This window comes from Papaver somniferum, chromosome 8 (genome assembly GCF_003573695.1).
Source record: "Papaver somniferum cultivar HN1 chromosome 8, ASM357369v1, whole genome shotgun sequence".
Taxonomy (NCBI): domain Eukaryota; kingdom Viridiplantae; phylum Streptophyta; class Magnoliopsida; order Ranunculales; family Papaveraceae; genus Papaver; species Papaver somniferum.
Window position 1 is genome coordinate 20798676 of NC_039365.1, and position 72089 is coordinate 20870764.

The 72089-nt window shown below is 36.0% G+C and overlaps 4 protein-coding genes and 1 long non-coding RNA gene across 5 annotated transcripts; 2 read left to right on the forward strand and 3 right to left on the reverse strand.

The window, feature by feature from the left end:
- The first annotated feature begins 14896 nt into the window (after nt 1–14896).
- LOC113305240 (F-box/kelch-repeat protein At3g06240-like) lies at nt 14897–15784 on the forward strand. Its single transcript, XM_026554320.1, has one exon. The coding sequence runs from the start codon at nt 14897–14899 to the stop codon at nt 15782–15784; it is 888 nt and encodes a 295-aa protein (XP_026410105.1).
- A 13832-nt stretch (nt 15785–29616) lies between these two features.
- On the reverse strand, nt 29617–30450 carry LOC113301976. The gene is made up of 2 exons (XM_026550801.1): nt 30340–30450; nt 29617–30258 (listed from the first exon to the last, which is right to left on the reverse strand). The coding sequence occupies exons 1-2, from the start codon at nt 30443–30445 to the stop codon at nt 30017–30019; spliced, it is 348 nt and encodes a 115-aa protein (XP_026406586.1). The 5' UTR covers nt 30446–30450; the 3' UTR covers nt 29617–30016.
- Nucleotides 30451–46438: 15988 nt separating this feature from the next.
- LOC113304463 (acetyl-coenzyme A carboxylase carboxyl transferase subunit alpha, chloroplastic-like) lies at nt 46439–50208 on the reverse strand. The gene is made up of 10 exons (XM_026553591.1): nt 49690–50208; nt 49207–49281; nt 49012–49119; nt 48753–48913; nt 48526–48640; nt 48239–48393; nt 48103–48154; nt 47952–48020; nt 47765–47842; nt 46439–47601 (listed from the first exon to the last, which is right to left on the reverse strand). Exons 1-10 carry the CDS (start codon nt 50047–50049, stop codon nt 46603–46605), a joined length of 2172 nt encoding a protein of 723 aa, XP_026409376.1. The 5' UTR covers nt 50050–50208; the 3' UTR covers nt 46439–46602.
- A 15043-nt stretch (nt 50209–65251) lies between these two features.
- LOC113303326 (major latex protein 146-like) lies at nt 65252–66188 on the forward strand. The gene is made up of 2 exons (XM_026552357.1): nt 65252–65595; nt 65693–66188. Exons 1-2 carry the CDS (start codon nt 65331–65333, stop codon nt 65983–65985), a joined length of 558 nt encoding a protein of 185 aa, XP_026408142.1. The 5' UTR covers nt 65252–65330; the 3' UTR covers nt 65986–66188.
- Nucleotides 66189–69928: 3740 nt separating this feature from the next.
- Nucleotides 69929–70739, reverse strand: LOC113304092. The gene is made up of 3 exons (XR_003338044.1): nt 70583–70739; nt 70211–70273; nt 69929–70016 (listed from the first exon to the last, which is right to left on the reverse strand). It is a non-coding gene; the product is annotated as an uncharacterized LOC113304092 (long non-coding RNA).
- Between the last annotated feature and the right edge of the window lie 1350 nt (nt 70740–72089).

Here is a 72089-nt window from a genome sequence, read left to right on the forward strand (position 1 = left end):
TGTTCATAACAACCAAAAGAAACTAAACAGTCTTCTACACCAAAGGATACTTGTTCATAACAACCAAAGAAACAACCAAAAGAAACTAAACAGTCTTCTACAATGTCTACTCATTACGAGTACAACCACGACATCTTTTGTTACCACCTCGAGTACGAGGACCACCACGACCACCTCGAATAAGAGGACCGTCACGACCACCTCGACCACGACCACCCTGACCCTGACCACGAGCATGCATATCCTCTTCCGTGGATTCAGAATTACCAGGTGATGGCTCACGATGTTGACTAGTACCCACATCTCCCGACGAATGCCTACTCCTCTTCATGCCCCTCTCAAGTGAATCATCCTTGTTTGGATCAGGAAAATCTTTGATTTGTTTTTGTAAAATCTTTACTTGTTCACTTGGGAGAGCCTCACTTTTTTTCACGCATGGAGTCAATGTTTGTGCCAAGTGAAGGCATTTCTTTTTCTATTTTACATATCAAAATGAAACATATTAGTACAAGAAAATATTGTGTCATGAAACATTAGCAAACATATTATAAATATAACAACTTTACTTACCTTCTTGAAATATAGCGCCTTCCAATACATATCAAGTACGCTTTTCTTTTCGGCTTCACGCTTCTTCTTTTCTAGAGCCATTTGGATATGTTTCGCCATTTCCGGATCATTATTGATCACATGAGGATGACAAAAATGGTAATACCAATCCAAATAACCTTCTTCGGCTTCCTTTGTTCCTATAGAAGGAATGAGCTCCTTCATTTGGATTTGGTAATCTTTATTACTGCGGTTATTCCAAACATCAATAGTTGGCTCTGGGCTATGGTTGAGCATGACATTGGCAGTTTTTACGTTGGAAGCATTAGCACATAATTTGAACGATTCTTGAGTGACTATTTCTTGCACATAACCATATTGGCGGAGAACTCTACGTGGATTGGCCATTACATACCCATGAGGATGAAACAAAGGCCCGTTGTAGGATTCCAAACTTGAAAAAACACGATGATCACGCTTTTCTCCAAATTCGCATTCCTTTAAATTTATGTAAGGATCAAATATCACATCTTAAATAGTGAGAGCATCCATTTCCAATCTTAAAGCAGCCATGTTCTCTTCTTTGTGCTTTGTTTGGGTACCAGTGAATATAAACTTCTTTCCTGTAGCACCAGTTTCATCGTCTGACCAAGTTGTAGAAGGTATCGTGCTTGGAAAATGGTCATATACCCATGCTTAAAAAATTATATATAACCATAAAAATTATATACATAAAACAAATAAAAAAATGATAGATATAACAAAACTGAAACTATATAAATTGCCTGAAAAAGACCAACATTCCCAGCAAGTTCAGCGGCTCCAACCCTCGAAGATTTTCGAAAACAATCAAGTAAATAAGCGAGGGTGGCAGTGCCCCAAGCATACTCTTTGGTCTCCTGGAGATTTTTTAACCATTGTAGATAGTGCACATTTACTCGATTCCCCGAGTTATCAGGAAAGAATATGGTACCAATAAGTATGCGGTGGTTGTACGACGAGCTCTTGTTTCATCTATCACCTCCTCACGTTCTACCTCCTTTTGTGTCCCTCCAAACATATCTTCAGATTCTTCAAAATTATCTTCTTGACAGGTATAGATGGACCTTCTCTTGGTTCATCTGGTTTATCTCCACCAACCCACTTAAACTGTTTCTCCATCTCATCTCTCTCCCATCCAAGTGTGTCTTTGACAAGGACATAAATGTCTTCCCAACTCATATTGTTGTCAAAACCTTCATAAACAGATTTTCCCTCAATGGATAAGTCCAAGATTTGCTTCGTATCATCCGGCGTTATTTTCATCTCACCGAATGGGAGATGAAAAGTATCGGTTTCTAACCAATATCGCTCTCTAAAGGCAGTGACAACAGTAGAATCAAACTCATGCTGATGGTTGAGAATTCCATTACCTAGCCCTGTATCCGCTACAAGATCACGAACCGCTTTACATTCTTCCTCTAACGGCCAATAACCACCCTTTTTATGTTTCAACTTCTTTATCGCAACTTCATGATCCTGCGAAGAATGTATAAACAAAAAAATTGTTAACTTTCTAAAGTATACCAAATAATATCAACTTGAACAAAATCCTGCGAAATAAGTAAAATTTTGAGATTATTACCTTGCTTTGGCAAACCTTAGCAGCCCATGAATATGGATAACCAAATAAGACCGGAGATTGATCGGGCGCCTCACCCCAAAGTCTACCATTCTTCTTCGAAGGAAACAAATCATCTCCTTTAGGAATATGCTTGCCTTTTGGTGAAGGTATCTTCCTCGGATTCTTTTCCTTCACTTGAGATTTAGGTGTAACTTCAGGTGAAGAAATAACAACTTGTTTCCATTTTCCTTGAACAACAATTTCTTCTTCTTGTTGTTGATTTGGTGGATCCCTAATCACAAGTGTACCTCCCGATATCAGCGGTAGTTGAAATTGATCCCCTTTCAATTTCTAGATCTTGGAAAACATTATCTTCAATTTCAGGACATGTTGAGCTACATCCTTGAATCATATCCTTCTTCTTCTTAGCATCCTTGGGGAGACCTCTATAATCGACCCCACAATAAATTTCATGGCGAGGTGTATGAGTATCTTTTGGTGTTAAATTATTTCCTCTATTCTTTTTAGGCTTTGCTCTATCACGATTCCTGCAAATTACAAGAAATTCCACTTATACAATCAGTATTGATGGATTAGTAACACAAGTCAATATATATAAAAAAAATGATGTTCAAGATGAATTACGTCTAGGTTCGACATATAGAGAACCTAGACGTTCTAAATTATGTATGAAAAATGTGGTGTAAGAACCTAGACGTAAACCCAAAGTTGAAATTTCTTCAAAACATCCAGGAAGAATTGCGCCTAGGTTTCAAACAAAACGTAAAATTGAAATTACGTCTAGGTTGACGAAAGGAAAATTCAGTAACTAAACGTAGACGTAAAACTGGAATTACGGTTGGAAATCAACTAAACCTAGACGTAATATTACATGCAATTCAAAGTTTATGGTTTGAAGTCCTCTAAACCTATGCGCAATTTCTTCAAACACTAGACTTACGCTTGGAGAACCTAGGCGTAACACCTTCAAAAAAAACAGAAACCCTAATTTTGCTTCGATTTGATTCAATATAACATGTTTTAAGCATAAAACGAGTAAGAATGGATGGGTTTGTCGATTAATACCTTACATACACCATGGGCTGTTGTTGAGGAGTTCGAAAATCCGAAAAATCAGTTGCTTCAATCGGTGGCTGTTGAGGATGAAGTTGTTGGTCAGGGGGTTGATTGAGATTTTAATTACCATCACTGTAATCAGTTTTTTTCTTCCTCATCTTTCATACAGATTTGAATCTTACGAGGTTCAATTTTTCGGATCGCCGATTAATCGAAAACGATGAAATGAATTGATGTGAAAATTTACTGTGAAGAAGAACAAGATAAATAGGAGAAGAAGAAGAGCAGGAGTCAAAAGGTTGAAAGTGTGAAGATTAAATTAGGTTTTTATTCTGTTTTTGTTTTAATTTTAATTGAAGGGTAATTTGAAAAAATTTCTATTGAATCAAAAGTATCCCTTAACCAGATTTTTGGTCACCAGGTATCCAAGTGAAGCCCCTCTAATGAGTGTGACGCCCCAATAATAGGCTTCAAAATAAAGGCGTACGTAAACTTTATGTTGAAATGTCGTCAAAATGTTTATTTGTTTTAATATCTTATACTTAGGATAAATGCCATCTTTTTTCACTTTGATTTTCCATATCTTAATTTTGGAGTGAAAGCGGATGTATGGGGTAATGACATACACAATTACAAGCTATCTGAAAGCGATTGAGTTTAGGATTCATCATGTTATTAGATAAATGTTACAACGCGTTCCGTTACGTCACGAGTTATTTCTAGTGATTACAACAATTTTTATTGGTATCTAATCTAGATTTTTGAATGATGCAGAAGTTCATAACTGGCACTTATTTTGTCTTGCATTTGGATTTGTTTTACTATTGCTGGCACCAATTTAATGTAACTGGATACCAATTTATGAACTCCCAAGTTTAATGTGCAAAGCGTTGGAAGACGAAGTGTCATCACCCGAATTTTTAATGTTTTCAAGACTAACGAATATGTGAAAGTGGGTTATGATGCTTCTTTGGTGGTGGGATGTGTGAGGGATTTAATCTTGAAAAGAATATGTAAGCATCATGATGTTATTACAATTGTTGATCTTTAACTGGTTTGTAGTTTCTTCAATCCTTAATTTTTATGCAGTTTGTTGAAATAAAAACAGCCACATTGCCAATTTGCAGACCAATAAGTAATTTCACTGCTCTCAGAGATTGTGGGGCGGTCATTACCCGTATACAATGTTTATTTTATCGACTGAGGCTTACTCCTATGGTGTGCTAATCTAGCAGCTAGACTAATATTCCACGTCATATAGGACAACCTCCTAACTCTTATGGTAGTTATAATCTAGCATACTGATAAGTGCATAATTCGTATGATTTTAGTGTCCATTCCATACTTGCCTTAGCTATTATTCTTGCATATTTTCGTATTATTACTCTTGTTTTCTCTTATTTGTCTTAATTAGTTGAATCATCCAAAAAGGAGATACAATGTGCTGAAAATATCTAAGAAGATAAGTGTTCCAAGTATCCAAGTGCCCAAGTCTAAGAGAAGTGGAAGAAGTGCGACGAAAAGGAGCAAAACGCTCATAATCAAGATTCAGGGCAAAGACCGATCTTAACTCATTCAAACGAAGGATTTATCATCATCATCTTTAAGAGAATCGAAAGATAAAAATATTTCAAAAATAATGAGGTCATTCCGATTTCGGATGAAGAAGTTGTGGCTAAAACAGTTTTTATTGAATACCGAAGACAGTGAAGTGCGCGAACTGGGTTTGCAAACCGAGTTCGCGGACTTATTTCCGAAAATTTCTGCTGGAATTTGAAGTTTGCGGACTGGTTTTGCGAATTTATAAAATGGGAAACGTGTATTCACAACTTGGAAGGCCTAAGGGAACGTTTGGAGTCGTTATGTTATATTTTCGGGTCGGGTTCCTTAACCTAACTAAATACTTGGAGACCAAGCAATGTAAGCCTATAAAAATGTATTAGGTTATGTAAACGAATATCAATAATCGACTCATATCATAAGTTCTACATCAAAACCTAGGGTTTACCCCTTTAGGGGGAAACCAACATTATCGTCTTCTTTGTAATATGAGTAGCTACATCCTTTGTTGATTAAAGATGAATTCAATGTTCCAAGAGTGAAGCTTTATTAATAATACAAACCTATTGAGAGTTTTTATCATCATCGTTTGTCTTTACCATATCTAGGTTTTATGAGTGATTATTTGATTGGTTTGGGTGCGCAACCAGATTAGTCTATTGATTGTTCTATTGCTAGTAGAAATTATGAGATAAGTAATCGTCGATTAACTCTCTACACAAGTAGTAATGACGAGACCTTACAGAGAGATTATGTGGAGCAATCGTGTGTGAAGACAACACCAGCAAGTAAACCTTGATCTAAGAGTTTAACTACTTGGATCAACCTAAATTCACAAATCTTAAAGCGTTCGATTGGATTACACCTTAAGTGATATACTACTTGGTGGTCCGTTGGATAGAATCTGGTAGGCGAGAACTTCCGTATCCGGTGATAAAAGGATTTTTGGGGATAACACTGATCTAGCTATTATTCTACGGTTGGTGATGAATGGTTCTTACAAACAATAGATAAGTATTCTAATCTTGTTAACGCTTGGTAACGACGAAGGATTCCTTAATCATCCCTCTTTTCTTTATTGTCTTTCTATCTATCTTACAAAACAAAACCCCCCTTTGTTATTTACTTTATTTTGCTAATATAAATAACCTATCAATTACACATCTCTCTGTGGGAACGATCTCTTACTACCGCTATATTACCAGTTAATTAGTGGGAAATATCTTTATTAATTTGTTGCATTAACGAGACGCATCAAATTTTGGTGCCGTTACCGGGGAGCAGTTGCTAATTGATTGTTTATTTTCTTATATTATTTTTATTTATTTATAGGTTTTTGTTTTCATATTCTCTTTGTTCTTGTGAGTCTTCATGTTTCCTTACGGAAATAGCATGTACGGTGCACAAGATCAATCATACAACAGTGGTAATCAATATGGTTTTCGGTCTCATTCATATGAAAACTACCAACCATCCTATGGGTATAATCAAAACCAATCTTTTGGATATGATCAATATCCCACGGATTCTTATGGATATGCACATACATATCAACAACCTTATGACGGGTATGTATGTGGACAATCACAAGGATGGGAGGATAGTTACACTTCTAATAGTTTATCTCCTGAACTTGAGCAGAAGTTTGATCAGATTATGCATTATATAAAGAACAGTATGTCCACACTGGAGTCACTCAATGAGCAACTAAGGACGGAGAACAATATGTTAACCGAATCTTACCAAACTCCTAATCGTTTTTATGATCATTCACCTATTCAAAAAGGGGAGACTTGTTCTGGAAATAGTATGGTGAGTGAAGGTGTTGGTTTTGGTGAATGTCTTGACCAATTCCAAGCGATGGAACAATATCAACAAGAGCTCCACACAATTGAAGATGAACAATACGAGCAACTTCAGGAAATTCAAAGGAATGTGGACAACTTACAAATACAAATTTTTCAACTCAAGGAGACAAGGAATGAAGAAGAAGTTTCGCCTCAAAACCAAAACGAATCTGATATTTCAATGGATGACGAAGATTCCGATGAAGATGAGAAACCTCTCGAAATTCCTTGCAACGATGGTACGATTATTCCAACTCCGGATGATAATAACAATCTTTCGCCTTTTCAAAAGGAGGAGATTAGGTATGACATATCTATTGTTATAAATGGTGTAACGTACTGAAACGAAGAAATTAGGAGTTGCATCAATGAACTTAACGTTTCAGGAGAGGATTCTGATTCGGATGATGAAAGTGTTGAAGAGATGGAGATTGAGAATGAAACCAAATTGATTAAAGTCGTGGAAGACCCAATTGAGATAGTTAACAATAGTTCGATAGAGGACCACAATATATTTGAGGTAAATAATTCACTGGAGATAATTAATGAGGATCCGAAACAAGGTGTGTCTAATCCTTTGCATAATTCTATATCTATTGATCCTTTTCCTCTAATCGAAGTAGCTTCTCAAAGAGTTGTTAACCCAACTTTTAAGAAAATACCTCACTTAGAATTGGAGTTGTGTGCTTCCAAAGTTTTAACGGATTATTTTGCTTCTAAGTATCCACCACTTGATGTGTTTGATTCGAGTATTATGCAGGTTCACCAAGCTGAGGAACCTTTTGAAGTTCCCGAATTCTATATTCTTTATCCACTTCCGATTTTAGAAAGGACTAAGTGTGGGGGAAGCTTCAATAAAGTTATAACTTCAATATTTATATTTTACGCTAATTTTTTTGTGAAGATATTATTTGAATTGTATATTTTTATTTGGAAGGATTACCAAATTTTCAGATTATTGGTGTATGGACGATAACAATAACGTCGGGCTTTGACGACGTTAAACCAAGCGCTTAATGGGAGGAAACCCATCAGTTTTGTATCTCTTCCCTTTTGTTTTAGTTTTTTTTTTAGATTTTCATATCATATCTTGCATTCCCATCTTAGATTTTACAAGTCATATATCTATAATGAAAGTTTTGACGAATTCTCGTCAGAAAATTCTGACTGCGCACTTGTTACGAAAACAGCTCTCGAGACTTAATACGGAGTCCGATTTGAGTGGTTGACCTCAACTTTTAAAGAATACAGACATAACTTTCTTTTCCAAAAATAAAATCATAATTTGGAGTCTGTTAACTTGGAGCGATAGGCCTGGAAATTTGAGTTTCGGTATTTTTCCAGAACTTTTTCAGATTGCATGTCTGTCAGTCCGGAGGCCATAAAAGTCAGACCTTTTATCGAAACACTGTTCCCTTTTGACAACTTATAGAAAAGACATAGGCGATAAACTTTAGTTTAGGATGTTTTTCATAGTTCCCTACCCATTGGTACAGTTTTCGAGATTAATTTTCTGTTGCGTCAGAAATCAGAATTTTCGGTTTTGAACATTGAGGACAATGTTGAGTTTAAGTGTGGGGGAGTAGTTAAGCATGTTTGGTTGGCATAAAAAACAAATAATCATACTCTTTTATTTCTTGCATTCTTGAGACTTCATCTTTTGGAGTTAATTATGAGCTATTTAGGATGACACTCTACACCTTTTAAGGTTGAAACAATTCTTACAGCTATAGATTGAGTTTCACTTTATCATTCCACAATCTTTAAATATATACGTTCATAATTGAAGTCGAAACTAAGCTATGGTAGTCGTTTGAAAGATTCATCCTCGCAATTAATCATTACTGAATCACTTTCTTTTTATCTTTGCAGTTTTATGTTTCTCTAAAGTGATTTGGTGGGATCCTGATACTTCCGTGGATGTTGTAGCAAGGTAATCATTGGTTGAGTATTTGAAATCCCCATAACACAATTGTCTTACACTCTTAAAGAGTAAAGAGTGAGCCGAAAAAAAAATAAAAAAAATAAAAAAAATAAATAAGGCTTCTCTTGATTTCTCGACACTAATAAATGATAGGTACGGAATCGCGGATAATCATAGTCGATGAAAACGAAAACAATATCATCATTATATAGAAAGTCAAAAGACTATTGATGAGGTTCTTGACACTTGGATAGCAGTAAGTGTGAAACGTTGTCCCTGTCTCCGTCGCCTAAGCAAGCGTGGAGTGCAGGATCCAAGGCAACTATCATGTACTCGCTGAAAAGGAACATGCGCTTAGAGTATCTAATCATGTGGTCGAGTTAAATGGGTTCTTCTCTCAACTATTGCGCTATAAATATATATCCTTTGACGACATTCATACAAGTATCGTGGGTAACATCTTTCACTTTAGTCAACATTTGCACACTTCACTTTTCCATTTCCATTTTCTTATCTATCCATGTGATTTCAATATGCGAGTTTTGTAATAAACGTTGCAACAAGTATGATGACTATCTTAGTAGAATTTTTTAATTAGGTTGAATGACATACGTAAGTAATTGCGTATGTGTGATTATTGGAATGTGTGTGAGATTCTCGTAGCTAAAGAACATATGAAAGCTAATTATTTGGCTTTCTACTTTGTGTTTATCCTTAGCGGTTCTTCCAAGGCGAGAAATTGGAGTAGGTTTTGTGGGTATACCTCTTGTAAACCCTCACGAGACTATAACTCATCCACTAGGGACACCTAGGGGTTTAAAGGCATGTTATTCATGCTAAGAGTAACCGTATCCTCACGACATGGAGTTTTTGTATTTAGGATTATTTTTATTTAGTTTGCTCGAGGACTATCAAAAGCTAAGTGTGGGGGAATTTGATAAGTGCATAATTCATATGATTTTAGTGTCCATTCCATACTTGCTTTAGCTATTATTCTTGCATATTTTCGTATTACTACTCTTGTGTTTCTCTTATTTGTCCCAATTAGGTGAATCATCCAAAAAGGAGCTATAAAGTGCTGAAAAGAGATAAGAAGAGAAGTATTCCAAGTATCCAAGTTCAAGAGAAGTGGAAGAAGTGCGACGAAAAGGAGCAAAACGCTCATAATGAAGATTCACTCCAAAGACCAATCTTAACTCATTCAAACTAATATTTTATCATCATAATATTTAAGATAAAAAAGAATTCAAAAAGAATGAGGTCATTCCGAGTTCGGATGAAGAAGTTGTGGCCAAAACAGTTTTTATTGAATACCGAAGACAGTGAAGTCCGCGAACTGGGTTTGCAAACCGAGTTCGCAGACTTATTTCCGAAAATTTCTTCTGGAATTTGAAGTTTGCGGACTGGGTTTGCGAACTTATCAAATGGGAAACGTGTATTCACACCTTTGAAGGCCTAAGGACACGTTTGGAGTCGTTATGTTATATTTTTGGGTCGGGTTCCTAAACCTAACCAAATACTTGGACACCAAGCAATGTAAACCTATAAAAAGGTATTAGGTTATGTAAAAGAATATCAATAATAGACTCATATCACAAGTTCTACATCAAAACCTAGGATTTACCCCTTTATGAGGAAACCACCATTATCATCTTCTTTGTAATATGAGTAGCTAAATCCTTTGTTGATTAAGGATGAATTCAATGTTCCAAGAATGAAGCTTTATTAATAATACAAACATATTGAGAGTTTTTATCATCATCGTTTGTCTTTACCATATCTAGGGTTTTTGAGTGATTCTTAGATTGGTTTGGGTGCGCAACCAGATTAGTCTATTGATTGTTCTATTGCTAGTAGAAGTTATGAGATAAGTAATCGTCGATTAACTCTCTACACAAGTAGAAATCACTAGACCTTACAGAGGGATTCTGTGGAGCAATCGTGTGTGAAGACAACACCAGCAAGTAAACCTTGATCTAAGAGTTTAACTACTGGGATCAACCTAAATTCACAAAGCTTAAAGCGTTCGATTGGATTACACCTTGAGTGATCTACTACTTGGTGGTTTGTTGGATAGAATCTGGTAGGAGAGAACTTCTGTATCCATTGATAAAATGAGTTTTGGGGATAACACTAATCTAGGTGTTATTCTACGGTTGGTGATGAATGGTTCTTACGAACAATGGATAAGTATTCTAATCCTGTTAACGCTTAGTAACGGCGAAGGATTCCTTAATCATCCCTCTTTTCTTTATTGTCTTTCTGTTTATCTTACAAAACAAAATCCCCCTTTGTTATTTACTTTATTTTGCTAATACAAATAACCTATCAATTACGCAGCTCTCTGTGGGAATGATCTCTTACTACCGCTATATTACCAGTTAATTATTGGGAAATAGCTTTATTAATTTGTTTCATTAACGACACGCATCACATTATAGATGTGCTGAATCATAGCTAAAATTAGACTGTCCAATTGATTCTATTGGAATTATATTGGATTTTGTCCATACGGATTGCTAAGCGAAATATCGGGTGTGGTTGTTAGACCCCCGCTTTTTATTCTCAATTTTAAATTTCATAATAAATGGTGAGATACAATGAAGAAAGGGATATTATTATGAATTGGTTTAGATTACAACAATGCATCAACGGAGGTTGCAACAACTTGATAATGAGGAACCTGAAGATAAAAAACTAATCGACACTCTGATGCTCGTACATTTGGGCCAAATACCGAGAGTTCCATAGCTAAAAAGATTTATTCTCAAGAAGATATATGTATCGAGGGAGGGATTTTACCACCAGAAGTTGATGCATGATTATTTCTTCCCATTTGTGTGTACTCTAATCAAGATTTCCAACGTCAATTCTGCATGCCTCCGCACCTGGTGAAAAAGATTATTGATGAACTTTGTCGAGTAGAACCTCAATTTAATTACCAATTTGATGCATTAAATATTAGAGGTCGTAGTCATGAACAAAAATCTACTTCGTCTCTAAGGATTCTAGGTTATGGAAAACCAGCGGATGCGAACGATGAGTACCTTCGTACAAGAAAAACAACTTCATTCACTTATCTTTCATTGTTTTCCGAAGTAATAATTAATCATTTTGGTCCAACGTATTTACGAAAACCAACCGAGAAAGATGTTAGATAAATATTAAGAGAGAATCAGGATAGGGGACTCACAGGAATGCTTCTTAAGTAGTCTTGACTTTATGTATTGGGTATGGTAGGGTTGCCCTGTTTATTGGGCCGGTCAATATAATAGTCATTACGCGAAACCAACATTCATCCTTGAAGCTGATGCTTCTTATGATTGTCGAATATGGCATGCTTTTTTTGGTTTCCATATTAATGTTTTGCACAAGTTGCCTCTGTTTGAAGATCTAAAGTATAAAATTTGTCCCGAAGTCCATTTCACAATCAAAGACCATCAATATACCCATGATTATTATCTTGCGGATAGTATTTATCCAAAATGGCGAACCTTGGTTAAATGTTACCGTTATCCCCTGCCGGCGCATTGGATCATTATTGCCGGCATTTTAACTATCACCAAATGACGTTAAGGAAGGATGTGGAATGCGCTTTTGGAATTTTGAAGCGGAAGTTCAATATAATTTGCGGGCCACATCATGGTTTAAGTCCTCGTGAAATGCACAAGTCTATGCTCACTTGCATAATTTTACATAACATGTCGTGATAAGGAGTGGACTAACTATGGAGATAAAGATCTGAGGCCCGACATTCAACCACAAAGAGGCGTGCCTGTAAGAAACTATGGGCAAATGGCTAATTACGTTCTAACCAGAATCTGTATGAAAGTTTAAGAGAATATCTGAGAGTGAATCTTTGGGAAGAGTATGGAAAAGCCGGTGGGCGTAATTATTAAGTTTTACTTTATGTATTAGTTTAAACATTTACTTGTTAATTTTTTTATAGTTTTTTTATTCAGTATTAAGTTAATGAGTTAAACTTATAGAGTAGAATGCAACATCATCTCAAATTAAGCAACTTTTCATTTCAAATTAATATTAGTACTAAGAAGAATGCAACAGTATTTCAAATTAAAACATAAATTAATATTTCAATTATCTAGAGGTATTACTACATCGAACCCATCCTCCTCCTCCTCATCACCAGCTTGGTTGTTAATAAATCCATATTTATTTTCAATCTGTGCTTGAAGCCTGCCAAATTTGATTTTCCACACATGTTTTTGCTAGGGGTTCATAATTGAAGTGTCAGGTATGTTATGCTTGTCATAGTCATTCACAATTTTTTCTTCAAAAATATGACTTTTTTTAATCTCCTTGTTTTGAAATTTCCTGTCAATGTACCTTTCTTTGCTTCTCTACGGTCTTCTGATGTTCCATAAACTCCGCCATGTTAAAACCATCGGAGCTTCCTCCATAAAATCCCTAGTCTTGCATTGTTGCTCCCTAGTAATTTTGTCTCACCGTCATTGAGAACTAAGTTGGAATTTGGGTTTGTCGTGATATCTGGTGAAGAAGTTGGATTTGATGAACCTGCTGAAAATGGTGAAAAATTTGGTGTTGAGGGAAAATAATTGTATAGTGACCTTTCAGGTACTTGTTGATTAGTTGCTAACACGTCTGGATTATATTTGTTCAACACCTTCAAAGTATGATAACACCTTTCGATACAGAAATTTTTGTCATTTTTGCGTTGTGATTCTGTAGAAACCTGTCTTAACATCACCGTCCACAGCACCACTCTCCCTTCCTCTCTTGGCTTGCATTATTGTATCAATATAAGAGGCGACTTCCTTATTGATAGTAATAAAGCATTGTGATATTGCATCACGATCTCGATGTTCATGGTTTGCTCTTCATATCTCAGAAATATATTATCTTACATGGTGTTACCATGCTGCTGTGCACCATCGATACAATATTGGGAAAAAAATAAACATAATTACGACATATATATTCATCTTCTGTGATGTTGAATTTTGCACCCCGAACTTTGTTCTTTTTACCTTTACCTTTTCCTTGAGTTTGAGATTGTGAATCCATTACAAGAAATTAAGAAGTGTAGAGAAGGTGTGATTAGTTAATCTTGTTTTAAATTAGAAGAAGATTGAGAGATTCAAAAGCTCTAAAGAAATTTAGACATTCTGGTGTGAGTTGAAATGAATTCGAACTTGGGTATTTATAGAAGGGGAAATTGCAGACAGTGGATGAGAAACTGCTGAATGATTCTGGTCAACGAGTAACATCTTGACTATTGATAGCGCTGAGCAAACCATCTGAGCGATATTAAGACCACATTGCAATGGACTTTCTATTTGATACCAGTGAAACTCCATCATGTACGACTAAGTGGTATGTTTGATTCTTAGGCGCATACATTTGCTATTTCACCATACTTATAATGGTGTTTGACATGTGCATAGGAATAAGTCCGAATGTGTATCCTTACCGGTGATTGAGTTAAAACTCGTGCCAAATTAGAAACTACAACAACTTGGAAGTTGGACTGTTTTACCCTACCGAATATTTATTTTCTTACACCTGCATTACACCAATAGATCTAAAACAATGCTCTCTCCGTTACTTTTCATTTCCGCCATCCCTCTTTCAGCATACCAAATAAACCACAATTTCCTTTACCTTTGCCTTGAGTTTGAGATTGTGAATCCATTAAAAGAAATTAAGAAATGCAGAGAAGGTGTGATCAGTTATACTTGTTTTATATTAGAAGAAGATTGAGAGATTGAAAAACTCTAAAGAGATTTAGATATTCTGGTGTGAGTTGAAATGAATTCGAACTTGAGTATTTATAGAAGGGGAAATTGCAGAAATTGGATAAGAAACCGCTGAGCGATTCTGGTCAACGAGTAACATCATGACTATCGATGGCGCTGGGTAGACCAGCGAGGAATATTAAGACCATATAACAATGGACTTTCTATCGCTCGCTGGAAACTCCATCATGTATGACTAAGTGGTATATTTGATACTTAGGCACATATGTTTCCCACTTCACCATACCTATAATGGTGTTTGACATGTGCATAGGAATATGCCAAAAGATGTATCCCTAGAGGTGATTGAGTTAAAACTCGTGCCAAATTAGCAACTAGCAACTTGGAAGTTGGAACTATTGTACCCTACCGAATCTTTATTTTCTTACAGCTGCATCACACCAACAGAGCTAAAACAAAGCTCTCTCCATTACTTTTCATTTCCGCCATCACTCTTGCAGCATACCAAATAAACCACAATTTCCTCTGGTTCCCATCACTAAATTCTCAAACCCTAACAAGTTTTTTCGTCCCTCTCTCTAAAGATCAAAAGGGATTGATGGACTATTTCAAGTTTCTCCCCGTGGAGATTACGTCACACATGTTAACTCGATTCCCTACGAAATCCGTTCTTCACTGCAAATCAGTAAGCAAAACTTGGAGAAATCCTATTGGTTATCCATCATTCTCCAAAAGGCACTTCAATCATCATAATCAAGCTGATAATGATTCTGGTGAGTTGAGTTTTTTTGCTTTAACTTATAAGATTGAGCATGTATCCGGAAAGTATACACTTGGTATTCCTAGATATCACTATTTTGTTGAGTATAATGAGAAAGATGAATCAACACCTATTGAGAGAAATAGAAGGATTCATTCAACCGCTCCGTTTAATTGTTTTGTTGGTTTATTAAATGGTCTCATCTATCTTGTCGGAAACCCAACTGAAGAAAAACCTCATGAACCTATTTATATCTTTAACCCTATCATTAAAGAATATGTCATGCTTCCAGAAATCAACACAGATTACCATTCTTATAATTCTGATGTTTTGTGGATGAACGGATTTGGTTATGTTTCTGCAACCAATGAGTACAAAGTGGTAAGAATATATAAGTTGAAGAACAAATTTGTAGAAGTCAGCGTATACACTTTAGGCGGTGGAAATGGGTGGAGAAACCTTGGAAAGTTCGATCCTTCTTTCATCCCGTTTCCTTGGGGACAAGGTGTTTTTGCCAATGGATATCTACATTGGATGGGCGTTGAATTAGATATGATTGCGACTTTCAATTCAGCTGAGGAAAAGTTTTGTCAACATATTTCACCACCTCCATCGTCACCAGACGATTGGCCTTTTAATAGAATAGGGGTTCTGGATAGGTTTTGGTTTTTTGCTAATTTTCTAACAACCGAAGAAGACTCTTATTATGACATACAAGAAGATTAAAAGAAAACAGGCGTACTACCCGGTGCATACGCACCAGGAGTATCTCAATGGTGTGTGGTACCAAATTTTCGACAATATACATAACACTGCTCCGTAAAACACATTTACTGCTAAAGTATTGTCATGTAAAAACCTCCCCATTTTTGTCATCACAAAATAAATGTCGGGTAAAAATTACATTTAACAAATTTGGTTTTTTATACGACTAACATTTGGTAGCCGTCGTGATCTTCTAATTTGCATCCTTGCCTATATAGGGTATCTACTTCCGGTTCTTTATACTACGTCAAATACGACTCTCACGAATTTGATGCGCATAGCAAACTTGCCTTGTTTTTGTTTTCGTTGCAAACCGTCTTCAAATTAATTAGGTTGAAAGCATCATCCAGTTCTTTGTTACTATTGAATTTAGTGGGAATGTTATAAATATCTTCCATTTTTGTTGACTTTGCACAAATATCTCCGAAGGGTAAAAAAAACTTTTTTGGAGTCACTTGAGAAAATTACTTCCACTTTTTGGAAGCAACTTGTATAAAATTGCGTCCGCTTCTGTAAGCAATTTGTGCTAGTTGCTTTTACTTTTCAGAAGATGGAAATATTCTTAAAAATTGAATAAAAATATATTTTTAAGAAGCCGATTTTAAGAGGTATTTAAATAATGTTCCCTGTAATTTCGTTTATCTTTTTTTTTTTTGACTCATAAGGTTCTGGCTCCTTTTATCTTCCTTTTGATGTTTTTGAAACCAACGATGGATGTTTCCCCTTGTGAATAAACTATTACAACTGCAATAACCGAATATATATGGGGCCCGGGGCTTTGCCGGTTTTTCAATGCGTGAACTTTGTATCTTCATGATACATTCATTTGAGCACCTTGGCCAAGTTTTTCCTATCACGAAATCTGATTTCTTGTTCACTTGGATCTCTAAACTGAATATCAGAGTTATATATTTGCCAAGACGCTTTCAAGGAAGATATGTAGCAGAAGTCGACTCAGACGTGAATCAGCTGCAAACAAATAAGTTGTTAGACTGACCCTCTGTCTTTCTCCCCTCCACCACGGTCGCCGGACCTGCTAGTTCTCTGTTTATTATTCCCTGTAAACCAACATCAAGCTTTCATCACAGAAGTGGGAGAAGAAACCACTAAGAGATAGTTGAACAATCATTGATATTTATTCATCAGGGAAGTACTAATGTTTTGTTAGCATTAAAATACATCAGCCTCAATAGAAATCGCAGGCGGCAACGGATGGTTTTTATTTTCCATTAAATCCATCTGGATATTAGGAATGGGAGCCAACAGTGTATTAAGGGTGTGGGTGTGTTTTGGATTTGGATCTCATTAAGAGATGATTCGACAAAGAGAATGACCTACCCATTCACGAACCCCAGAGATGAATATGGATGAATTAAGTGAATTCTGAAGCACATCCCCTGAGCACCAACTCAGGTTAAATAAGGAATGAAACAGATTGAGTATAGAAGGAGAATAAACCAAAAGAGAGATCTCAAATTCCGAGTGGAGAAAATCAATCTGTACGAAGAAGAAAGAGAATAAAAGGAATTGAAAAAAAAAAAACGAACCGAGAGAAACAATGAAGATCAGAAGATTCAGTAGGTGTTTTGCAAATATGCGGTGAAATTAAGGACATTTTAGTAAAAGAGGGTGGCCACGGTTGAAAAAGAGGTCTTTTCCTTATATTAGTAAGATTTGTTGTTTAAAATCCAAAAATACTTTTTATTTTATTACGACAAACATAAATGATCAAACAAAGCACTTGGTTGGTATCGTAGCAACAAGATGGGCTCCAACTTCTTTTTGAATAGCAATGTCTAATCTATTAAAAATAAAACTACCCAAATCTCTACTGGCGTCGTTGCTAGCTAGACAATTCTTCAGACGCTTGAAAAAACACAAAGTATCTTCACCGAGTTCTCCTAAAGTAGAGAAAGCTAAGACACCAAGACCATATCCGTGTGAAACACACTTGTCCAAGTATTTAATACGTTTTCGGGAAACAGCACTAGAAATAACTTTTCTTGGGACGAAAGAGCGAATGCCATTACCAGTGAAGGGCGATACACCCATGACATCCACACAAACATCTTGTCCATTTTCCTAGTTGAGAACAAGAATATCAGCATGCCTCAAATCTATGTCGTCATCCGTCAGAAAACCAAAAGAAACTTCCTTGCGCGCAGGCACACCATCTTTGTAATAAATGTCAGCAATAACATAACGAACAAAATCATGTCGAAACTTAATTCCAACATCCTTAGCACAATGAAGCGCGTGATCCCCAAAGATTTCCATGAATCTGTTACAACTCGAGCATAAACTATTCTCAACAAATAGTGGGATACTGAGACGATAGCAAAGCACAACTCTAATAATATTTTATACATATAATAATATATTAATTTCAAGAATAATTCTAAATTTAAAAAATTTATTTGGGAAAAACAAGAATTTCCATATTAAAAAATAAAAATAAAGTATCTTAGAATAAATATCGAAATATGTTTTTAAAATGGTATGCCTTTGTTTTTAAAGTAATAAAAAAACAAATGGTATGCATTTGTTTTTAAAATGGCATGCATTTTTAAAAGAACGCGCAATTGGGCGATATGGAAACTAATTCTCCCAACCAAAGGTGTCTGCTAAGGGGTGTTTTTTCGGGCGAAAACACTAAAACACCCTTAGATTAATTAAAAAACATTATGAAAAGACTGTTATACCTTTTCAACTAAAAAGTAAAATCAAAAACCAAATCAAATATCCCCCATTTCTACACCATCAGTTCCGGCACACTCGGTTAGGGTTAGATTTTGAAAAAAAAAATTCTTTCATCTTCCTCTCCTCTTCTTCATCGTTCTTCATACTGTACGATTAATCGTTTAATAAAACCAGCCCATAAGAATTCCTCCACGAAAGAAATCAGATGCCCAATCGAAATCAAAATCGATTGCTCAACAGAAATTAGATAAAAGGCTTGCTTTGATTGCTCAAGAGCAAGAACACAAAGAAAAAGAGTTATCGGGCGATTAACTACTCAGAAATATGGCTTCTGTGAGAAGGTACGTCATTTAAAACTGTTTAATTAGTGTTTCAATCGATTTGTATCTATGGGTTTAGGTCAAAATCGCGAAACCCTAACTGAAACAGTTGAGTTTCAGTAATTCTGGCACTCAATTTTGTATGAATACCACACCTGGAAATCAATACCGGCATTCAATCTAGGATGAAGACCACACCGGTAGTCAGTTCCGGCATCTAATTTTGGTTGAAGACCGCATCGGAACTTAGTTTCAACATTGTATTTAGGATGAACACCACTTCTGAACCTAGTACCGACATTGATTTGAACTTTTAGCACCATTACCTGTGTGTTGGGGATGCTTGCATGTTGAACTTGTTTACTTTCTTGGGTTGGTTCTTCAAAAAACATTTCATGCTCACGAAAATCATGATTCAAGGGTGTTGGTTCATCATATAATTCCAATTGTGAGTTGTTATCATTAACCGAAGATTGAAGATATGATTGTTGTTGTGGTTGAGGTAAAGATTCAGCAACTGCAATTCTCTCCTCACAATCATCTTCCATTTTCACAAAAAAATTTCCACTCAAAAATATTTTTCCCTCCTTTTAATCCACCTCCCTCACACAAATTCAAATAAAAATACACACTAATCTATCCCCCAAATACTTAAGATTTTACTAATTATTATTAACCACTAAACCTGATTAGTGAGGCTAGATTAGGAATTAAAAAAAAATTACATAAGGGGTGACCCAGATTTGATATTTGGATCCCTATTTTTTTATGTAGCTATATTCCCCAATTAGTTTTGATATCCCCCAATTGCGCGTTCTTTTAAAATGGTATTCTTATTAATTTCCATGAAAAAAGATTTTTATACAGAAATGTTTTGTATTTAACATACAATTTACAATTCAATTTAGTCACAAACAGTACAAGTTTTTAAATCACTAAGATGTCTTCTCATCTCAATGGTGTATGGAAATTATCTTTTATTTTCTAATAAAATTATTATTTTATATAATATTTGGGACCTGTTAATGTTTAAGAGGAACTTTTGAAATGTATTATATTATAATTTTATCGAATTTATTATTTTAGCACTAAAGGCCCGAGTCGGAACTGGAAAATTTATTATTTTAGCGAGACTATTATATTATCGAGTATTATTTTAAAAAAGTTTTACTGTAATTTTTAGGTTTACGTATACCAGTAGATTTTGGTTTGGTTCTGGTGAATCCTAAAATCGAACCAAAACCAGTCGTAAAAAGTGGTTACTACAACAATCTTTGTCTATATGGAAGGTCCTTCTCTTATGTTATAAGGCCATTCATGGATTATTTATCATAAACCGTAGATTTGATAGATCAAGATATGTCTAAAAAATTTCTAGCTGACCAGTAAGGTAAAATCAATTATGTTACTGAACGTGTAAACCCTAATTTCTGAGGAGCATCTTCTAACGAGAATTAACGCTCTGCAAGAAGATTTTTAAGAGCATATTCTAATGAGAATTACCGTTCTGCTAGAATGGTTTATAAGAGCAACTCCTAGAGAGGATTGGTGTTCTTTTAGGAGTTTTGCAGGTGCATGAATATACTGAAGCAAGGTATGTACATCTATAGTTCGAAATCCGGTAATAGGTAATTGGTATAACAACTTAAATTAGTGTGAGTTCAATATGGACTAGGTTCCAGGATTTTTCTACAAGATTGTATGTTCCTTGTTAATAAAATTTCCTGTTATATTGTTTTGTTTTTGTTAGAGCACTGCTCGGTCGAACTCGCAAGCATTGCTATCTCAAGCTTGTTTGTCAAGTTTAGTTGACAAATCTATAAGTCTTGATTTCTAGTCTACTTATATCTAAGTCTCGGATTAGGATAGAAAGTGTAGTTGAGCTTTAGACTTCACGATGTTTATCGATTCAAGAAGAAGAACTACTAAGGGGAGCTCGTGGAACTTCATCAACAAAAAGTATGTGGAGACTTGAACTCATCTATCACTCAAAAGTCTAACTACTCTATCTCCTATTTGAGACAAAAGTCGTATAGCTATATAGAATTCAAGAGTCGTTAAAGATTTAAAAGACCAAGAAGTATAGTAGAATTAGAGCACAGTGTTATTCTAACTGTGAATTTCTTCGTATGTTTGATGAATTTAATCAAAAGGTGTCTGAAATTGTTAATGCATCTTATGCGTTAGGGAAGACCATTCCCTAAAAGGACATTGTGATGAAAATTCTCTGATCTTTACCACCAAGATACGAGTCTAAGAAACATGCCATCATGGAAGGGAATAACCTTGAAAATATTTTCAGAAATACTCTTGTTGTAAAGTTAAATATCTTTGATCATGAATAGCAATCCAAAACCGGAAAGGATATTGCGTTCTAGGCACTGAAAAACCCTAAAACTCTTTAAAGTGAAAGTGTTGACAACTCTGGAAATGATCTTGTTGATCCCGATTTTTAAGATGAAGATCTTGATAACTCAGTATCATTGACGACAACACAGTTTAGAGATTTTCTAGGAACAAAAGTAAATGATTCTCCAGAGAAAAACCTCCAACGTCATCTAAGCCACATAATCGTATTTCTGTCAAAAACAGAGATTCTAGCGATACCGACGATGAGGATACTCCATGGTGCATCAAGTCTAAAGGGTTCGGTCACTTTGCCAATGAGTGTCCAAATCGTAAGAAATACACTATGCTGCAACACTTGATGAAACATTTGATCATTATGATTCCGAAGAGGATGATAATTCAAGTGTAGCACTCTTGGGAAAAATTGTCAATTTTGATGAATGTCGACAAACTTCAATGGAGGGATAGTCGTTTAGCAACTATGCTTAAACTTGTTTAAAAGTCCAATCCTGAAGTATACAAAGTTAACTCTTCTTCTTCTTCTAAAAGATTGATTGATTCTAAGGATAAGGTAAAATCTCAAATGAAGAGAAGAGTTCGGGCTAAATGTTCTATATTGATATTATTAATTCTGTTGAGGAATCTAGTGGTGAGCAATTTAATACTCACCTCAACACAATCTAATTGTGTTGAAATGTGCATCTTATCTCACGTGCCTTTAAAAGAGATAAGAATTGTGCACATCATGGATTTAGATCAAAATTGAATATTATTACTTGGATATCCATTTCTTGTCTGTGCATCTTAACTATGTCTCAAATAATGGTATTGAAAATTTTGATCTACGAAATCTGAAAAAGGATAAAATGACTTTTTCATTCCGTTTTAAGTTTTATGTATTCTAGTGCGTGAACTGTTATGATTCTTAAATCTTGCATGGTAAATATCTTCTACTTCAAGAATCATATCTCTTTCACAAGAAGTTTTGCCTGTTGAGCTATCATTTGTGTTTCACAAATCCATTTCATTCTTACAAACCATGGAGTCTCCAAGCACAACATCTTCTCGTGGAACCTATTGTCCAATGGTTGTTGATACTTATCCAACTAACGAGGAAGAAGAGATGCCCTTTCCTTTTGTCTCATCTCTTAAGAGGAAAAATAAGAATAAGAAGAAACCTAGAGGGGATCACTCTAATTAGAAAACGTTTGAAAACCTTCTTGAAGAACTTAAGAAAACCAAGAAGAAAGTGCAGGGACTGAAGAAGATTTTACAGAATTCTCTCAAACTACAAGAAGCACTTGTCAATCAATAACCTACCAGGTTTGCAGGAACTAACACCTTCATTCATGAACCGTATGTTCATATTCCAGTTGTTGATAAGAAGTTTGGAGATGATAAATAATTTTTTAAATACTAGGAAACTTCTTGTGAGAATTTATTCTTACTTTTGAGAAGGATAACTAGGGTTTGGTATAGCAAAAATTGTGATCACGCAAGCTATTTCCAACGTTTTTCATCTTGCATGTTTTTAGATTTATTTATTTAAATTATATATTTGTTGGAAGATGAACTTGAAGTATGTAATAATTATTGGTTTAATTATTGCAAAAGTCTAATGAAATATATGTGCCTTTGCGTTTTCGTGAATCGAGCTTATATTTCATATATGCTCAGAAGTGAAATCTATTATGTTTTTATAAAACGTAAAATAAAATAAACTCTTTGAGAATTTTCTTGAAGTACTGATCTACTTGTGATCACACTTATGTGGTTTTAGTTCTTGACTCACTCCGTAAGATTTTCTTATGTTGAGTCATATCGATCAAAATTTTATTTTTGTCCGTAACTGGCATTTAGATTATTTTAAGTTGACTTGTTGGATACAAATCCATGTGATCTTTTAATGTCCAGAAAAATCATTTTTTTCATAAAGCAAGGTCACTCATGTTGTTCTCTTGGGAATGGCATCAAATATGGGAGAGTTCTTAAATGAACTTGTGCTTAATTGTTATATCTTTGTGGGGTGCGTGGCTGTGGAATTGAAAGGGGATGCTTGTATCTTAAATCACCTAGATGAGCACTAAGTATTTTCTTACTATGTGATAACATCTAAATAAAGTTGATGTGGGGAGTTGCATTTTAACTATGTTATAATGTGGAATCTCAAAACTTCCTTAAAACTTGACATATCTTTTGATTGTACTCATTAAGATCCCGCGATTTTCGTACCTTTGTTAATTTAACTGACAAAAAAGGGAGAAACTCTTAGAGCACTGCTCGGTCGAACTCGCAAGCGTTGCTATCTCAAGCCTGTTTTTCAATTTTAGTTTCCAGAACTATAAGTCTTGATTTCTAGTCTACTTATAGCTATGTCTCGGACTAGGATAGAATGTATAGTTGAGATTTACACTTCACGGCGTTTATCGATTGAAGAAGAAGAACTACTAAGGGGAGCTTGTGGAACTTCATCAACAAAAGGTATGTGGAGACTTAAACTCATCTATGACTCAAAAGTCAATTTCTACTCTATCTCCTATTGAGACATAAGTCGTATAGCTATATAGACTTTATATTACACAGATTTGATATTTTGAGCTGAGTTTAACTCGCTTACATATTTCTCGAAATATGTGTTGGTAAGCTTTCGCTTTAACCAAGTTCATCTTATATTATTGACGAAAGTCAAAAGATGATTATGTGAAAATCACCTGGTAACATTTTACATGATTTGTGTGAGATAATCATTTGATGTAGACTCAGAATGTTTCGTATTGATCATTTGAAAATTAGTTTGAAGCTAATAGTTTGTGTGAAACAACTATTCCCGTCTTTTAGGAATGTTTCAATGATTGAAATGGGAGTTTAGAAAAATTAACCATGATTGGATATAGCACAATATGTGTTCTTGTATGGTAACTGTTGCGTGTATATTCCAAGTCCGAGAATCTAAGTATGCATACCCGTATGCGTACTGATTCAACAGTTGAAGTCTGGGAACTATAGTATGCGTATTGGTTTCAAGTGAGTTCAGACATGTACGACAGTATGTGTAGAGTCCTGCTAGGATCCAGAGACGTAAGGAGCGCAACTGTACCTTGATCAGTATGAGATTAGTTAAGGCTCAACTACATTCCCATCCGAAGTTAACTTGTAGTAGGCTAGTGTCTGTAGCAGCTTAATACAGTGTGGTGTTCAAAACTGGACTAGGTCCCGGGGTTTTCTGCATTTGCGGTTTCCTCGTTAACAAAATTTCAGGTGTTTGTGTTATTTCTTTTCCGCATTATATTTGGTTATATAATTGAAATATCACAGGTTGTGCGTAAGTTCAATAAGTTTGGGAATCCGACCTTTAGGTTGTTGACTAAATTGATTGATACTTGGATATTGGTTTTTGATACCGTACAAGTTATCTCTTGTATTCAATCGGGAACAAATTCCTATTTGTTTGATTGCAGATCGAATTAAGAAATTGAGATATAACTCTTGGATATACTTTTCTTAAGATTGAGTCTGACTGTCTAATTGATTCTTTTGAAAGTATACTGGAGTTAGTCCATACAGATTGCCTAAACGAAATATTGGGTGTGGTTGTTAGACCCCCGTTTTTTCAGAAACATATCATCGTAGTATTACTTCAGAGTTGAGATAATAACTTTGGAGAAGGAATAATACTATGTTTCTGTATAACAACGACTGTGAATATTTGTTTTCAAAAGTTGTTATCGTTATGGAATCGGTTCTTCAACAACAATGATGTTGAGTTGAACACGTTCAAAATCATTGCATCTTGAAATTACAAAGAGTTTAAGGAGTCGAAGAAGCCAAGATAATCAAGACATGATGGATTTGAGGAGTTGCCAAAGCTTTATTTTTTATCCATATCTATTGATAGTTTTATCACTAAAATTGACAAAGAGGGAGATTGTTAGAGCATTTCTCGGTCGAACTCATAAATGTTGCTATCTCAAGCTTGTTGTCAAATTTAGTTGTCAAAACTATATCTTGATTTCTAGTATACATTTAGATAAGTACCGGAAAATGATAGAAATGTAGTTGAGAAAAAGTGGATCACAGCAGTCATCATTGCGTTCTACCGTTTGAAGGCGAAGATCAACTGAAGCTTTTGGAGAACTTCATCAACAAAAAGTAAATGAAGATTGAACCACCTATATCTCAAGTTATGTTCACTTTTCTATCACTGAGACGATATCGCATAACTAATTAGACTGTTATGCATAGATAAGAATTTCGAGTCAAGTTTATCTTGAATAATTAGTTCTCGAAATATAATGACCAAGCTTGATGAATTTCGGTTAAGGACAATTTATTGTTCAAAATCAAAATCATGATTCAATATTTATCATTCGAAAATAGCTTGAAACAATGATATGTGTCATTGATGTTATTCGGGAATGTTTCGAATTGATTTAGAGAGAAATATAAAACTACTATAGATTCAGAGACAAGAAAGTGTTATCAGTCTCACAAACTGGGAAAACTGCTATAAGTCTGACCTGTATTACATGTACTTGTACACGTATTGAAGTAGCTATATATCGAAGTACAGATTTGAGGTACTCATATTCTTATGCACATCATGTGAAATCTGTTTAACTCGTGAACCGTATCGGTATGCATACTCGTATGCAAACAATATTGGAACAGTGGTTATGGAACCATGATTAGTATCCAAACCAGTACGCAAACTAAAACAGTTATGTGTTCTCGAACCAGTATTAGTATCTTAGCTTAAACCTAAAGAAACCTATGCTTTGAATGTCTATAAAAGGAGAACTCCAAGCAACTGGGATCTTTGAATCCCGAAATTATTGTTGGTGTGTTTTATTTGTATCTAGAGTCGTCCTCTTCCTAGCCCTTTAAGGTTTTAGCGATAACAAAGACTTCATAGGGATTCGTGAAGCCATGTCCAATTTTCTTTCCTTGATAATTCATGTATCCTGATCTTGATCGATTGTTGAGATACTCACTTGAACAAGATTGATAGAAATCATCAAAGTTCTCTTTGTCTCAAACTTTGTTGATTTCACAGGTTTTATATTTGTGATGTGAATAATAATCTAGGCTGCACTTTTGGTTGCATATATAAGTCCGGATTTTGAGGTTAGCTAGACTTTGTTTATTGCTATCGATTTCCATGCCTTTGATCAAATTATTTGATTGAAAAAGGAGATCATATATATATAATTAATATGTGGAAGGCAGATTGGTTCAAAATCTTCAATTGAGACGAAACAACTCTTAGTTAGCGTGACGTTAGCTAAAGGAATCAATTGCGCGGAATCCTGCTGGGATTCAAGAGGCGTAAGGAGCGTGACTGTACCTTAACTGGTGGGATACCTTTTAGGGCTCAACTACATTTTAGTCCGAAGTTAATTAGTAGGCTAGTGTATGTAGCGGCGTAATACAGTTTGGTGTTCAATCTGGACTAAGTCCCAGGGTTTTTCTGCATTTGCGGTTTTCTCATTAATAAAGCTTCTGGTGTCTGTGTTATTTCTTTTTCCTCATTATATTGTTTATCTTTATAATTAAAATATCACAGGTTGTGCATTGATCAATCATAGTAAAGACATCCGACCTAGTTTATTGGATAAGACTTGATTGATTCTTGGACATGCAGTGTACACTGGTTGGATAAGACTTCATTGTTTATCTTCATACTGTTAGTAATTCTTGGGCTTTTCCTGAAATATGGCATAATTTAACTCCCTAAAAAAATTGAACTAACCTATAAACTTACTAATCCAACTGAATTCTTTCAGCACATTAGATTGTGTTTACTCAGTTCCAAGTCTGCAAGTCCATGATCTGGTTTACCGTCATATATATTAAAGACATACACACCAAGACACAAGATAACTACTTGCAGTCTCATCTACATCTACTAATGAGTGTTGACTTAGTGATTATATAGGCTTTCGCCTTTAACTGAATTGAAGCTCCCTATCCACCGCCTTCCTTCTTGTAAACAACATCAGTCTTAGCCGGAAAGTTTATATAAACCTAACCATATAGCTTTTTGCTTTTAGCTTCATCTTTACAAGCAAGTGTATTCTGACAGTTTTCCGTTCCTATCACCGCCTCATCTCACTCCAGAATGCTTAATCTAATGTGATGGTATAGTTCTTAATCTCCACCTTAGTCATTCTGGATGTTGAAAAATATTGATTAGGATGATTAAATTCTAACTGGATATATCTAGAATCATCTACATAAAACTAGATATATTTACATGTTTCTAGAAAATACTTACCAAGTGTAGATGTGAAAGCCAGCTGTAGAAGTGAAGTAAAAAAGGTCGAAGTTTAGATAAGCCTGGATTATTCTACGGGCTTAAGGAAGTCTGTCACCAAGAGCCTATAAAAACATTATCAATTAGCCTCTAATAAAACCCCTTTCACGAAAAAAAATCTAGCAATCTCTCTTCCGTTGCTGGAATCTTAACAGTCTCGTTTAAGACTTGCACAGTTGCACTACATCGGATTTTGTCATAGGCCAGGCATCTTTTAGCTGAAAAAAGTGGACATGTTTCCGAGTTATAGATTTCTCTAGCGTTATCGAAACTTGACCGACCTTGTTTACTTCTATTAACAATCAACTTTCCTCTTTCAACAAAGTACATGCCTCTAGTCTCTTTTCTGATGACTTTTCTGGGCTCTTTTTAAATAAACCTAGACACTTCTAGATTTGTTCAGTTAAATTTATATTAAGCTAATCAAGTTTACTCCCCAATACTGAAGTCATGTTCTTTTTCAGAACTTTCACCTGTTCTATGCTGGTCCGTAACGAGTACTAGGATTTATTTTTCTCACATGGTTTGGTGGTGGTTTGCCTTCTATCTTTTAGATATTTCACAGGGTCATGAGTGATTGAGAGGCTAAAGCTGCATATATAACTGAAAAGTGAGCTGGGAGCAACAGCATTAGTTATTACATGTCAATGTGGCCTCTTCACAAAATATAAAATCTTCTAGAGTTATAAAACGTACCCATATGCCTTTTCTACTTTCTTCTTTATCTTGATCAGCAAGTGAATCAATATCGTTATATTTACTATGGCCACTTCATATGACTCCAGAGTCCAGACAGACTATCAGTTAACTTCTTTATTTCATCCTTAGTGTTAGCTATTCCGGAGTCATGTTCTTTTATAACAAGTACTAGGATCTCTCATGGTTTGGGTGTGGTGCACCTCCTACCTTCTAGATATTCGTGACAGGGCCATAGGTGATCCACAGACAGAATTAACCATATAATTGTACAGTGAGCTGTGAGCAATAACAAAAATTACTATGATCTTATCAGTGAAAAGATAATTAAACTGAAGTTTATGTCTCAAACAGTTAACATATGAAAAAAACGTCTACGACCTCCAACTAGTAGCTACGTTTTCTCATGGATTGTCTGCATCACACAATCTTTTTCACCTATACAAATATGCCATCTCTTTTCTCCAGCCAACCTACAACCTCTATAATTGTTGCAAGCGCTATCAGTTCAAACGATTTAAATGCTGAATGTAAGTAACCCAAGAAACTACTTATTCCTAACAGCCCAATGCTTTACTCTTCAACAGTTGTTTGAATCAATTCTATCATAAGGCTATAAAATGAAGTTACTCTCAACATATTGAAAACTGTTCATAACATCCTAAAGCCGAGCTAAACTTTGAAAAGTAGTAGTAAGCTCACACATTGATCCAATCAATAAATAAGGTACAAGGGAGTGCCTATAAAAGCAAGGAGATTACTAGAAAGTATTTTCTCCTAGAAAGAATTGAGGAGGTAAGATACAACAACACCTATGGCAGAGAATACCTCAAAGGAAAAAGCAACATCAGCTATATGGAATTTGCACATAAAAGAACAAACAACATCAGCTACATGGAATTTTTCTATTCCAAGCAAAATCAGCTTAAAAATCAATAAAATAGGAATAGTTAGGCCTTGTTTGGTAAAATTTATGATTATCTATTTATGATTATAGATAATCATAAATTGATAAATGATTTTGATATAATCATTTTTAAAATAAATTTTCCAAACACATTTTTTCAAATAATTGATTATCTTAAATGATAATTTCAAAAAGGAGAGGAAAGAACAATGATCAAGGATTTTTTTTAGTCATGTTTTGTCTTTTTGTCTCTTTTGATAGTTTAGTGAAAATAAGAAGAAAAAATTCAATTTAAGTTTGTTATAAAATAATTTTTTATAATAAATTTTCAAAACAACTTTTTTCTGTTTATGGAAATAATTAGTTTTTTCCAATTATGATTAAAATAATCAATTGTTATAATGATTACCAAACACATATAGAATCCATTATAATCTGCATAATGGATTATGAGCTGATAATCCATTAAAATAATGGTTACCAAACAACCCCTTAATATCTCAGCAAATAGGCAACCTACGTAATCAACAATAATCAAACCATATACAATAGAGTTTAGCAAAACAGTTTAGCAAGTACTTAACATTGGCTTTGGTTTGCAGCTGCAGCTAGATAATGAACTCTATGGGTAATCTATATAATCAAAGTTATAAAACGAATAGTTAAAATCTCAGCAAATACTTAAATAGGCAACCTACATAATCAACAATAATTAAATAGTTGAGAAAAAGTATCTGTATCAACAAATACTTGGAAAACAAAAGTACTGAACTAACAAAAAGGGATAAGAAGTTACCCTGTAGCCTTCATTGCGATTGTCCAAAAAGGCTTGTGAAGATCTTCATCGAAAATCGCAGAAACCTCGAAACAAGGTACATCGAGCTTCTCTCGATCAGGAATCTTGGTTCCTATCTTGTCTCTTTTATTGTAGAGGACAACAACACACCTGTCCTGGTCACCACCCATGTTAACAATGCTTCACGGCACAATCCTTTGATATTTTTCTTTTGAGAACCGTCGACCAACAAAATAACTGAATCAGGGATTCGTCCGTTAGCGAGCATCACAGAGAGCTGTCTAACTTCAGTGCAAGTAAATGAAATTAAACCCTCTGAGCTTTGAAGCTCTATTCTTACAGCGTCTTCATTATCTGAAACAACGAACAATTCAGATTACTGAGAAGAGAAAAATCCTGGTTACTAAAATGAAACCCTAAAAATAAATTACATACCAACAACTTGCGGATTAAAAGAATTAACAAACGTCGTCTTGCCGGAACCAATTGGTCCACTGACCAATACCTTCAGATTTAAGAAATTCGGGGGAGCAACAGCCATCGAGATTTTTGTAGAATTGATTTATGGAAAGAGCAATGCTTTCCCGTACCATTTTGAGGGTAGCTATCCCGTTCAGGCGGCTTATCCCGTTCAGGCGGCTTCTTTACCTAGATCACGTTAAAATCCAGATCTAACAGCCTTGAACTTTTTAGGAAAAATGGTGAGTCTTTTCCTGAAAATGGTGGGTCCTTTCCTGAATTCGAATCTAACCGTTAATTTGATCATCTAACGGTAATGAAGTCCGCTTGAACGGGATAGCTACCCGCAAAACGGTGCGGGATAGCATTTGTCTTATGGAAATAGTAGGGAACGAAAATTGAATGATTTTTAGAGAGATAGTAAAGTAGCGGTTTGAATTAGGGCTGCACATGGGCGGGTATGAGCGGGTATGGGTTTAAACCCGCTTTATAATTCAATACTCATTCACACACACACATGTTTTACTTAAGTTCACAGATGAAGATTAAGTGTTGAATCTGTTGATTTTTCGATTGTTGTCGAATTCTGGTGAAGATTCGAAGTTGTTGTTGTTGATTTCTGGTGAAGATTTCTGGTAATTGTCGTTCATAGGTGAAGAAGAAGAACTGAGGAGGAAGAAGAGGAGAGGCCGAACATAGACAAGAGTGTAGAAAGTGAATGAGGGTTATAAGTTATCCTATCTACTAATATTAGGGTTTCATAATGGACGGTTAGGATTAGTTTTATCTAATGGTATATAATCTGCGGGTTTTTTTGGCGGGTATGGGCGGGTAGTAGCTTAAACCAACCTCGCACCACAGACATCGGGTTTTTTTCATAGCCAACCCCGCACCCACAACAGGCGGGTATGGACTAAAATCCATGGATTTAACGGGTACGGGCGGATTTGGGTTTGGTGGCCGGGTCTTATGCAGCCCTAGTTTGAATAGCAGGGATGAGTGTGGTAGTGAAGAAGCCCACTCTTTATATTCGTGGAAAAAGTCAAGGACGTGTTTAGCACCTTAAAAAACAAACAAACTTCTAGGATAGAACTTTCTTTATTTTGATTTGTCATGGGTTTATTTTTGTATTTTGTTTGTCTCAAATTCTCACACTACTATTTTTATTAGGATAAAAGATAATTATACTATAATATTAAATTAAATAAATTTATAGAAAGATTTTAGGAAATTAAGAAATAAAAGAAAACTACCTATTTTCAATTAAAATAAATGCTTACCCGAATGGATATATATGTATATATATCTTAAGAATTTGGGAAAATACCATAACTTTTTTTTTTAAAAAATTTTAATCGAGCAATCACCGTTACATGAAAATCTGATTAGACTCAAGCTAATAGCTTTCAACCGTTAGATTGAACTTAGCTTGTTACATACAAATGAAAAGTGACTTCATTCAGATATGGGTAACCGTACCTAAACGTGTACACCTTTGTTGGCTCAACAATAGTTAACCGAAGTTATCCATATGAACACTTTCATATCAACCATATTCATCTTAACCATAACTAGTTTAAATGACTCAAATAAAACAAAATCTAGAGTTGTTCACTTGTTTACATTCTCATAAAAGTATACAAGACACAATTGAAGAAAAATCGATTTTGATTCACTCGAATCAATTCATGAATATTATAGCCATGGTTTGCAAAAGATTGCATTCCTTATTATATAAATGTATTAGTTCATGAACAAACTGATTTTAGAACATAACCTACTCAAGTATGCAAACGGGTACGCATACCTAAGTGGACGGACTAAGTTTGGGTTCGCTAGTACGTGAACGGGTACACATACCACTAAACTCATTTAAGTCCCGGAACTTGAACCTCATGCCAGTACGCGTACCGGTATGCGTACTTAGTTCCGAGACCTCTACTAAACCAATTAGTACGCATACCATGGTTCCCGGACTTGGAATAACTTGCAATAATTAGCATACAAGTACGCATACTGTGTTATATCCAATCATGGTTATTTGTTATCAACTCCCATTTCAATCATTGAAACATTCTTAGAAGATGACAATAGCTGTCTCACACAAACTATTAGCTTCAAAGAAATTTTCAAATGATCGAATGATCAATACGAATCATTCCGAGTCTACATCAAATGACTGTCTCACACAAATCATGTAAGATGTTACTAGGAGAATTAGATATGAATTTGAAGAATTCTATTAGGGATCCGTGAAGCACAGTCAGACTATTATTTTACCTAATAGTTCTTGTATCCGGATGTTGTTCTTATTGATCTTTGATGTTTTTTGTAATCTTGGATCAAGAAAGAGATAGATAAAAGTTAAAAAGGAGAGGGTACCAAGTACACCACCAACTCAATATTCGGAAACCTTTATGGACGAAACCTAATACAATCGGAAGTTAAATGACGAGGGTACCGAGTACACCATAATATTTTCGATATCAAGCTATATGACAGATACCTTAAGTGATTTAATATAGATAGAGACTGTCAAGAAGATAGCAACCACAGGGTATACACTTGGTATATAAAATCGGTATGGAAACCGAACCTATTTATAGGTATCAACCCAATAAAGATATGATTCTATGACATAAATCCCCATGAAGTATCATAATTGTCTCTGACGTACCTGTATTTATTTAGGAAATTCAATTTTAACTTGGTCGATAACAGTGAGTCCAAAACGTACATTCGATGTGAGTATCAACAAGTTTTATGCTTTTGATAAAAAAAAAGTCTCCCTGCCTAGTGACTCCTTAGCAGGAGACGAAAACAAGATCCATGATAATTAATATTAAATATCTAGATTGGACATGCTCTAATATTTTTGTCTAATCATAAGTTTGATATTCAAACTTAAGTTTATATTTGAAACAAAACCAAGCATATTAATATTGTTCCCATGGAATATCAGAAATATATTGGGTGACATTGTTCATCTTGGTAAAACACATTCTCTTGAATGATTATGTATCAACTTACCAATGATATATCACAATTTTCTGAGCTCCTAATCATCAACTAAGACTTGTCTGTAAGTCTCGGTGACATCTGAAGATGTATATTTTGCTATCATAGAAATACGTACCTACACAATATTGAGATGTGGTTATTGGTCTAAATGTAATCTTCTGACTTGAACTGATTATCGATCTTCTTTTGTAGATTACTTAGTTCTAGGTCTAACCGGTGATTACTGAGTTATTTCTAGGTCGGCGACCAAAATTGAGTTCTTAATGAAAGTAGGAGAGAGAACATAGTAAAAAGATAATTCTTATTGATCAAGTTAGACTGGATATTATGTCTTGGGTTACAAAGTAAGCCTTCTTAAGCTTATATAAAGTTACAAGGCGTACGAAAGTGAAAACGCAGGGGTACCAAGTACAAATCCAACTTTTTCGTTCGAAAACCTGTATGGACAAAACTTAATACAATTGCAAGTAGACCAATTGAATGATCCTTGACAATATGTATATATAGTTTATATCTCTAACCTTTACTCAATCATTATGTATATAGACATTTGGTCGGTGAACCTGATTGTTAAGCAGAGTACTTGGAAGATCTCAAAAATCAATATCCAATATAAATCTAGTCATATCCAAATGATTCAATTGGAATTCTTCCAAGTAATTAAAATTGTTATCTATCTTTCAAGATACAAATTCTACAAGAAACTAATCGATTGCAATTAGGAGGACATATCTACTTAGATTGAATATGTACAAACCTGTGTAAATCTAATTATAAACATAAATATAAAAAATATAATGCGGAAATGAAAAATACAAGACACAAGAAGTTTTGTTAACGAGGAAACCACAATAGCATAAAAACCTTGAGACCTCTCCAGATTTGAAAACCAAACTATATGAAGTCGCTACAGACATTAGCATACTATCAGACTTCGGACTGGAATGCACTTGAGACCGAATCCACCCTCCAAGCGATTCAGTTACAGTCGCGCTCCTTACGTCTCTTGAATCTCGCAAGACTCTATATAATTGATTCCCTTTGATGACTTTCTTTATATCCTAAGAGTTTCTTCAACCTCAGTGAATACTTTTGATACTAATATGCCTCTAATAGACAAGCCTATTTGATTTCCATTTAGGTCAAACATCAAGGTGAAGAAATATGTTTGCAATAGACAAAGCTAGCAAACCTCAGAACTTACCACACCTGTATAACAACCTAGATTCTTAACCACCTCTCAAGAAAAATCTTCGAAATACCAAATAAGATTAGTTTTCAGATATCTATCTCGAGAAATCATATAGTCTGAGACGAAGAGAACTTTGTGATTATTATCTATCTCTTTGAAAGAGATTACAAAAACCTCGATAACAGAAAAGCAAGATCATGATACATGAAATATCAAGGTAAATATAGTTGTACCTGGCTTTACTAATTTCCAAAGTGAAGTTTTTTAGTCGTAGACCTAATTATGTTTCTGAAAGGAAACCTAGGTCTATAGAGGATGACTCTAGAATCTATTTATAGATTTTCAAGGGGGGTTGCTTAGAATAAAAGTTAAGATAACTTGAAATCAAGCAAACACTTTACGTCTTGAAAATAGAATAGAAGAATATACACTAGGAACTGGTTCTGGAACCGTGCATATTGTTCGATTTGTAAAGTATCTCATAGAACTAAAGAAGTTTGATATTCATTTAAACACTTAAGAATTTAATCATGATGCACACACATAAGTGTTTTAGTGATCAATGAATTCTTAGAAGTGTTTGAGATATTTCTAGTAATGTTAAACATATTTTAAAAATAAGGCTTTGAGCATACTAAGTCTTAAACTGGGACAGTTGGTATAACGGATCGTGAACCATTAGGCTTGTTCATAAGTCAAGGTGCAACGGTTCGTGACCGGTTCTCCAACCTTACAAGACTACTAAACTCAGTTGACCACGATTTGTGAACTAGGTAATTGCAGTTCACACTGGTTCGTAAATCAAAACCAACTTTCAACTTTCAGTTCACACCGGTTCATGAACAGTTCCCAACTGAACTTGCGGTTTGCGAACTGGTTCGCCAACCTACCCTGAGTAGAAATATCAGTAAGCTCAATATTTCTCTCTTATGATGTTTGAAACATTCCCGCGTAATACGTGGGAAATTTTTGATTGATCTACAAATTAATTCACACAATAAATTAAGTAGAACTAATATTATTAAGGATCATTGAACATCTTTGCTTAGAAACATATTTCGAGATTTTTAATAAGACAAGCTTGACTAGATTTTTTTTTTGTGAATTTATTAGAAGTCATACGACATCGTCTCAAAAAGATAGAATGATAAGATAGTTAGTAAAATACAATGGTTCAGTCTTCACATACCTGATTTATAAGTTCTTCAAATGTCTTCGTCAATCTTCAGTATTCAAAGTTGATGTCTGATACTCAACTACCAAATTCTAACCTAGTCCGAGACTTTACTTAGTAGACCAGAAATCAAGATATAATTTTGATCATCTAACATTGATAACAAGCTTGAGATAGCAAAACTTGTGGGTTCAATCGAGCAATGCTCTAGCAGAAAGTATATCTAATGAGGACCACTCGTGTATACATGTAGGTGATGAGTGCTAAAAAGTGCATATTTCTATATCTTTTTCTTGGCAATTAACTCATCTTTTGTGCTCTAATTCTCCATTTTAACCCATATTCTGTATTTTCATTGTTTTCAAGAATAAATACTTTTCTTAATTAATTTTGCATTTTTAGGTTCTAAATAAAGCTTGGATGGAATTGCGGAGCGAAAAGAGCAGAAAAGTGGTGGAAAGTCGATAGGAATCCCGCAAGAAGGCCGCGAAGAATGTTGTGCACAAGACTCAAAGGCTAGAAATGGGCTTGGAAGGAAGAATTTGTTCTTAAAGAAGAAGTGGGCTCATAATTGTCTAAGCCCAAACTCTAACCTAAGTCCAAGACCAAGCCCAAAGCCTTCCTAAGCTCGTAGCCGTCAGATTGGATCCACAGATGCATCCAACGGTCGCTTCATCACAGTGCATCAAACTCTGAAGCTCCTGTCAAACATCATAGCACCTAACTCTCATCTGGATCGTCAGAATTAATGTATCAAGAATCTAACGGTCGCTCAAGATCTGCCTCTGTCTCGCCGTTAGATCGATCCATCATCTTCGCATCCAACGTCTCATCCTTGTTGTGCATCAACATTTGCTACACCCGCTCAACACCCGAGTACCAAACACCTATACCCCGCACCAAACAACCCCTTCTCCTATTCTTCATCAAACCCATCTTCTTCTCCGTCTGCAACTCCACTGCCTCTTCTCAACCACCACCACAACCACCATCTCTTCGTCGCCAACCACCACCAAAATCCATCATGGCTATCACCTACTAATGCCTACCTATTTCCCCCTTCTTTCTAGCCAGCTATCATACCAATTTCTCTCCTAGGGTTTCAGAGACAGGAAAGAAGAGAAATTGATAAAATAGCTCGAGCTAGAGGAGCAGTTGGAACAGGAGATGGAGAAGGAAGAGCATAGGAAGGATGGGTCGAAGACATGGGAACGAATCATCCCATCAAATTAGGTAAATCAGTAACCCTAATTTCTGCTAATTTGGGGATTTGGGGAAAAACATTGTATGAACCCTAATTGGGATTCTGGGTATAAATAGAATGTGGGTGTGATGTTGTGGGGATGCCTGGGCTAGCCAGAGCTTCACCCAAGAGGACTGGACTAGCCAGTTCCTCAACTGTCTTCAGTTCATGTTTTGTTTGAATGCAATGTTGTTTCAAGTGTAATTTCCATGTTCTAAGCTCATAACTAGGGTGATGAGGAAACCCTTTGAGCCATTGCTAAGTTTCATTCAGTTATAAACATAATTCTTGTTGTGCTTGAAATGTTTAGGATAGTCTTAATCAAAGCACTTTATATTTTGCTCTCACAGTGCATATCATGTATGCATTGTAGTTAGAACACCACCATGTGATTGTGCTACAGCTCATTCTTAATTGTCTGTTATGAATCCTCTGACTAGTTGTACTCAAAATCAGAAAATTAGTACTTAGGATGAATACTTTAGTTGTGATTAGAACATCCTTTAGGTTGTTGAAACACCTAAGTGGATTCTCTGTGGGTAGTTGCAGTGTGAGAGCCCCAACTACTACTAGGATTAGAATTATCTTAGTGCCTTTAGCTTCCTTTCTAACCCAACCCTTTGATGAGCAGCAGGCATAGAACCTCCACTGCCATCTAGTTAGTCAGTTGAGCCAAGAAGCTCACTGATAACTATACAAGGGACAAGATTTATGTGGAACTAGGATAACTTAGTCTAGGTGAAATGGTGGAATCAAATCCCTAGTCTTCACCCAAAATCCCTCTTTCCTTTACTGTTTCTTGTTTTTATTTGATTCCCTTTACTTCTTTGCTGTCACTTTACTGCCTTAGGCTCATTGCCTTTGTTTCATTAGCTCACTGCCACTGCTACACTTAGAGATCTATCTTAGCTAGGAAACCTTCAATCACACACACCTAGTCTATGTGGTTCGACCCTGACTTGCACACATCTACTACAACAGACCCTGTGCACTTGCAGGTATAACAAGTAGGCTTCTTTCTTGCTTTTATTTTACACTCTTAAAAGCCTACCAGTAGGTGACATCATGATCAATTCATACTTTTAATTTGTTAGTAAGTTAGTAGCTCGACCTGTGATCTTCGTTATCTCTCGATCTCCAAGTCTTAATTCTGAAAAACTTGGCCTTGTCTCCGTTTCCTTCTCTAGTAAAAATTATGTATTGAACGTGTCATGATATTAGTTATCTTATTCTCTCTTGACTTATTATCATCGTCTCTTATTCGAGCTAAGAACTTATTATATTTGACTCAACCTTAGATCTTTCTTTGCACTGAGCTCAATGACCTTACAGCTTGGTAAATGTTATATTTTGTAATCTACAACATGTAGATTTTCATATCGATAAATATTTCGAGAAAAGATTCCTTTAAATTGACCTTTTTAATAAGTATTAGATGAAATAGTTATTTTCTTCAAAATAGCTATTGGAATCGTAACCGCATAGGCCCATTAAGATATTTATAAATTTCACGGATTCGTGAATATCCTTAACCTTCTTCTCCCGCAACAGTCAATACTATATGGAAAAGAAAAACCTTAGTTACGAAATCATAAGGTGTTTTTAATGATTTTCGAGTTCATCTTCTACAGTATTGGTACCATTAATTTAGATCTAAAAAAAAAAAATATTCAACACGGATTGTGTCAATTGAGGTGATCACTCTCTAAAGGTATTGATTCAAGTAAGTTCTTCCTTGCTATCCTTCTCAATTTACTATTTTTTTTAGTAAGAATGGTTAGAATCAAAGGGGACGTTAAGAAAACTAAGAATATTTCTAAGGTCTCTTTAGAAAAAGCAATTAACCTTAAGGATAAAGGAGAATCATTTAATCAAACATCTTGTAAGATTTCTTTTGTTGGTGAAGAATGCTCCAAAGTCTATGAAAAAATAATTCTTTCTAAAAGTTTCATCTTAGAAAAAAAAATTTGTTAAGGAGTATGGGGATGATGGTGAAATATCATGTTTTCAAGACTATAAACTTGGAGACAATTTTGAAGAACATGGTGAAGGATTTGATGCTCTTTTGGAAGTATTTTATACCAACATACATGATGTGAATCTTGAAACTTTGAGCTTCAAAACAAAAATTGTGAAGAAAGTCATAGAAGTTACTAGGGAATTTTAGGATAGTCTTACAAATATACATATGTGTAACTTCACTCTTCCTAGACCAAAAGGAGGTAGACCACCTTGTCAAGCAATCTCCTTGAAATTTCCAAATGAAATCCACCCATATCTTTGAAGATTTTTGCAATTTGGAATCTGAATATTTTTCCTTTTACTATGTCAAATTATTATTGGAGTCCAGACTTTGCGGAAATATTTTACTTCCTTGATATGAAGACTCAATGTGTTGGTGTTTGTGGTTAATCATTCTTAAAATGACCACCATGACACCTTATAGCAAGAATTTGGGTTTTCCTTGTTTGTGGGGGAGAATTTGTAGAGCATTTAAAATTGTTGCAATTGGTACATCTTTTGGTACTCCTACTCCTTTCGGTGGCGTCTCTCCCCTCTTTAGCTCCAAGAAGAGACCTTAAGTTTATCGACATAACACATTCCATCTTATGGTTGCCATTCTTTTCCCCATGATTAATTAAGGAGGGAAAAACCTTTAGGTTATTAACATAATTTGCACCCATTTTTTATGCTGACTTTTCTCCCGCTAATTAAAGTGAGAGATCCCTAAATGTTATCAACCTTACTCAAGCCAACTTCTGGCCGTGAATCATTATTTCAACGACCTATTCATGCCAATTTCTGGCAACGGATTTTTCCTTTTACGGCTTTCTCCTTCCCCGTTAATGAGGCATTTCACATTTTTCCTTTTACGGCTTGCTTCCTCCCTGTTATCGGTGGAGTACAATCCCATATGTAATAAGATATTACCATTTCAAGGTTTCAAATGTCTTGTGATGAATTTTGAATCAAAACCAACATGTATATTTAGGTAATGTCATTGACAAAGCACGTAATACAAAATATAGTGTTGCTTCCCTAAACAATATTGATGGTATACGATCGGTTGAGGAATCTTTTAAAGATGCTTTCTAAAGAACTCAATTATACCATGTTGAGTGTGCACATGTGTTGTTAATATGCTCGATATAATACCAATTGAATACAAAGCATCAAAAGCCCTCTAAAGTTACCATTAAGATAAATGAGTACGTGACCAAACAATTTGCGTAAACTGTTTAGCAAACACAACATTATGTGCTAATATAAATAAGAGACGATATAGTGGATGCATCTATCAATACCACAAAGTATGGAAAATTCCGCAATGCAAGGTGAAAAAGCCTTAAAAAGTCACCATAAATCCTCCGCAGGAATATTTGTAGTTCAATAATTTACTATCATGTCATTGTTAATGTCATTTGAAGACCCAAATGTCTCAAGGAGCAACACAATTTACATCCTATCGACGAGAATTTTGTATCGTTCTACTCATCTTGGTAGAACTAGGGTGTGCAAGCCATACATGCTTAACTATGAAGTTGTTCAAGATCATTAAACTTTTGGTTTATGACGACGTGAGATTCGACTGTTCGGGCTCTCTATGGAACACCCCATAAAATAGAGATTAAGCTTCTTTATAACGTGTTATTGTTACAATACAATTGGAGTATAAATACTTCATAAAATGATCATTTATTGTTTCAAGGTGGTGATTATGCCGAATAATTTCCAATCTCAACAGATCCTTCTGGAATCTGGAATAATATAAGCTGCCAATAATAATAAATAACTTTCATACCACTATAATGATACATGCTCTTGTAGAATCGTCTATCATATTATTCGAACTCAAATGGTATTTCACACTTTGCAAACCCTCTACAAGGTTATAAAATGGTTCGAAAAATTGTGATTGTTGTTCCGTTGTCTATGAGACAAATTTGTCTATCGTCTATTTAAAATAGATAGCTTACTTCAGGAATCCATATCCATTAACAAAGATTGACGAGAGAAAGATATTAAGAAGCAACCAACAACAAAAAAATCAGCAAGTACCCCTGATCTACTTCGGGAACCAGAGATTTTATTGCTTATTCCTGCAATCCAAGTATTTCAACAAAATTCAACTCATTCAAATCAAGAAGTTTTTAATACCATACTGAAGAGAACGAGAATACGAATTGAATGCAAAAAGAGTGAGGTCATTCTGATTTCAGACGAAAAAGTTATGGGAAAAAGAACCAAAAAAAAAAGTCATCCACATCACAAGAATCGTCACACTTAGTAACAATACCGATTAAACCACTATTTCGGGCCGCTTAAATGCGTTTTTAAACCCTAGAGTCGACACAGTTCATTAAAAATCGACTATGCCAATTGGAGAAGTTTTGGGGAAGAGATTTGGAGTAATTTCGACCCTAAAGTTGGTACTCCTCATGGGAATCGACCATCCCGACTGTGGCTAACCCAAGGGACGTGTTTTGACGTCCTTTAACTTCTAGAACAAGGAAAAAAGGTTTGGGAAGGATTATAAACCCTAGAAGAGAGGAGACTTAATGTCTAAGCATTAAAGTCTATAAAAGAAGACATTTAAAAATCAAACAAGATACACCACCAACTTCTAGAGCTCATATTAAACCTTGAGTTTACCCTGATAGGGGGGGGGGGGGGGGGGGGGGGAACATCCATTGTTCTATCTTATTCTTCTTCTTCTTTGTAATCATGAGTATGTAAACCTTTGTTGATTAAGGATGAATTCAATATTCTAAGCGTGATGATTAATTATTTATACAAGTTTGCTCGGAGTTTTTTTATCATCTTGTCGTTTGTTTTCACTATATCAAGGGTTTATGATTGATTTTCTTAGATTATTTGGAGTGCATGCTAAATTAATCTATCGATCATTCTAATGCTAGTTGAGAGTTGAGAAATCCATAATTGTCAAGCACCTCATGCACATGAAAGAACGTGAGACATTGAAAAGCGATTCTATTGAGCAACCACATGTGAAGACAACACTAGTAAGTGGACCTTGCGCTAACATTCCAACTGTTAGGATCAACCTGTTCACATAAATTAAAGCTTTCGACTGGGTTACACTTTAAGTGCACTACTACTGGTGGTTCGGTTGGATAAAATATGATATATGAGCACTTCGGTATCTCGTTACACAAAGAAATTTGGGAATAACACTACTCTAGTTGTTATTCTAGGTAGTTGATGAATGGTTCTAACGAAAGATATATAAGTATATATACTAACTCGGTAAACACTTGGTAACGACGAAGGATTTCTTATTCATCTTTTCTTTTCTTATTTGTCTTTTATTTACGTTTTAGTTATCCTACAACCAATCCCCATATAGTATTTTCTTTTATTGTCGTTTTGCTATCTAAATAACCTATCAATTACACAACTATCCATGGGAACGATCCTTACTACCACTGTATTACTATTTAATTAGTGGAAAATGTCTTGAGTAATTTGTTGCACTTTCAACACACATCAGATCGCTTCCGGGGTCAACAACATCTCTCATGGATTTCTTCTGAAGTCCGTAATTTACAAAACAAGTAGGCAAAAGTATACGAAACACAAAATAAACGATGTATGCACATACATATGGTACTAATATAATATCAATAAATCTTTTTATAACCTTCAGGGTCGAAGAAATTTACAGGTGTGTACATGGACATTTCTTTAGGACAAAACTTTCCTTAATATTAATATGTTACTTCAGAAATCGATGATGTAGACCGGCTAGGACTTTGTTATGAGTCACTTCTCGGACAGATCAGCTAGCTAGGCGCGCGCCTTGTATCCATATTATGTCACACCATGTTCCAACTTCTGGTGGAATGGTTTTAAAAGTTTTGGAGATTATTAGAGAAAGAGAAATCAAATTTACGATATTCTTCAGGGATGCAACAATTTTTCTCGTCATCAGTATTAAAGCCATTGTTACCATAACAAAGAAATAAAACGGAAAATTATTGTTAAAATTTACGGAGTAGCGATTCTCACCTTTCCCATACTTACCGAAGAGTACAAAATTAACATATATATTCTGTTAATATATATGGCTTAATTGATATATGGTTTAATTTAATTGCACAAATTGAAACATAATCTGTTATGATATCCTTGATCATAACCAAAAAAAAATAACATGTAAATATAAGGAAAACCATAATTAACGGAAACAAAACATAAAGACTTAGAGAAAAAAATAATAATATTCGTGCTCGACAACGCCATTTTCCGCCTGTTCGTCGGAAAGAATTGAACGTAATAGCAGCTTAACCGTCATTAGCCATTTATGATGATGACGTGTTATGTATTTTTCAACTGATATCGATATAATAGTGAGTCACACCAAAGTATACTAAGCTGTTAATATAAAGAAAAATGAAAGAACGATAGAGGGAATATTAAACTTGTGTTACGTTTTCATTTCTTAGCTTTTATTTCCTAAGCGCAAGGGCTATGGAGCGAAGTTTACATTTAACATGAATGATTCTCATCGGATTTTCTTAAATTAGGTGTTATTATGGAGTGAGAACACCCACTCATTCATCAATAATCATTCATACACTCATTGGATCAAATGAGTCGGCGACAGTAGACACTGAGCGGTTGAAGATCTACCTCTCAATCATATTTATAGAGTTTTACTAATTTAAACCTCTTGAAATCGGGACCCATAATTAGGTTTTATTATTGAAAATTTTTTACGGGAGCCATGTTCAGTCGGTTAATCCATTGAGCCAGTCTCTCATTGTTTTTGGTGAGTAATTTAACACTCATTCAACTTCCCTTGCTCTAAGAGCATCTCCAACGGAGTTCGGGTTTTAAAAAAAATTGATGTCACATAGGATTTTAGATATTAAAACCAAAAAGATTATCTCCAGCGGTGGATGGATAAGAAAAAATAAGATTAGTTAGGAATTGATACGGATGATAATATATATTTTTGGAGACTCTCATCCCACGTCATTTATTTTGGGGTTTTCTTGTTTTGAAAAATCTTGTAAGTATATTATTTGTGGATCGCGTTAACAAAAATCTGATTTATTTTATTTCCGCCTCACGTACATATCGTTGAAGATGTTATTTTTTTTTTTTTGTAAATAAGGCATTGCATTCAAAAACTAGGATTCAGAATGAATCATGGTTACAAAAGAAGTAGAGCCATCTAATATGGGGTTTATGGGACTCCCAATATTAGATTTATCTACTAAGAGTTGCTTTTTACTACAAATAGGTGGGATCTTTTCCCATTCAAAGGAGTTGGTTATATTTTTAAAGAATTTGGCTATAGTATCAGCCACTTGATTTCCTATTCTAGGCACAAAGACAAAACCCAAAAAGTTGTTGCAAATATGAGCTAATATGTGAGCTTCTTGCATATAGGCTTTCGCTCTCCAAGAAACATCTGCATGCTGATCATTAATGTATTTAAAAAGACTTTCACAATCACCCTCAATACTGAAGTTCTTTATCTGCTTCTCATTGGCCCAAGCTATTGTTTGCTATACTCCTATAGCTTCTGCTTCTTGTGGGTTGAAGCCTGATGCAAGTCCTGCCTTTCCTTCTTCACAGTTTCCTGATTCATTTCTCAGAATAAAAGCATAAGTAGATCGTTGAAGATGTTATGATTTATTCAAAAGCTTCATTTGTCATGCCAATAATATCGATTTAAATTTTATCTCCACCTCAGATACATAATGCTTTAAGTCCACTTGCCAAATGAAATGTAAAATAGCCACATGGACACCACGTGTCATCGTGAGAATTCTGCTCAAGTCTTAAGGTTAAGCTAATTTATTTTAACCGTATATATTTATGTGGGGAGGATCCAATGGCATGGATATAATGAAATTATCATGATATGGTGAGACCATATTTTTCTACAAAACTCAAACGACAATGAATTTGAAGCTAATTTTTTTTTGTTACATGTTCATTTTTATAAAGCTCTACACTTCAACCAAAAATGAGAGCATCCCGAAAGGTATAAGACTACCATCTACCGTTTTGAATATCTACAGTTGAAGATTAACATTTGAAATTAAGATTTGTGAAGGTGAAGTTCCATACACTCCCATTTTTGGTAGGATTGTAAAATTTTACAAAAGGAACATGTCACTAAAGAATTAACTTCAAATTCATTGTCGTTTGAATTTCGTAGAAAAATTGGCGTCACCATATCATGATAATAATGTCATTATAACCATATCATCGGATACTTCTCATCTATGTGAGTTAAAAATGATGTTTATCCTTTGGCATCAAAGGAGGTGAAGAAGGCATTGAGAGTTCTCGATGGGTCGATGGTGGGCCACCAAATGTCATGCTTACACGACAAATTACATAATTTAGAAAGTTCTCTTTCCGTAAGAATTTTCTTTCCTCCCTATAGAAACAATCTCATATTATATTTATCCAATTTGGCCTTCTCCCACCTCGAGGTAAGCATACACAATTTAAACACTACATCTAAGCCTTGGGGGTGTCTCATGTGAGGGTAAATAACTCGATGGCCACGTGTAAACATCTCAAAGGATGATTTTATGATAAGATAATAAGGAGGAAGCATCAAATCATACTCTATAAAGCTGATTTCGTCTGAATCGAGACACCTGCTACAAACGATTCATGAATGACGCGTGTGAGGAGTGGTTTAATCGACTCAGACGGTCAAGTCTAAAACGAAGGACTGCATTTAATGAAGGATAAGAACAGACGTGGACGAATCTACATCGTAGCAGAAGGTTCGGGCGATCTATACTACGACCCAGAGGTGATACATCACGAGGTTCTCCAAGGAAGAACTACACGATGACGAACGGAGGGAGACAACTCAGGAGGAGAACCAAGCAAGTCATCACGAGGAATAGTATAGAGCTCGTCCGAAGAGATGAAGAAGATGTACGATAGCTCCACGAGCTCGGCGAGACCAGGCCATCACGAGTCTAATTTGTCTATAAGTACCGATCCATGTAGAAGGAAATGGACAACTTATGTAATATTAGATGGTCTTTCTACAGAGAATTCCTGAAAGAGATCTAGATAGAGAGAGAGAGTGATAAATCTAAGTGATATTTGTAGCTCTTTCAAGGGTAAGACCATATAATCAATAAAGAAAACACCTTCTTTCCCATGGACGTAGGTCTTCATGGCCGAACCACGTTATATGCTTGTGTTAATCTTTACTTTTTCATGTTCTTTATATCTTGTTCATCTTGTTCATCTTGAATCTTGAATGTTTAGATAGTTTATAGCCTTTAGATTTACTTGGGTGTAGTCACCAGAAAAGATGCAACTACATCTCAAATACATCCATACAAGTTTCAACTGTTCATCTGTGCATTCTGATAAAAAACATTTGCAATTTTTTGTTTTGAGATATACAAATTCGATGTTCTTGGTCTGAAAGTAATCAAACAACATTGCACTTTTAACTTGAAATATACATAACCAGGGAATTCCCTGAATCATAGTACTACACTCCACAGAAACAAAATGAATACACCAATTACATACATAAGGTAAAAAGAATAAGTTAATGAAGGAATTGCAGTTTTTACCACGGTTTTCTTCTCAGCTTCTACCATTTTCTGCTCCTTTCTCCATCTTTTTTATTGCTTCAACTCTAAGATTCTCAATTTTCTCCTTCAATGTACTTATATCTATGGAAGAAGCAATTCCTTCTTTGATTTCTGTTTTTAATTCTTTTATTCTTGCTGAACTCGAGTTCTTTGCAATCTCTTTCTTGAGCTCCTCTATTTTGTTCCGCAAGCCTGCAACATTAGCTGCCTTCACAATCGCTTCCCCAATCCCTTTGTTAACTTCCATTAGTACTTTCTCGTCTGAATTTGTATTCATACTCGGTCTCTTTCTCGTACCCATACCGATAATTTCCAAATTAGCCGACTTCAGTACATTCTTCAGTTCTTCCTTTGCTCTCTCAACTTCATCTGACAGATTCTCGTCTACAGTTTCTCCTTTTTCTATTCTTTGCTTTGCGTTTTTCAATGTCTCCATTATTGCATTCACTTCAGCTTTTTGGTTGATATCTTTCTTCAATTTTTCACCCTTCTCCTTTTTCTTAACAAGATTATTAACCGTGTTTAGCTTTTTGAGCTTCTGTTTCAATTCAGGATAAGCTCCAGGCTGTGACAAATTATGGTTAAATTCTCGCATTAGTTTCTCTACCTTCTCCTTTAACATGCCGTTAAGTGGCTGGTTAGTTGCACTATCTGATTCTTTTGACAACTCCATCTTAAGATTCAGGAGCTTCTCTTGCAAACCCATGGAGATAAAAGCATTGGTCATTTCCTGATCTACATCTTTCTTGAGTTTCTCAATTGCCTCGATTGACATTGGATCTGACGATCCTTTTGTTTCTAGGATCTTCTTCTTGAGATTCTCTATCTCAGATTCGATACCAGAATACATTGATGAATTGTCCCTGTCAGATGGTTTCATGTTGCGCTTCCTCTCTGGCTCTACTATGCCACCTTCCTGGATTCCTCCGATTTTTCGAAATTTCATCATCCTGTGATGGAGCAACTCTTCTGTGTTCATCCTTCCTAACTCCTGGCTTTTAAAGGATAGTTTTAGTTACAAGTACAAAAATGACATAGATTTTCGTCAAACAATTTCAAGTGTGCACCATAGCTCCCATTAGAAAGTCGGATGTAATGTAACTAGAATAAATAGGAATGAATTTCTTGTTGCCCAACTGAAGAAAGCGTAATACCTCCATAGTTTGCTTAATAGTAAGTTTAATCTGTTGAGAAGTCCATTCAGGATCCGTGTGAGCACCACCGAGAGGTTCCTGTGAGATATTCCATTTTCAAAAGCTTTCTAGATCGAAAGACAGTTTCATGGTTGAAAACATACTTGATGCATAGTGAAAAGCAAATAGAAAAGACAAATGAGCTTACAGGAATGATACCATCAGCAATTCCGAGCCTGACATGTTCTTCAGCCGTTATTCTTAGTTTCTCTGCTGCCTAAACATGTTTTCTTAGATAATTGAAGCGAGAAAGTGACCAATCAAAACAATCACATATTATCAAGGAAGGTTAGTACTACCTTTGGAGCAGCTTGGGAAGATTTCCATAAAATTGCAGCGCATGCTTCAGGACTGACCACAAGAGAAATCATGTTTTACTAAAAGATGGTTCACACACATAGTTATACTTGACATATGGTAAAGAGTGAAAATCACCTAGCACAGTAAAAAGCAGAATTTTCAAGCATGAACAGCTTATTGGCACAGCCAATGGCAAGTGCACCACCAGAACCACCTTCACCCGTCACAACTGCAATTATTGGTACTTTAAATCCAAACATAGCCCTCAGATTATAAGCTATTGCTTCCCCCTGCAAATAAAATATATGGAGCCTAATTCACCAATCGTTCCAATTCAATACTGCATAACAAGAGTAGACACCCCTGCATATCAAGGATCTCAGTAATATCTGTAAACATAAGAATAGTAGTTTGATACCAACCTGACCAAGCTCTTCAGATTTTAGGTCAGCAAATGCCCCTGGTGTGTCAATAAATGTTATGATGGGAAGCCCGTGGTGATCAGCATATTTCATCATGCGAAGAGCTTTTCGATAGCTGCTCCATAGACAATGCTTCCAGTTAGCTCTTTTAAGCTCAAATAGTGTTGACCCCCAAAATATTAAAAAAAATCCAGAATGTATCTACACTGAGAACAATAGAAATATACCCATGTGGAGTTGGCATTCCAAAGTTTCGGGATATGTTCTCCTTTGTGTTTCTACCTTTCTGATGTCCTATGAACATGTAGCTTTTACCATCCATGCTTCCAATCCCAGTAACAATGGCTGGGTCATCATAGCCTGCACGATCTCCATGGAGCTCCACCCACTTAAAAAAGAGAGAAACAAAGACTAACGAGATTTTACTTTACGCAGTCTTCATTAAATGAACTGTACTCAGGTGAAACGTGGGAAACCAGAATTTACCTTGTCTGTGATGTTAAGAACATGGTCAAGAACTGTTGGTCTGTTTGGATGCCGAGCTATACTAAGCCGTTGAATAGGAGTAAGATGTTTGTATAGTTCTTTCAGAGCCTAAAAACCAAAGTAATCAATAAGTGAAACACAACGACAACATAATGGAAATGCGAACATTTACTAGGATAAGGACAACAGATTCACCTGCTGATACTTTTTCTCCAACAAGCTAATTTGATCACTGAAATCTAAACCAGTTTCATCAGCCATCTTGCGAACCTATTAGAAGAAACAATTGATTAGAACACCAAATAATCTTCGTCTAAATGTTCATAGATGTTTGCCCATTTGATAACAATGAAATCGAAGTGGTACACAAACATTGACCATAAATTATACAAAAGACTAGAATTTACAAACCACTGCCTTCTTTACACTATAAACTACTACAACATAGCATATCTGAATTCACCTTTCTACAACACCCATGATGACATTTTATGGGTTGCAGCTCATTTACACTAATACTAAAGGAGATTTCTCCAATTACTAGCCCAGCTTGTGGGATGAGAAATTGGGGTTGCATATGTTTCTAGGTCAAGAAAACATGACATTGGCCACATAAATAACAACAATTAGACAAAGCAAACTAAGCAATTGAAAGAAGAGTAAAGTTAAATTTGTTACCTCATTTATCTGTTGGTCAAGATCAACAAGAGGTTTCTCAAAACCAAGTGTAACTTGCTTAGGTTTTTCAGGAAGTGGTTTAAAATGAGAAAGATAAGGTAAAGTATTCTTGATATCCGGGTCAAATTTATCTGGCCATGGATATTCATGTTTTGTCTTCCCCGCTTTAGCTAACACACTAAACTTTCTATCTTTTGAAGCTCTATTATTCAATAGCACCCCATTACTTCTTCTTCTTGTTGTTATGATTCTGTTGAGTGAAATATTGAGTAATTCAGAAACAAAATAATCTTGCTTCAATAAACTGAAATTTTGAGATTCTTTTACTGAAATTCCAACTGAAACAAACAATGAACTCATTATGAATTGTGGGTTTTGAGTTCATAAGTGTCACAGAATGACAGAACTCTCTCTATCTTACTGGTTTCTGTGATTGGATAAGAGAAGAAAAAAAGAAAGAAAAAACGATTTTTCTGGCAACTTTGTCAAAAGGGAAATAAATTTTGGATTAGATGTCGCAGCATAATTGGCACCTCAACTCAAGTGGGCAAGATTTTCCTAGACGGGATGGACTTACAAGATATATATCTGGCCATGGATTCTCATTGGGACTGAGATTTTAACCTTTTGATTTGGGGAAATTAGGGGAGGGCTCACAATTAATTTTGTATACCGTGACACCCATAATTATATGAAATTATTATATGAATCAATACATAACTGGTTATGCATACTATCTTTTCAGGCATAACTCGTTATGCATACTATCTTTTTCAGGAGTATAATTGACAACGCTACTTGGACATAACATATTTAAAAATCCGCGCCTTAGAATTTTACAAATTTTATATCGTTGGAAATCTTTTTAAAAGAGCTACGCAACGAGTACAAACAAGAATATCAAATTTTTGTTTTTAACGAAAAAATCGGAGGTGATCCTCATTTTAGGGAATTTTTTTTGAAAACTTGATACTTAACCATTATGCAGTCACCAAAAACGATGCATAACACATTCTGCAGACGCATAACGAATTATGCAACCATATTCTCCACTGCATAACAAATTATGCATTTGGATAACAAAATTATGCATCTATAACAAGTTATATTACCATTTTTTGGTTGATTTTAGCCGTACATATAAAAAATTGATGCATAATGCAGTATGCATCCATATTTACGGATGCATATCAGGAAATGCATCTATTTTCTCGATGCATAATGCATTATGTAGCCATATTTTCTGACGCATAACAAGTTATGCAGGTTTTCTGGACTGCATAACAAGTTATGCGACAAATTTTGTAGATGCATAACATGTTATTGATGAGTGCCAAATAATGTATATATTTATCCCTTTTTGTTGGCATTTAACTCATCTTTTGTGCAGTAATTCTACATTTTATCCCATATTCTGTATTTTCATTGTTTTCAAGAATAAATATTTTTCTTACTTAATTTTGCATTTTTAGGTAATAAATAAAGTCTGGATAACTTGCGGAGCGGAAAAGAGCTGAAGAGTGGTGAAAAACCGGAAGAAATTACGCAAGGAAGCCGCAAAGAATGGAGCGTACGTCCAAAAAGCTAGGAATGGGCTCAAGAAGGAAGAATTGTTCTTGAAGAAGACATGGGCTTGGCATACCCAAGGCCCAAAACCCTTACCCAAACCCATTTTCTATATCCATACCCTCCTCCATTCTCAACCGTTAGATCGGATCCATCTCATCATCCAATAGTCGATCCCTCGTAGAGCATCAAAATCTGAAGTCTCTGCAAAACACCATAGTACCTAAATTCCAAGCCTTCAGATTAGATCACATTTAGATCCTACGGTCGCTTCTTTGCCTGCGCATCAAATAGCGATACTTCCGCTAAACACTACAGCACCTAACCTCGATCTTCGCCGTTAACTTCATTGTATCAAGACATCCGACGGTCGCTACCAGACTCTTCAGGGGTAGCCATCCGATTCACCTACCAACTTCGCATCCAGTGACTCAGATTCGCCAATATCGAATCTTGATATCCCGCCTAACACCCAAGTATCGAACACCTATACCCTTCAGCCAAGCGCACCTTACCCAAATTCTCATCTTCCTCCTTCGAGCAGTCGAGCTCTGCTCCTGCCAACTCCACCACCATCACCCTGCCACAACCACCACCTCCACCAACTACCAACAAAAATCATCATCATCACTCACAAATCCCTCTAACGTGCCCATCATTTCCTATTCACTGATTTCCCCTAGTCTAGGGTTTTGAAAATTAGGGAAAAAGAATTGATGGACATGGAAGAGAAATTAGGTGAAGCTAGAGACAAACTGACACATGGGAATGGAGTAGGAGAACAAGAGGAAGGATGGGTCAGTGTGGATTGAAGAGAAATCGCATCAAAGAAGGTAAAATCCGAAAACCCTAATTTCTCTCCCAAATTAGGTATTTGGGAAATTGTCCCCAATTTTCAATTGAAAAAAGCATGGAGAAGAACAGAGATGATAGGGGTATGGTTGAATTAAATGAATTAGGTGAGAAACCCTAATTATGTACTGTTTGATTTTGGGGATTTTTGGGAAAGAACCCTAATTTTGTAATTTGGGGGAAAACCCAAATTGGGTCTGTGGGTATAAATAGAAGGGACTGGTGTGATGTAAAGGCTTATGCCTGGGTTAGCCAGTGTGTCACCCTAGAGCACTGGAATAGCCAGTGTCTCAAGGGTTAGTGTTTAATTTTCAACTATTTTTATGTTTATTCCATTACTCTTATTCAGTTTCAATTCAGTTGTTGTTTTTGTGTTTCAATTCAGTTCATGTTTTTGTTTTATGTCTTCTGTGTTTGTTTATGTTCAGTTCAATGCTCTGTTTAGTAATTGTTTTGTTGTTGTTGCTGTTATGTGAGCTCTCATGTGTATGTGTATAGCTAGGCTGAGATGATGCCTTAAGTCACTATTAGAGGTGGAATGTTAGGTTATAATTCTTGTAAATTGAGCTAATTGAGAAATGGAGGAATTTAGTGCTCATTAGCAAGCTTCTTCTCCTTCCATTCCGTTTATGTATGCCCTGGAACATAGGCAGGCTTGAACCTTCACCTAGCTCCATTAGGGACAGGGATTTAACATAGAATTACACCATATGGCTAGGTCATAAGGTGGATTCATAACCTAGTTGTGATGTTTACTGTTTTGTGTGAATGTTAGGCTAAAGCCTTTGAAGCATTGGATTGATTGAGCAGTGGGGAGAAACTAGTGCTCACTAGTGACTGTGAGCAAACTGGTTCTCTTCCCACTCTAGTTGTATGCCTAGGCTCTCAATTTTTTTTTTTTATATAACTGTTTTGTGCCTTGCTCCCCTGCCATTGCCCTTGGCTTAGGCCTTGGTTTATCTCTTTGTCATTCTTTATGCCATTATCACCTTCACCATCATCATTGTTGTTTGCTGTTTGCTTATGCCATTGTTAATATGCACATGTAGATTACTGTTGTTTTATCATTGTATATATTGCCACATTGTATATAATGATACTATCTCCATTGCCATCCTCACTGCCTTGGTCTTTCCCTTTGTTATATTGCCTTGTTTTGCCCTGTTATGCTTCCCTGAGCAGCCTGCATTACCCTTCTGCTGCTGCTGAAGCCACTGCTGCTGCTGCAACTGAGCTTGCCTCAGCTAAGACCACAGTTCAGGTTAAGGCCTAAGGCCCAGTTCACTGTTACCAAGCCCAGTACACATCAAAAGAACCCAAGCCCAAATTCAAAACCAAAGCCTAGTTCACTACCAAGCCCAGTTCACAAGTGAACTGTTAAGCCCAGTCCACAGTTCTCTCCAAAAGCCTAGTGTACTGATAGGCTAAAGCTAAAGCCCAGTTCATTCCCAAAGAACTCAAAGGCCCAAAGCACAATCATAACCCGTTGGTTACCAAAATCCATTGGTACCCAAAGCCCAACAATAGCAACTAGAACCCAAAATAGCTAAACACTACAAAACACCCCCATTCTCTGTGGATCGACCCGTACTTGCACGAGCTACAACCGACGACCGTGCACTTGCGGTATTACTGTAGGCCCGCGTTTCATTTCGCTTCAATTTTATACGCTTTCCCGGGTCTACCAAGTTTTTGGCGCCGTTGCCGGGGACTGGTGCTATGTTTCTCTAGTAGTTTTATTAGCTATTTTTGCATTTCACTGCATAGCATTTGCATCTGCATCTGCTTCACTTCATTTGCTGTTGGACCTGCTGTTCTGAACCAGTTTTTCCTCTGCTGGGACGCCACCAAGGAAAAGAACCAAAGCCCAACTGGGTTTTTGCAACAATATCAGAGCAGCTGGGCTGTGCTTAAAAGGTAACCCATTTAAGAGAACCCGAATTGTGGGCTTCCAATTTTTAATTGTGGGCTTGTAATATTAAAGCCAATTTTTGGGTTTTTTATTTTCTGTTGGGTTTGTAATTAATTTTTGTGGGCTTGTTTGTTTAATTTGTGGGCTTGTTTAAATTCTTTCATTGGACTTGTATTTTGGACTCTGGGTTTAAACCCAGCTGAGCTTGTAACCGATTGTGGGCTTGTTTCCACTCAAGAGTTGACCTCGAAACCAAAGTTTTAAAACAAACGTCGGGCCTTAACCAACTGGGCCAAATTAAACTTTCAAAATTAAAACTTAGTGTTTCGTGGGCCGCAGCCTTCCTCCCATTCCATTAGAGGACCAACAGTGGGCTTGCTCCCAATTTCAAAAACCAAAAATTTCTCCCATAAAAACCAAAGTTTTCCAAATGTTTCCCTAAAAAACCAAAATTTTTCTTTTTCCCATCAAAGCCAAATGTCTCCCAACAAAACCAAATTTTTCCCAAAAAGTCAAATCCCATTAAAAACCAAATTTTCTTGTAGATAATGTGTTATTTAAAATTCCTTTTGTATATATTTTGTGCTCATCCATTGTGACTCCGAATATGTTGGAGTTTTGCCTTGGATAACGGAGTTTTAATTCTGCTTTCGCCGAAATCGGGTATTCTCTCTCCTTTTACTCTACTCAGCATGTCCCTTTCCATATGTTGCATTCTAATTCTTTCCATATTTTTAAACATTGAGGACAATGTTTAGTTTAGGTTTGGGGGTATAGAGTAGATACCACGATAATATGCTATAATTGAAATCAAACTCCATCTTTTTGAAAAAATTGAAAAATTCCAAAAAAATTGAAAAATCAAAATTAAAAATTAAAAAAATTAAAAAAAATCATAAAAATGGAGCTCATTTACCTTGAAATGTTGACTCTTGTGCAAATATGTATTTTTATTAGGAGTCTTAGTCTAGATATTTAGGCACCCTGATTCTAGCACAATTCACATAGTGATAAGAAATTTGCACGCGCACGATCTACCAATACATGTATGGCCTCGATCTTCAAGGTGTTTGATAGGAAGTTACGATTGCCAATCACTTTAGAATACTGAACGAAACTTGACTAGCTTGTTCTTTGGTTGGTTGGGATAGAAGGTGGAGGTTACATTAAGAAAGACAACCATCGAATTTAACTGGGTGCATCAAAAAGGGCTACCTCTTGCAAAGTGTCATGTAATTTTTTGTTTCTTTTTGTTATGTATCAAAAGAGCTACCATATGTAAAAATCAATTTCAGTTCTCAAAAAAAAATAAAAAATAAAAAAATATATATATCAGAAAAATACAAAAAAAATCAAGTATTTATCAATTCCATTCTCTCTTGTTCCAAAAATAAAAGAGAGTAGTCAATGTAAATAAGAGTCATGTAAATAGTCATTTTGTTGTTTCATTGTAATAAGCAAGGAAGGGTGTATGCCATTGATGTACAACGCGAGTAATTGTGAAATACCTCCAACTCATTCACAATTCTCGTAAAGTCCGGACAGCTAGCTAGATTTCGACCTTGGTTCTTAGCCTGAGAAACTATCTCTTGGTGATTAGTAGTCATAACTTCAGATCTTTCTTTACACATGTGTAGATACACTTTACACTCTTATCACATGTCTTTTTTGTTATCAGTGCTAGGATTGTGCCTTTGATAGCTAGATTGACATCTCCATTTTGCTGTGAGCTTAAACTGACTTGCACATGTCACATTTGATGGAATCTGAGCTTATATTTTGACCTAGAACTTTGTAGGTACGTTCTAAGCAAACCTTCACGAGACTTCAACTCGTCCACTAGGGACACTTAGTGGTTTAAAAGGCTTAGTGCATGCTAAATGCATTCGAGAGACCAGCGACAGTGGTATAGGTAGGATTTCCTTAGTTTTGTTTTACTTGAGGACAAGTAAAATTCAGGTTTGGGGGTATTTGATGAGTGCCAAATAATGTATATATTTATCCCTTTTTTTGGCATTTAACTCATCTTTTGTGCAGTAATTCTACATTTTATCCCATATTCTGTATTTTCATTGTTTTCAAGAATAAATATTTTTCTTACTTAATTTTGCATTTTTAGGTAATAAATAAAGTCTGGATAACTTGCGGAGCGGAAAAGAGCTGAAGAGTGGTGAAAAACCGGAAGAAATTACGCAAGGAAGCCGCAAAGAATGAAGCGCACGTCCAAAAAGCTAGGAATGGGCTCAAGAAGGAAGAATTGTTCTTGAAGAAGATATGGGCTTGGCATACCCAAGGCCCAAAACCCTTACCCAAACCCATTTTCTATATCCATACCCGCCTCCATTCTCAACCGTTAGATCGGATCCATCTCATCATCCAATGGTCGATCCCTCGTAGAGCATCAAAATCTGAAGTCTCTGCAAAACACCATAGTACCTAAATTCCAAGCCTTCAGATTAGATCACATTTAGATCCTACGGTCTCTTCTTTGCCTGCGCATCAAATAGCGATACTTCCGCTAAACACTACAGCACCTAACCTCGATCTTCGCTGTTAACTTCGTTGTATCAAGACATCCGACGGTCGCTACCAGACTCTTCAGGGGTAGCCATCCGATTCACCTACCAGCTTCGCATCCAGTGACTCAGATTCGCCAATATCGAATCTTGATATCCCGCCTAACACCCAAGTATCGAACACCTATACCCTTCAGCCAAACGCACCTTACCCAAATTCTCATCTTCCTCCTTCGAGAAGTCGAGCTCTGCTCCTGCCAACTCCACCACCATCACCCTGCCACAACCACCACCTCCACCAACTACCAACAAAAATCATCATCATCACTCACAAATCCCTCTAACGTGCCCATCATTTCCTATTCACTGATTTCTCCTAGTCTAGGGTTTTGAAAATTGGGGAAAAAGAATTGATGGACATGGAAGAGAAATTAGGTGAAGCTAGAGACAAACTGACACATGGGAATGGAGTAGGAGAACAAGAGGAAGGATGGGTCAGTGTGGATTGAAGAGAAATCGCATCAAAGAAGGTAAAATCCGAAACCCTAATTTCTCTGCCAAATTAGGTATTTGGGAAATTGTCCCCGATTTTCAATTGAAAAAAAGCATGGAGAAGAACAGAGATGATAGGGGTATGGTTGAATTAAATGAATTAGGTGAGAAACCCTAATTATGTACCGTTTGATTTTGGGGATTTTTGGGAAAGAACCCTAATTTTGTAATTTGGGGGAAAACCCAAATTGGGTCTGTGGGTATAAATAGAAGGGACTGGTGTGATGTAAAGGCTTATGCCTGGGTTAGCCAGTGTGTCACCCTAGAGCACTGGAATAGCCAGTGTCTCAAGGGTTAGTGCTTAATTTTCAACTATTTTTATGTTTATTCCATTACTCTTATTCAGTTTCAATTCAGTTGCTGTTTTTGTGTTTCAATTCAGTTCATGTTTTTGTTTTATGTCTTCTGTGTTTGTTTATGTTCAGTTCAATGCTCTGTTTAGTAATTGTTTTGTTGTTGTTGCTGTTATGTGAGCTCTCATGTGTATGTGTATAGCTAGGCTGAGATGATGCCTTAAGTCACTGTTAGAGGTGGAATGTTAGGTTATAATTCTTGTAAATTGAGCTAATTGAGAAATGGAGGAATTTAGTGCTCATTAGCAAGCTTCTTCTCATTCCATTCCGTTTATGTATGCCCTGGAACATAGGCAGGCTTGAACCTTCACCTAGCTCCATTAGGGACATGGATTTAACATAGAATTACACCATATGGCTAGGTCATAAGGTGGATTCATAACCTAGTTGTGATGTTTACTGTTTTGTGTGAATGTTAGGCTAAAGCCTTTGAAGCATTGGATTGATTGAGCAGTGGGGAGAAACTAGTGCTCACTAGTGACTGTGAGCAAACTGGTTCTCTTCCCACTCTAGTTGTATGCCTAGGCTCTCAATTTGTTTTTTTTTTATATAACTGTTTTGTGCCTTGCTCCCCTGCCATTGCCCTTGGCTTAGGCCTTGGTTTATCTCTTTGTCATTCTTTATGCCATTATCACCTTCACCATCATCATTGTTGTTTGCTGTTTGCTTATGCCATTGTTAATATGCACATGTAGATTACTGTTGTTTTATCATTGTATATATTGCCACATTGTATATAATGATACTATCTCCATTGCCATCCTCACTGCCTTGGTCTTTCCCTTTGCTATATTGCCTTGTTTTGCCCTGTTATGCTTCCCTGAGCAGCCTGCATTACCCTTCTGCTGCTGCTGAAGCCACTGCTGCTGCTGCAACTGAGCTTGCCTCAGCTAAGACCACAGTTCAGGTTAAGGCCTAAGGCCCAGTTCACTGTTACCAAGCCCAGTACACATCAAAAGAACCCAAGCCCAAATTCAAAACCAAAGCCTAGTTCACTACCAAGCCCAGTTCACAAGTGAACTGTTAAGCGCAGTCCACAGTTCTCTCCAAAAGCCTAGTGTACTGATAGGCTAAAGCTAAAGCCAAGTTCATTCCCAAAGAACTCAAAGGCCCAAAGCACAATCATAACCCATTGGTTACCAAAATCCATTGGTACCCAAAGCCCAACAATAGCAACTAGAACCCAAAATAGCTAAACACTACAAAACACCCCCAATCTCTGTGGATCGACCCGTACTTGCACGAGATACAACCGACGACCGTGCACTTGCGGTATTACTGTAGGCCCGCGTTTCATTTCGCTTCAATTTTATACGCTTTCCCGGGTCTACCAGTTATGCATCCATTTTAATGCATAACATGTTATGCAGACAGTTTCTCGACTGAATGACATGTTATGCAGTCATAACCACATCATCATCTTCTTTCATGTTTCATTAACTCCCACGCAAACCATTATCTTTCAGTTATTCGGGGGCTCTTGGTCAAAATCATGTATTTACACCATCATCTTCTTTCATGTATTCACAATACATTACACAGCCACCAAAAAAGATGCATAACACATTCTGCAGATGCATAACGAATTATGCAACCATTTTCTCCACTGCATAACAAATTATGCATTTGGATAACAAAGTTATGCATTGTTTTGGTTGATTTTAGTGCGTACATAAAAAATTGATGCATAATGCAGTATGCATCCATACTTACTGATGCATATAAGATTATGCATTTATTTTCTCGATGCATAAAAGATTGTGCAACAATTTTATCGATGCATAATGCATTATGCAGTCATATTTTCGGAGGCATAACAGGTTATGCATCTATTTTCACGACTGCATAACATGTTATGTAGATATTATTGTAGGTGCATGACAAGTTATGCAACCTTATTTTTTGTTGGTTTCAATACTAAGAAAAAAGTAGCTGCATAACGTGTTATGCAACCGTTTTCTGGACTACATAACAAGTTATGCAACAACTTTTGTAGATGAATAACAGGTTATGCAACCATTGTCATAGCTGCATAACAAATTATTCAACCATTATGACCAAACATCAACACCAATATGACCAAATACATATGTGGCTTCCCAACCAACAACACCAACACCTCTCAAAAACGACTAAAACTATAAAGTACCATAATAATTCTGAAAAAAAAGTAACAAAACAAAAGCATCCACAACAACTATTTTCCACTGCCCCTTAAAAAACAACCAATGAACCCATTGAAACCGGCAGCAAACCTTTGTTACAGGGTCAAGAAAATATGGAAAACTGACCCACCTTTCTTCCTTGTTTTCTCGTCACATACCAGAGCCAAATACTCATGTATTCATAAGCAACTTGTTCTTGAATCCATCTCAACTGGTAATCTTCTAAAAGGACTCAGACACCACTTTAAATCCTCTCCAAAACCTGTGCAAAGACTCACCACTCAATAGTTAAAAGGTGGCAACAAGAACTGGCCGGTCATTCAGGCATTTAGCCAAGCACCTTGTGTGCAGTTTTGAGTTGGTGACGGATTGTGTAATGGATGCATCTTGGAAACTACCAGAATCAATTTCTTACCAGAAAATGTGGATTAGAGACAATCCCACTGTACTAAACATTCACATAAACCTCAGACATTCATCAAAATGCACTTTATTCACTAAAGTTAACAACAACAACAACTTGCCTCTCTTCCCTGGATGATATAACTTCTGAAACTGTTCACTATCAATCCTTGTTGTGAAGCCAAATTCGATAAAAACACATCTTCATTTTCTTCTCCTCTTCACATTCCTTGTCTTAACCTCCTCCATTACTCACCCAAATCGATGGCAGCAACTCGTTTTCTTCCTTATCTCCATCGGCCAAAACTTCCATCTCTTAAACCTTCTATTGATACCTTCACATACGACGACGGAACCACTGTCAAACTTCTGAATCGACCAACCAATTTCTGCATCTTCCTGTGTTGAACTCACATCACAATTTCGATACCATCTGCTTCCATCTTGGAATCAAAGAAAAACCCAAGTTCTTAAATCTTCTCAACATCACAGACCCACCTTCGAATTCCTCTTCCTTTCCAATCAACACACAGACTACAACCCATTTTTCGCAATTCAAAATCAGCGATTTCTTCTCATCTGCTTTGATTTAAAAATCTCACAGATCCCCTTTCCTCTTCTTGAACAACAACCTTCCATCTGATTGAAAAAACCCCAATCTCAGTTTCTTCTTTGATTCAACCAAAATCATAGTAGCAAACTCTCCCTCGAATCTTCGTTGTCTAAATTCTTCGATTTCCTTATCTGAGTTAAAAAGAATTGAAGATGATGAAGAAGAAAAAAGAACGATAACCGAATTTTATAAATTATGGGTCTGAGAATAATTTTCTTCCAGAAAATGGGTGCGCGCCTTTAGTTTTGAGAGCGTGGGTTTCACAGTGGACAGATCTGGGAGAATGGGTTTCCTTGTAGTTTTCACTTTTGATTTTAGGTGATTTTTCTCTCGGGATAAAGTATATTTTCCTTTACAGTAACAGGCCCGCCCAATGTTTTAGAAAACGGTCCGCGAGTTATAACCCCAAAGGTGTCACATCCATGCACAAAAACTCCACCAAAACAAATGTTCACAAAAACCACATTTAACATAAACTGTCTACATTACCCTTCTATTATTTAAATCACCCCAAAAAAAAACAAAAATGAACCCAACCTTTAAATTTTATTATATTATCACCACGAACAACAACCCACCACCAGCAACACCACCACCGCCTGTCGTCGCCGCCGCCACCGACCACCTTCGCCGGCTCCACCGACCACCACCGCGCCACCACCAGAAAAATGATGAAACCAAAAATTGGTTTCACCAAAATAAGATGAAACCAAATTTTGGTTTCATCATAAAAGAAAGGAGAAAGAAGAAGAAGAAAAAATGAAACACAATAAGATGAAACCTTCCACCACCGTCAACTGCACCGCCCCCATCGCCACCACAACCATAATCACCACAACCACCACTACCATTACCTCCTTAACTAAGACTACTTTCAACAAAAAACAATCCACAATAAGATGAAACCTACCACCACCGTCAACTGCACCACCCCCATCGCTGCCACAACCACCACTACCATTACCCCCTCAACTACAACCAGTTTCAACAAAAAATAATCCACCTGTATCCCACCATCAAAAATTGGCTTCACAGATATTAATATTCAATAAAATGAAAAAAATACGATGAAACCTAATTAGGTTTCATCAACTTCAGCCAATTCATTACACTTTTTAACAATGCAGACATACACCTCTTTAATTGTAACCCATACCAGTCCTTTATGCAACACCTGAAGCTCAAATACAACTCTCATTGCATTAGCACCACCCTTACTCAGTTAATCCATTCTTTATCACTTCCATAACTTCAGTTAAGGCCACCACTACCAACAAAACTTCTTCATCAATACCCGGAGTACCAGTACCAGACCCTTCTATACACATTCTCCCAATTCATACACACATATAATAAAAACCACCATTGTACATACAATCGAAACCACATATTGTCATTTCACCAACATAACTTCAATGATGAAACCAAACATGCCGTCTTCCAAGTCAGACCGAATAAACTAGACAAAAATCAGGTGAAACCAAAATTTGGTTTCATCATAAACTTAATTTTCATCATTAAAATCTTTGATTTCATGACAGAAAATAGGCAAGTTTATGATGAAACCAAATTTGGTTTCATCATTAGTTTACTGTTTTCACCAACAAAAACTGTCAGAATTTGATGAAACCAATTTTGGTTTCATCATAAATCTGTCATTTCCCAATACAATATTGATTTCGACTTTGAAAATGTATCATCATTTGCTGGTGATGAAAACATCATAAGGTGGTGGTGGTGATTGTAGAGGATTGAACGAGGAGGCGGAGGTGATGTTGGGAGCGGATCTGCAGGTACTGGTGTTGATTGTAGATGAGGTGTTGTTGGTGGCCGATTTGAAGGTATTGGTGGTGGTTTTAGATGATAAAAGGAGGAGGTAGAAGTAGTGTTGGTGGCGGATCTAATGTACTGGTGGGAAAAACAAAAATAAGAGGAGGCGGTGTTGTTGATGGAAAATCTGTAGACGGAGAAGAAGAAGGTGATGATGGTGTTAATGGAGGAGAAGGAGGTGATGATGGTGTTAATGGAGGAGACGGAGGTTCTGTTGGTGGCGGATCTGGACACATCGGTTGGTTTGATGGTGGCAGAGCTACTGTTGGTGATAGATCTGATTAGAAATAGAAGAAAAAGAGACGAAGGTTTCGTGGAGGAGACGAAGGTGTTGCTGCTGGTGGTGACGGAGGTGTTGTTGTTGGTGGTGACGGAGGTGTTGCGATGGTGTTCATGGAGACATATTTGTTGTTGCTGGTGTTAATGGTGGTGGGGAGATGAAGACCGCATAAATAGAAGAAAGAAAGGAGAGAAAAAGAAGAAGACAAGGTAAAAAGGGTATGTTTGGCTTTTTTAAAGTAATAAAAACTAAATTTGCACATTATTATTTGACCTGGAATTTTTGTGTCACTTTTTAATTAAATGGTTTTCATTTATTAAAAATAATATGGCTGGATTTTTTGTACCACATGTTTGGTCACCTTGGTTTTATTTGACTAGTTTTGTTTAGAAAAAATGAATTATGCGAAGGTAACGAGTTGGGTCTGACCCGGCCCCAAAAATCCTCACCTATGTATCGGTAACTCAAACAAAATAATGCTTTTGGAGAGCTTATCCAGAAAGATCCAACAAAACTAGCAAAAATGTACTGGTGAAGTTAGTGGTTGGCTTCAAACTCCAAAATGCAAATACCTGGGAAATTAAAATAAAAGATATTGTTAATGGAGTAAGCTATTTTTGTTGTTGGGGTTGAAAAATATGATGAAGCTAACACACGCTTGGCAAGGCTGTTTCCAATAGACGTGAACCAGATCCTGTCCAAGAAATGCCCATCCAAGTTGTGGGCATGGTCTGAGAATTGCTTGTTTGTAGGTAAATGCGAGGGAGTTTGTATATGTAGTTGGGAAGCTGAAGACAAACCAACTCTTTACTGGAAAATTTAAAGCTGCTGAATTATTGCTGACCACAATACAGTCTGGTATAGCCTCTGGCACATTACATTTCATAAAAAGTGATACTTTCGTTCCGTTTCAAAAAAAATATGATATTTTCGTTCCGTTTCAGAAAGTATCACTTTTTTTGAAACAAGACGAAAGTAGTCGCAGATAAACCCCATCTTCAGATTCTTCTTCGATCGGCACTCCCACCGTGATAACTATTGTAGTTAAATATCCTTGTTTGTATTCGGGTTTTGATTATCTTGATATTTTTTATATATTATGATGTTATTGTTAATCTAGTCAGCCAACATATCATTTTGACGTAAAGAGAAAAAAGTTCGTTAATGGAATTGAAATTTATGGACATAACACTATGTTTTTAAAAAGAGAAAAACTTTTCCACTTATTCGTTGGACCACATAAATATGATCCAAAAAGAAAAAAAATGATGGATGGAGAGTGGACATAACACTATGTTATATTTTAATTCTCTTTTTCTTTAAAAAAAAAAATTTAAGCAGTGACTAAGGAAGGTGATACATAGTTGTGCAAGTGGTGTCATTGTTTGGACAAACATCAGACCCACTGCTAAGATTCTTACAGACGATAGATATATTTAAAGCTTGCAAGTTTTGGGTTCTATGAAGAAGTTTAAGACCCGTTAAGACAAAAGTTACATGTTTAATGTTTAAAGTGATTTCTTCATTCAAAAGCTGCCTTTCCCTGTGGAAGTTTCTGCTGAATTTTCCTTTGATGGCTTTAATGTAAAGAGCATTGAAGTGTTCCAGGATTTCATTTGTTTCAGCATGTATCTTGATATTCATGTGCTGCTTTTCCTCCGCCCAACCAAAGGCTAGTTCTGCTCCTCCTGTGGCTCCTTCTGCTTCTCATTGGCCTGTGTGTCCTCTGCTATCAACATAGTTTCCTGCAAAATCAGTAACAGTTAGGGGTGACAAAAACTGATAATTGTTAGGATCCCGTATAGTGCATATTTTGATTATGTAACCATAATACTGCTTTTGCTGAGGGATCCCAACATGACTACCCGTTTCTGCTCTTTGGGAACCGATATTAGAGAGTAACCCCTGAGTATTCAGGGCATGGTTAGGCAAATTGTGAATTCTGTTAAAGTCACATACATGTTGTTGAATGCTAAGAGAGGTTTTTTTAGCATTGGGTGTGATGTTTTGAAAAACTAGATTACATCTAACCTTCCAAATAAACCAGCAAGTAGTTGCATAGATGCTCATGTTTTCACTGGTACTGATATGTACCAAGTATTGAACCAGTCCATGAAAGGTGTTTGATGGTTAAACAGACCATGACTTTCACCTAGCATGTGCTGCCAAACATCAATAGCAGCTGGGCAGTTAAGAAACAAATGTGTTATTATCTCCTCCCCACTTTTGCATATGGCAATATAAAGAAGAATACTTGCAGTTTTGGAATTAGTCCTTTTACCTTATTCTTTTGGATCAAACACCCAGGGAGAAAAAAATTAAAAATTGAGAAAAAGAGCACTATGTGCAAATATGAATGGACAAACCAAATATAAGATCACGATTTCATCTTTGTATTGTTTTTTCCAATTTTATGCCTTATATAAAATTCGATCATGGATATGCGTAGGATATACACCATTTTATGACTTATCGAATTCGATCGTGGATATGCTTTTTGCGTAGTATATATAACATTCATCTCATCCTACTTATTTTCATCCCAAGCCAACTGCACTCGAAACTTACTATAGTATCTCCCAAAATTTGCTACAATCAATATGGCGAAAGTAATTAGCATGGTACAAACTTTTCTTAGATTAGGACTGCTCGTACTAGTTTTGATTGGGATGACCCAAATTGTTGGGGCTCAGATTGAAACCGAACTCAAGTGCTCTGCAGACAAGTTCTATAATGTTTTTAGGCACAATGTGATGCAATTGACTACAGTTCTTCCTCAATACTTCAAGAGTGTCAAAATAGTTAAAGGTGATGGCAAAAGCTTGGGTTCCATTAGGCAATGGCAATATGTACTACAAGCACCAGGTAAGAAATCAGAAACATGTCCTTATATTATTTTGTTTAATTTACAATGATGATGATGATGAACTAATTAATTTCATATGCATGTATATATATATAGAAGCATCTTCGAAAGTATTGATGCTTAAGGAAACTGTTACATCCGTGGACGAGGAAAACAGGTCAATCACATTCAGTGTTGTGGGAGGAGATATATTGACTCACTACAAGAGTGTCGATTTCATAATGGCTGTAACTCCTAAATATGTTAATAGCATTGAAGAGTCTGGTAGCAAAGTGCAATGGTGGGTACAGTATGAGAAACGAACCGAAGATGTTGGTAGTCCAGATGGATATGTCAACCTTCTAGCTCTTCTTACGAAAGAGATGGGTCATTACCTTCTCCAGCAGTAGCCTACTTAAAAATCGACTGACAAGCTCGTAAACGGAATGTTTTTTGTTTTATTTGAAGTGTGCACGCTGTCTTATATTTTGGATTTGCTATGGAATCTGTAATTGTACTGTGTAGTGTGTTATGTTTTTTTTTCTTTTCTTAAATGCATGTAATTAGATGTGTGTACGTATTATGAAATTATGTGCTTTGCTATTACCATTTCCCTCTTATTCTTCTCCCAAAGAGCCCGAAAAATACTCATAATTTTCCTTTCTGTTTTCCATGGATACTCAAGTTTTTCCTTCCCTGCTTTAACTAACATGCTCGATCTAGTTTTTGAAGCTCTAAAACAAGCTCTGCCGTTCGATAACACCCCATCACTTCTCCTGCTTCTTTTTATGATTCTGTTGAATGAAATATTGAGTAATTCAGAAACAAAATAATCCTGTTTGCATAAACTGAAATTTTGACTTTCTTTGGCTGAAATTCTAACTGAAACAAACAATGAACTCACTATCAATGGTGGGATTCGGGTTTTAAGTTCAGAATTAGCATAAGTGTCACAGAATGACAGAACCCTCTCATTGATAATTCTGATCTCTGTCGTTCTATGACACTTATGCTAATTCTTTGATTGGGATCAAGATGTCATATACAAAATTTGACTCCAACTTTTAATCTTTTGATTTTAGGTGATGTCATAGGAGCAGGCACGCCCAAAGATTAAAATGAAGAAAAGAATGACGATTGGCTCTGACCCGGCCCGAAAAGCGCTCAAAATGCAATTGTAACTCATCTCTGTAACTCTTAACAGAATAATAATGATTTGGAGATACCTTGGGCGTACGGTGAAAGTTCTTGAAAGACTTTTTTTTTTTTTTTTTTTTTTTGTTGATACTAAATAAAATTTTATTAATTAAACTGCGTAGCAGCAGAAATCATTTTTCAACAGTTGAGTAATGAAATTTGGATAATTTCACATATAGCAAAAATCGGCCTCCTCATTTCTTTATTTACGAGCTAAAGAGTGAGCTATATTATTACTAAGCCTATGAATAGATTTAAAGAACCAAATTTTACTACAACTCTGACTCTTAGATTTAACTTTGAACCAGTGCACCTGTGATTGTTGGTCCATTACAGACTTAATCACATTCTCACAATCCATCTCGAATATAGCTTTATCTATCTGCAACTCCTCCATCCAGTCTACTGTCAGTTTCAAGGCTTTACATTCAAAGTGTTCTGCCCCATATTCCTCTTCCACTTCCCCTTCAAATTTTATTCCTTTAGCTCCTAAGCATTTTCCTGTAAAATCACGGATTATAAGTCCAACACATCTAGTATAGCAGGTACTAGGATATAACGGCACGGGGTTTGTTTTTTATCGAAAATGGAAACACTTGAGTTTTTGTTTTTTGTCTGAAATAGAGACACCTAAAACTCGCACCTCTAGTCATTCTGGATACAAAACTCAAAACTGACATATTATGAATAAAACTTGATCCCGAGAAAACCTAAGGTTATGTTTGATAAAAGAAAAAGGAAATAGTTCCATGCAAAGTATTTCCGTGGAATCAGTATCCCGGGGAGGCAACGAAAGACTTTCTATGGAATTCCATGAAATTGAGTTTAAAACATATTTTAGGTCATGCATGTTTTACAATTCCATGGAAATAGTTTTTTGACCAAACGATGAAAAACATGCTATTTCCATATAAAGATGGCTAATTCCTATCAAACACAGCCTAAGTACAAATAAATAAATCTCATTTTGAATAAGAAGTGATTTCTATTATATTACCTTATTTTATAAGGTATTGCTTCCGTAGAATTTTTATAGTTCCAATAAGCAGTAAAATGAGCTGAGATTTAAGAAATTAATACTTCATTTAATTTCAAATAATTTTATGTACGTAGATCCCAATTATTTCCACAACTTAAGAGCAGATAAAAAAGACTATAAGCGGATAAGTAGAAGAAAGCTATTTCTTTTATCACTATCAACTTAGATGTATTATTATTAGCACACAACAAAATCCTCAATTTATTTCCATTAGCAAATGGTATGTTCGGATGATCGAAATTGACGATAAAAATTATACTCCCTCTGTCCTCGGAAATGTATCACTTTTCCTAAGACAGAAGTAATATAATATAGCAGGAGAAAAAACTGAAAAATTAAAAATTCTTGTAATATTTCATGTAGTGGACGATCTGCCACATTCTTCCAGCAACGTTACATTATACAGCTGACAGTTGACGGGGAAAAGAAAAAATGAGAAAAAAAAAGGAAGTGTCAAATAGTTTATCTAACGGCTCCACATAAACATTATTAAGTTAACAGGAGAGCCCACATCACCAATATGATTTTAAATCCTCTCAACCAATGTAGTCGATCTCGGATTCCGGTTTGTCTCGGTCCCGAGCGAGACACTGGTACAACGTTGTCTCGGGGAGATTCCGTTTCCAAATCTCGGTGTAATCTCCGTTCCAACTTTTATATATATAATTAAACCATGGTCCCAAAAAAGTTCTCAATGTTTTCAGATACCTGTTGCTGTTGTATGCATATGAACTGGAATATAATTTACTTGAGTAATGGCCTTCTAATTAAAAAGTATGGTGCTTTTCATCATCAACACCTTTTGATTGTTCAAGGATATACTAGTAGAACATGTACATGTATACAAGAGAAAGTTAGAGAATCTCTAGTCGCAAAAATTACGTGATATTGCGTGTATGTAGGTAACGGTGTCGATGAATGACTGACAAAGTCCCCATAAAATTATGATAAGATGGTGTTGCTGTTGGTTTAGTCAGTGGTTGGGTTACCTATTGAGTCCAAGACGGCAAACAAATGAACCAGAAGAGATAAAAAGGTGACGTTAAGAATGAAAGATCGTCTTTTACCTGTTAACTCTAACAAAAAATTTTCTTTGTCCCTGTGTATGACCTCGGCCGGAATTTCGGTTCATTTTGTCCAATCTCGGCCGAAATTTCGGTTACTTCCCGGATATTTTTCGTCTCGGCGGAAAGTTGCATTTCGTGTTACGTTGGTCCGGAAACGGAATTTCCGACGGAATTCCGGCCGAGATGACCGAAATTGACTACATTGCTCTCAACCCATTTCCATTAGAAAGTATATTCCCAGCCATCTCATACACAGTAGTTTAGGGTACCAAGGTTAAATATTCTTGTATATCACTTGATGCATATTGACCTCCACCCCCGTAATACACATCCTAAGGGTTCTTTAAGATGTAGGAGTTCAAACCGTGCAACAAACTTGAGACTAAGTTCTATAGCCAAACTGGTTTAATCAATACCTGACAGTAATCTTTTTGTAAGAAGGTTAAATATTTCCAGCATTGATTATCAACCGGAATTAATGCCATAAGGTTTTAGCTCATGGTATGGCTAGCCTACAATAAGCTACATGTAGATGAAATTTGAAATCGCCATTTTATTTTATTTTTATTAAAAGTGCTTTCTACATTTTTATTACTGGATTTTCAAATTTTATTGGTTTTCTACATTTTATTACTCCCTCCTTTTGCGTGAAGACATCACTTCTTTTACGCCTGTTCCCAACACTAACTATAGCACAGTGACTTCTACCATTGCTCACTAATATGAAATACCAACTTAGTAGAATGCAAGTATAAGTTTCTTATAATTTTGAACTATAAAATTACCCATGGTAATGATTCAGAATGTTGACGGGCATAGACGAACATTTGTCCACCGATGCAAATATGGTCCTGCCGATATAGTTTGTCACTTTAAAACGAAGAAGATACCTGCAACCAAGTTAATCTTTATATGGTCAATATTTGCGTATAACATGAAAAATGTGGGGAAAGAAAATTTAAAATTATACTGAAACTAATGGGAATTATATCCCACAGTAACGCACCGCGTTACAGGTTCCTCGACCTTGTTTTCACATTTATTGCATTGGTGCGCACTTGTTGCAGCCCAAGTATTACCACTTGGTGGTAGCCAAAATTCGAGTTGCACTGGCTTTGACAATAATTCGGTATTGTACCTGTATGCAAGAGTTGGTTAGCCATCTGTGTTGTGAGTAGTTAATTTATAGGTGACAACATAGAGATAGGCAACAACTCAGAATAGTTACATATGTACTTTAGTGGGACTCCATTGGGCCATCAGGTCAGAAATGGATTTTACATTATTGGGGATAGAAACAATGAAATCATATAAAGTTTTATATATGTATACCTAAGGTTCTGAAGAGTAAGGTCGCGCATCATGCAAGGTTAACCATTGACTCTCTTTCATTTCCTGTAAATTTATCCAACTGATTAGCACACCCACCACATCTATTATAGTAACAAAATCAGAAGAAGAAAAAATCATGCAAGGTTAACCATTGAACGGCTCGACCAAAAGAGTACATATAATTGCCAAATGTGAACACAAGTTCAAATTATAAGCTCAACTGAACCTCCAATATTAAATCAAATCTTAAATGTTGGTTGGGTGTTACCTACATCAAGACATGAAAATTTTCTTAAATGGTTGGGTGTTAAATGGAAGGCTTCCATTCTTCTAGAAGTGGGAAAGATAAATCGTGGTTATGAATGAACCCACCTTTCACCTCGACTGCTTCTCCCTTCAATTTTCATATGTTACACAATCAATTCTCCCATGACCGGCACCATAATTTCTGCTAATCAATTTTTATTTGATTATACGTTACCGAAAAGGATCCCTATTAACAGCTCCATTAAGTCTCCATTAACTTGTGCATATCTGACTGATAAATAACAGTAAAACGTACAACTGCGTTAGGCGTGGCGACTCACTAACTACTAATAAAGGTCATGGTTTGACATGCACATCACCATTGGGGAAGCTTGAGATGATATAGATTTGCAAGTAAGCCTCAGAACATGTTGCGTAAAACATGCATCCAGGACTAAATTGTGCATGGTCTCAAATCTTCCGTACTCTTTCTGTCATATAAAAAATCATTACCAATTCTTAAAAGTGCCACTCTTGGAAATGTGTTTCCAAAAGTGCCACCCTCAACCCAAATCTACCAAAAGTGTCACTATATGACATTTCTGCCCCTGATATTAGAGGACCCTTAATTGTTTAATATTATTTCCAACTTTCAAAACTTAAAGTAAGTGTTTTTTCGTGTGGTATTCAGTGCAAAGGTCCTGATGAAAAGGTCAGGACACTCTACTGGACTCTAACATATTTTTAAAAAATCTTATTTTTTGAAATGAAAATTTGGAAATCACATTTTTTAATGGTATTTAAGTGTTTAGGGTCCCTAGGAGGGTCTGGACTCTGGACAGGACCTTTCTGGACCCACTCTAGTTTTCTAATAGAAAAAATATTAAAATAAGATATTTTTTGTTAATATTTTGTTGTCAAGTTCCAGGACCCTTTAACTGGACCCTATACTGGATTCTTGGATTATTAATAAAATAATCTTGTTAATGGAATTAAATAAGATTTGAAAGTTCTGTACCCTTGGAAGTAGGTCAGGACCTTAGTTTAAGGACCTTTTAATTTGACCACCTAGGCGCCATGTAGGCGCCATGTAGATGATAAGTAGAACGACGAGGTGAGGACCTTTTCTACCAGGGTCAGGACCTTATAATTATAAGTCAGGACCCTACGCTGAAGACCTTTCTCAACTCGACCACGTAGGTGCCATGTAGGTGACAACGGGAATGAACGAAGTGATAACATTTTTACTAGGGTCAAGACCATCTAAGCCGGGACCCTACCGTTTGACGGGACCCTAACGCTTCACCTTCCTTACACCCCCGTTACACCACTCTTTTCCTTACATAACCCACCCAAGTTCATTCTTTTTTTTAGCGGTTCATCTTCTTCTTCTTCCTTCTTTCATCTTTTTTTCTTTTTCATGGCAGCTGCTACACGATGAAAGCAAATCATCCAACTGAGATAGAGAAGGAATGATCTATAGGTGAGCTTAACTTTTAGCTCTTTCAAATTCGATATTAAATTTGGGTTAATTTCAATTTCAAACTCAAAGTTAGGGTTCTTAAATATGTATTGGGGATTCGAATCCATGTTTATTTATATAGTTTACAGTGAAATGAGGTATGGGTTATCT

Bases quoted from the DNA above. Each gene is read 5' to 3' on its own strand.
- LOC113301976 (XM_026550801.1), bottom strand. From the start codon at position 30,445: ATGGCTGTTGCTCCCCCGAATTTCTTAAATCTGAAGGTATTGGTCAGT. The intron at 30,259-30,339 runs GTATGTAATTTA...TCGTTGTTTCAG, and splicing joins TTTTAATCCGCAAGTTGTTG to ATAATGAAGACGCTGTAAGA.
- LOC113305240 (XM_026554320.1), top strand. From the start codon at position 14,897: ATGGACTATTTCAAGTTTCTCCCCGTGGAGATTACGTCACACATGTTA.
- LOC113303326 (XM_026552357.1), top strand. From the start codon at position 65,331: ATGGCGAAAGTAATTAGCATGGTACAAACTTTTCTTAGATTAGGACTG. The intron at 65,596-65,692 runs GTAAGAAATCAG...ATATATATATAG, and splicing joins ATATGTACTACAAGCACCAG to AAGCATCTTCGAAAGTATTG.
- LOC113304463 (XM_026553591.1), bottom strand. From the start codon at position 50,049: ATGAGTTCATTGTTTGTTTCAGTTGGAATTTCAGTAAAAGAATCTCAA. The intron at 48,155-48,238 runs GTGATTTTCACT...TCTTGTGGTCAG, and splicing joins TCTGCTTTTTACTGTGCTAG to TCCTGAAGCATGCGCTGCAA. The intron at 48,021-48,102 runs GTAGTACTAACC...AAACATGTTTAG, and splicing joins CTTCCCAAGCTGCTCCAAAG to GCAGCAGAGAAACTAAGAAT.